General features: G+C 34.5%; 1 pseudogene; it reads right to left on the bottom strand.

Moving 5' to 3' along the window:
* Positions 1–38811: 38811 nt before the first annotated feature.
* LOC102010817 lies at positions 38812–39357 on the bottom strand (annotated as a pseudogene).
* Positions 39358–72089: the final 32732 nt, after the last annotated feature.

Genomic DNA, 72089 nt, shown 5'->3' with positions numbered 1-72089 from the left:
CCCAAGTCATACCTTGAAATATAAGCATCACCTTATTTTGATATACATTTCTCCCTATTGTTTCATGTGAGTTTGCAGCTGATGAATTTAACTTACTGAAGAAAAATCATTACTTTTTAGCTTTCATGCTCTCTATTAAATGTAGAGCTACCAGTGCCCTTGTTTTCATCTCATTTTTGCTGCTATAACAGAACACCTAAGCCTGACTACTTCAAAAAGCATTAAGATTCATTTGACTCCCAGTACTTGACAACTTTTTCTTTAAGAGTAAGAGAAGCATTTATTAAAGCAAAGAGGTTTTTTCTTCCCTCAATAAATGGTGCTGGGGAAATTGAATATCCATAAGCAAAGAATGAAACTCTCTCACATTAGTTACCAAAATCAATGAATTAAAGTTTTAAATGGAAAAGCAGATATACTGGTGTTACTAGAAAAAGCACAAGGGAAGTGGAATAGTAAGGAATCTCTTCTTTTTTTCTGAATAGATGTACAAAGTACAAACAAGGACAGCACAACAGAAAAATTGGATTGCATCAAAATAAAAATTACTGCACCACAAGCACCATAATTAGAATGAAGATACAATCTACAGAATGGAAGAAAATATTTGCAAATTGCAACTCTGATAAAGAGTTAAAATCCAGAACATCTGACTGACACCAATATTCAATAGCAAAGTGGTGACAACAATAGCCTCATTAAAGGTGGTCTGTTTACCTAAATAGACATGTCTTAAAAAGACATACAAATATCCAAAAGAGAAATGGGAAAAGTTGTTCAACAATCCTTAAATCACTATTTATCAGAGGACTAGGAGTCAGAACCACAATGAGATACTACCTCATTCCAGGGAGAATGACTACTTCCAAAAACACTAAAGGAACAAGTGCTAGGGAGGATTTGAAGCCAAGGGAACATTTATCCACTGTAGAAAGGACATAAACTAGTACGGCCTTTATGCAAAACAGCATAAGTGTGCCTCAAAAATTAAAAATAGAATTCTCATGTGGTCCACCATCCCCTCCACTTGGTATATAGACAAACCAAAGTGTGCTGTATGTCTAAATTTAAAAGTAAATAAAATAACAAACACTGTTATTAGTTCCCTTCAAAAACTGCTCCCACTTTTTGAACACAACTATCCCACTGTTCTTGACTCTTTCTGCAGCAGTTCTGGAAGTGCTCTTCTGTGAGTGTATTTACTCTCATTATTGTGTTTGTCCTGACATCTTAAACTGATACCTTTCATAAGCATTTTGACTTTGGGGAAGATTCAAACATCACCAGTTGCCAGACCTGGGGAATAAGGTGGATGAGAACACGCCGTACTATTTTTATGAGCCTACCTTCCTTTCAGGTAGCCCTGGAAGGCAGCATTCACTGCGGTTTTTATCATAATTTGTAAGGACGTTTCTGAAAGAGGATTTGTAGAACTGCTTCAGGGAGTGAGAAGAATAATCAGAATAGTGTGTTTTAAATCACGAGGAATATTTGAGAGGAATAAAGGGTGATGTGTCACTTGCTATAATTTTTTTTCAAATTTAAACATTCACTGCATACTTGATCACCCCTTGTACATTAAAGAGATGATATATCAAAGACATATTCCCTATATTTTCTTCCAGTAATTTTATTATTTCAGCTCTTCTACTTTAGTCTTTAACACATTTGAGGTGATATTTTTGGTGAGTGGGTGTGCTGTTCACAGTAGCCAAAAAATAGACCTGCTAATTTTTAATAAGCTGATGACTGAAAGAGGAAAATGTGTTATAGATACAACAGAGTACTACTCAGCCATAGATAAGAAGGAAACCTCATTCACTGCGACAGCATCAATGAAACTGAAAACTGTAAGTTAAATTAAATAAGCAGGGCCCAGAAAGGAAAGTACCGCATAGTCTCACTTGTATGTAGAATCCAAAGTAGCTGATCTCCTAGAAGTTGAAAACAGCATAGAGTAGAGGCAGGGGCAGGATAGATACCGCTACATTTAGATAAGTAGTTCTGGTATGCTAGTTTGGTGCCCAGTAGAGGGAGTATAGATAATTATATACCACATATCTCAAAAAACTAAAAGACAGAATTTTTAATATTTTCACCATAAATAAATGATAAATATTTGTGCAGACTGATGTGTTGAATCTTAAACAATATACCACGTATACATAGATCAAAATATCACATACACCCTCACTATTATAGCTTGTATCTAGAGGTCCCCCCAAAGCTGATGCAGACAATAGGTAGGGAGTTCTGTAGGTGGTTGGGTTAGGGTGTGTGAATGTGGGCTCAGGGTGTGATACTGGGATTAAGGGTGTGTGTAATGCAAAGCCCAATCTGGGTGTGAGCGGCATCAATAAATAAATTTGCAGCACAGATGCAATATAAAAGTGCAGAGAGAAGAAAGGCTTTGTTGCTGCCGCTGGTGCTGCTTGTTCCGCCTTGTTCCTACTGTACCATGCACTGTTTTTGCTCCAGGATGCCCCTCTTCCCTGCCATGATGCCTTGGAACCAGTGATTATGGACCAAAGCCCACTATGAGATGAAACGAACCTTTCTTCCTGAAACATTGGGTGTTGGGAATTTTGTCCTAGCAATGAGAAAAGCAACTAAGATACCCACTAGCATGCATAAATGTGTTTTACTGTATCAAATAAAAAAATCCCCTGAGGTACAGTTCCAGGTCTCACAAGCAAGGAGTTTCTCTGAGGGTATGTGTATGTCTCAGTCTAGTTTCAGCTCTGATACACTGAAGATTAGCAATGTGTGACCAAACCACACATGAATGCTTAAAATAGGAAAACAGTCCTAAAATAAAAAATTGCTATTACCCCCCCAAAAATATTTCTTGTTTCTTTAAGGTTGCTTATCCCATCATTCTTGCTTTTTTTTTTTTTTGTACCAGGAATCAAACTTAGGACCTTGCGCTTGCTAGGCAGGCACATGTGTCAGCGAGCTATATCCCTGGCCCCTTTTCTTGCCTTTTTCGGAAGCTGTTCTGGAAGTATTCTTTTATGAGTATCTTTACAAGCTGTGATCAAAACTACTATGAATGCTGCTGCTGAGTGACACCCAGTGGGAAGGCAGGCTCATAAAAACATATGGTGCATCCTCATCTACCTTCCTCACAGAATCTGCCACAGTGCAGCTCCTGCTCTTCTTCCAAACCAAAATGATCACTTAAGATAAACATTTTGAATCAATTCAGGACACTGAGGCAGCCACGACAGCGCAACTAAGGGCAATCAGTAAAAAGGATATCTGCAAGTGCTTCAAAAAGTGGCAAGAATGATGAGATAAGTGCTTTTGAAGTGAGGGAAAGGCCTTTGAGGGGGGTTAATGGCAGCATGTCTTTTAGTGTAACTTTTTAAATTTAAATATTCACCATGTTGTTCAGTTACGTTTCATCTAATGGAATAATGATAATACTAGTAAGTAACCAACTGATACATGCTGAGTGGTTTAGGTGAATTGCTGTATTGAAAGCTCATGTAAGGATAAGAGGACAATTAATTCTCTATGAGAACTGATACATCCCTTAAGTTACTGTGAATCCCTATCTCAGTGTTTAGCATTGGAATTACGGGAGTACGCGCTCATGGGGCTGTGGTTAGGGACACTAATAAACGCCATGTTCTTAAATCAGTTCTCTGTGTACAATAGAGTTTACTCCTTAAGTAAGAGCCAGGTCCAGTTTTTAAAAAGTAATCTAACCAACTCTGAAGTTATTAGCAAAGATTTTAAGCTATAATTAAAAGCTAAGTATAGATTACAGAGCCTTGCATTTCACCACTGTGCTTGCTACACTGAATAGGGACAATCCGAACAATTTTAACAACGCAAATGCAACGCAACATGTGGATGTCGAGTGCTTGAATTTGGTTACTTCCACTGAGAGACTGACAAAATTTTATTAGTTTATATTTGAATATCTAGTTCTGCTAGTTATTTCAGTTTCTGTACTGGAGTTCGATGGATTTTATAAACGCTGGTAAAAAATTCAAATAGCCCAGAAAAAAAAATGCTTATAAAATATGGGGTTAATAAGAGGCAGGTGGACGTAATGCACTGTCAATATTGTTGGACTAATGTCACTCCCTACAAGGGCACCTCACCATCCCATTTCCAAATTACATCTTTGTCCCCACCTGGAAGATTCTTTACCGAGACCTTGCGTTTCTCCTCTCTTTTGGGTTTTTTGTTTTTTGTTGTTTTTCCGGTATCAGGAATCGAACTCACTACCTTGCGCTTGCTTGTCAGGCGCTGTGCTGCTGAGCTAAATCCCCAGCCCCTCTCCTCTCAACATACATTTCTCACTTGTTGTTTTCTCAGAGAAGTATCTTTTGCCCACAGGAGCTAAAACAGCTCTTTAAACTCAGAAACAGATTCCTATTAAATTGCTTTAATTCATTATTGTCACTTGATAATATGTGCATTAAAAAATTACTTATATTTTCCATTTTTAACGAGTTGCAGCCACCATGATAGAATGTTCAAGAGAAAGGGACTTTGTCTTTTATACCCATTGGTATATTAGTACCAAGAAGAATGCCTACCCTTAGAAGGAGTTTAACATATATTTGTGAAAAAAATAAATGATGTAATGCATTTTGTATCTCAGTAGCTATAGTTTTGATGTCAAATGATATTGAGCAGAGAGAAGGTGGCTTCTTTATTGACTATTCTAGGCAATACCTTTAAGGAGTGTTTTACTATACCCATATGTCAATTATTCTCTTTGCTCTTTTGACATTTGTTTAAAAAATTATGTGTGTGTGTATGTGCATGTGTGTGTGTGCGTTTGTGTAATATAATTTTGTGATATTAGGTTGTTAGGAGAGGTCTGCTTCTTATTTCCAAGTTTGCTAATATTTTTCTAATGATTAAATTTGAAACCAAATCACTGCTCAGAGCTTCAATTTCTCCAGTCAAATGTAACAATAAGACCAGATAATCTTTAAGAATCAACAGTATGAATTTTATCACTGCATAGTTATTTTTACATTATTTCCTGGTAAAATCTGTGATTATAGTGTGTGCAAAGTGTAAAGAGCTAAGGATGGTTAGAGGAAGCATCCAGCCTCTGATTAAAAAGAAATTAGGTATTTGTCTTAGCAAAATCAAAGAAGGGTTCAGACTTAGTAATCAAGATTAATAATATTTGAATGCAACATTTCATAAGGTAATTGGAATCAGTCATCATAGTGTACAGAGTCATATTAGAATCTTAGGCAAAAGAAAAGTCCAGAAAGAATTATCCTAGCTTTAGTTTGAAACTGATCTTTTTCTCACCATGGATTGTTGAAATTAATTTTGACTTATTTTAAATATAATGCATTAAATTTAGAATTGTTAAATGTAGCAGATAAAAATATAAAACCCGCAGTTAAACTTGAATATCAATTAATAACCAAGAAAGATTTTTATAAGCATATTCTATGCATATTTGAATGTTAGATATACCATTGCCTGAAGAATACTTATAATAAAAATTATTTCTTCCTCATTTGAAAATCAAATTTAGCTATTTCTCTTGTATGTTGTCTGGCAACCCTAATCAATATAATGTTTGTCACAACTATAGATTTTTAGCACACCTTTAATTTTACAATCAAATTTTGTGTGGAGGATTTTTTATTCATTGCCCATAATACTGTCCATAAAACAGCTACAAATTAGAGAACAAAATAGAAACTTGTCAAAAGCATGAAAATCCTGAACCATCTATGTATTTCCCCAAAGGCATTTTCCTTTATTTTGCAATATTTAATAAATCAGTTCTGAATTTTAGCTGGCTTAAGCAAGGCCATTTAAATATTTTGCTCTGGAAAAAATATTTTACAAAATACAATGATACAAACAATATTAGAAATAATTTCTCCTATTTTGATGAATAAGTAATATTCATTTTCAAATGCAGAATCACATTGAGAAGCTCAGATACCATATGAATCCTTATAATTTTTAATAAATACTCATTGCTATGTAATATCCTTTGAGTGAAGTCAGCACTTTAGCTGTCACCTGTTCACATATCAGACATTTTTTAGCAAATAGAAAAAATTAAGGAACATCTAAAAATTCCAAGATTATCACTCATAAAGAGGCACATTTATTTACAGTTACTTATTTCTACTTTTTTCAGTAATTGCTCCTGTTACTTTAAAAGCTTTTGGGCATTAACATATCATTATGTAACTTCCTGAGAGAAAAAACAATACATGTAAAATGTTGAGGTGCAAATTGAACATTAAGAAAAATATCTGTGAACAGCTCACAGAAAACATCATCAGCGGATAAGCCTGCTATATCCTACAAGGAAAATGGCTTTAAAATATAAAAGTTGTTTTTGATACATAGTTACTTCTATGGTATTCAATGAAAATGAATATTGTAGCTGCGGAAAATGCAAGACGTAGTTCTATCTTTTCTAATTATAAAAAGATGCATAAGAGAATGATTATGGATTTCATAGTTACTAAAGGTTTTACTCCCAACAGACTCATATACATTACATTTCCCTTTGAGGAAGAAGTTACCCACAAATTGAAGGAGGAACATTAATATTTGGCTCACTTTCAGAGGACTCAGATCATAGTAAGCTGGCCCCAAGGCAAGACCATCATGGCAGATGCTGTAACAAGTTCATCAGAAGCAGGTCAGGTGAACGGTGACTGAAAGGAAGGGGCCAGGGACCATAATTAGTCCCCACATTCATGCCAGCATGATCACTCAGACACACCCAGAAGTGTGCTTTACTATTGCCCCAGGAAAGTCACAAGCCAGTCAATTTGGAAGTGACGCTTAATAGTCACATTACCATTTACGAGTTTTGGAATTTTAAAAAAGTGGCTGTCACATTATCTACAACGAAAAAAAAAATAACAATGACTTACACTTTCTTTTTAAATAGCTGCAGTGTGTAGAGTAGCATCATCTCAAAGTAACGTCCATCTGGAATCTGCAAGTGTGACTTTATTTGAAAGTGGGCTCTTTACAGACATAATGATAGTACTTCAGGATCTGGAGAAGACCTCTCATTGGATTTAGGGATTCCCCAAATGTAATGTCTAATACTTTCGCACAGAGCAGCAAGCAGCATGAAGGTGGGATGAAGAAATGAAAGTGCATAAGAAGCCAAAAATGCCAACCAACACTCGCCAGAAGACATCAGAAGCCATGACAGCCAAAGGATGATTTCTCTGAGAGTCCACAGTGGTAACCAACTTTTCAGGCAACTTAATTTTGCCTCTCTCTTTTCATTTTCTGTGAGAAAATAAGTTGCATTTGTTTTAAACCACATTGTTTGTGATTATTTGTTATGACATTTGTAGGACACAAGTATAACACTGATCAGCTCACAGCTATTCAGGGAATATTTTTACAGGGATGATATATTTTAGGGCAGTGTTTCAGAGTATAATGTTCATGTGAGTCACCTGAGAATCGTCTGCTACTGAATAGTCCTGTTATCTGCATTTTGGAAGAGTTCTGAGATAGCTCGGGTCTAACAGATCATCAGTTGATGCCTATTTAGCTGGCACTACTATTACATTTTCAGCACTGAATTTATAATACATGATAGCAAAGAATGCTAATCCATTGAACCTTGTTATCAAGCTTGCCATCTACATAGAAAGGTAAATTCTATTTAGGGGAAAAGCTGCAAACAATTAAAAGATTATGGGATAATCAGGGGTTTAAGAGAATAAATATTAAAATACTTTGAAAAATGAAATTATTGTTGTGAGGTGGATTAAGCAGGGAATATTTTGATAAAAGGGGCAACCCTGTTGAGTAGCGAATTCAAGACAAAGAGAACTATGAACAAAAAGATTAGGGCAAATCCATGGCATACAACACTAAAAGATAATGTGAGAAAAGAGCAATGGATTGTGCAATAATACAATCATTATTTAACACTTTCACCATAGAGTCATGTTTCTGGTATGAACAAAACCAAATTCAATGAAAATGTGACTCTGTTTGCAAATATATATATAGGATAAAAAGGCACTCTTGCAGTTTATGGCATAAGAAACAGAGGCAGAATGTAATATGCTATGAAATTATTGCTATATAAAAACTCCCAAGCAGTGTGAAGGACCTTAGATTGGGGAGGGTGAGAACAACACAAACTGATTTTGGGCTTCATTTCTCATTTCAATCATTATTGTCATTGCCCTCCATTCTGGGACTGCTATTTCTATAGCCACAGCCTTTGGCTCTTGTACTGGCATATAGAATGCATATGCTAATTTACTTCACATATTCATAGAGGATTTTCCAGATATTAGCATATCCGTTAATGATATTTCCAACATTTTCCAAAAGATGCATTTTAACCACAGTTACATAAATACAAAACACATTTATTAGTGAAATGTTTCACAGTTTATTAGTGAAATGTTATTTTGCATTTTTTGTTCCTATCAGTAAGGTCACAACAAGCAGCAGGAGCATTATTAGTAGAAATGGAAGAAGTAACTTTACTTCCAATTCAGCTTTGGAGTTTTGTTTTCTGGTGAAGGTTTGACAGCCAAAGTAGATGGACATCATCTATGAAAGTTGAAAATATTTTTGAAGGAGCTGAGCATTACCTCCTCCAGTGTATTAGCACCAGTAGGATTATCCACACAGTAGATAAAAGCTAGTGACAAGTTTGAAATAAAAGTTAGATGTAACTTTTGACTCATTATAACAGAGACACTTTGATAGACAGAGAAATGCAAAAGGAGGTCAGCAATAATATTTATGAGAAAAGTACATGGATCTTATTCTCATATCATTCTATATCCTCTTCATCCAGCAGGTCTCTGCATTTTTCTCCTCTACTTTTAACTAAAACTTCTTTTCCATTAGATATTATGTTACTATTTATCCAATGGATCATGTAAACTTTATGCTTTGTGATAGGAGAAAGTAACCGAAGGGTTTATAAACAAGATAACAAACATCCAATAGAAATATGACTTTCTTTTTACTTCTCTCAAAAATGTATCACATTTTCTTGTTGTTGCTTCTTTTGTGATAAGAATGTACCTTTTGCAGTGAAAAGAACCATGCTAATTTTCAGAGCTAATGGACCCACAGAAATTAGCACATTACCTAGCCAAAAATTAGTATATATGTATATATATAACCTAATATATAGTAGTATATAATATATATACTAATATATAACATAATATATATAAGATTATACATATGTATGTACATGTATATATACACACTAAGTAATAAATTTGTGCATAAAGGAACATAAGCACAAGAGGTGCTCGGTGGTGTTTTGTGATTTACACTATTAAAAACACCCTATCACATGTTGGTAGAATGGTGACTATAAGATTGTCGATGGGACCAGCTTCATTTCTTCTCTTTGTCAACATTCCATTCAAAACTGTATTAAATGAGACTAAATGAAAATGAAATAAAGCAGCAGGTGATCATGCTTTTCATTGCCTTGATAAAGCTGTTTGCAAGGCATTTTCTCTTTACTGATATTTGTTTTATAATACAACAAGTACTACACATCTAAATCATAACGTCATCTCCTTACACATCTTTTGCCTTACACAAATAATAATATCTGATTAAATAGGGTAGTTTTGTCTAGATACCTTAAATCCAGTGACTATTAAAAAGACTAACTGAGACTGGCAGAAAGGGGCAACTTTCAGGATTACTAAATCCTCTTGGCACCAAGTAAATTGATGTTTTGAAATAGTATTTTCATTATCTCCATATCTTAGCAGAATTTTCTCTCCGCTCTCCCATTTTTTTGTTCCTTTCTGAGAGCACCAAGGATCCTTTACTGAAATTAAATGGAAACCATTACAGATTAAAAATTCAGTGCCCATTCTCACCACAGTCTAGATGGAGGGTGAAGATTTACCTTTAGTCCACTTCTCCCAGAGGATGTATCTTATTAGGTAAGAAACTCGATCTTTTACATTGCATTGTTCATCAGTGGGAGAAAACAGCTCAAAAATTTCAGTGTTACAAGCAAGGCAGTGCATTAAAGTACAGAAGATGAAATTTGCCATAAATGTATATATATTTAAAATCATATACTATATTTCTTAGTAGACTTTTATCTATTATTTTAAGAACTCATGTGCTTCTGTGCTAAAAGCCCTAAAGCAACAAGAAGAGCAATTAATACATATTGATGGGAAATTCACCCTATATGGATTTATATATCCCTTCTGCCTTCTACCTACAAAGGGTTGAATTAAGTCATACTTTTCCTTCCATGGCATGCTGTCCTCAGTGCCTGAAGAGCCTATTCCTTGATTCATCATTCATTTTTATTTTTTATCGTAATCTTAAACTCTTCCTCTCTCCTGATTAGTTGTATGATACATTATTTAGCCTTTTGGAAATCTAGACCTGCTGTGATTCTAACATTCATTTGTCTTTTTCTTTAAAAGTATGATGAGAATTTTTCAATAGGGGTTATAACATTTTCTGTGAATAATTTCTATTAAATATGCAGCATTCTGACCCATTGTTTAATATATAAGCTTTGTTGCAAAATAATACTATGTTCTAGACATTACTTTTGTGTTTCATTGAAATGATGTCCCTATATTGCACTCATTCTGTGTCCATGTCAACACCTGTATTTCTGACTCTTTCATAGTTCTCTATCCTCCTTTAAGTCTCCAGTGCCCTCTAATCGCTCAGTAATCTGTGTTTTACTTCCTTGCTATCCTGATGAAGATTCCTCAAATGGTTTCTAAATTCTGGCAACCACAAATGAAATCTTATGAATTCTCTATACACCTCTTCTCATGTGCATGATAAACACCAGAAGAAGTGTTGGGTTGGGTAGATATCTAAACACTTATCTGAACTGTGTAGCCTACAGAATTAGTCTACAAAAATGTGGTGTCATTTTCTGCTCTAATCCTTGACTTCTTTCACACTCTTTCTATAAAAATTTAGTATTATTTAGCTTTCACATATCTGTAATTTACTATAGGATTACAATCCTTAACCCAGAAATCTCTGATTCAAAATGTTCCAAAATCCAACATCTTCTGACCACCAATAGGATACTCGAAGTAGATGATGCCAGCCTCAGCCTCAGTTAAAATATTGGCATACTAAAAATATTACATATAATATCCTTCTGGCTATATTTATACAGTACACAGGAAAGATAAATAAATGTTACCTTTAACCTTGACTTCCATGCTCAAAATACCTCATATGTATGCAAGTACTAAAAAAAAATCAGAAACACTTTTGATTTAAAGCATTAAAGGTAAGGGATAATCACGCTTCAGTTACAAAATGATATAGTAGTTTGTTTTAATAAGTATCGAACTGATTGCTTGAATTATGTGCTAGCCTGTTGGGAATCTAGACCTGCTCTGATTCTAAATCACATTTGCTTTTACTTTTAAATTGGGATTAATATTTTTCTATGGGGATTGTCGTATTTTGGTGTGTTGTTTTTTTTTTAGATATTAATTCCATTTTGATTTTATATTTTGTAAATAATTTCTTCCACCCTGTCAATTATATGCTAATTTTGTCCAAGGTTTCATTTGTTCAATGACATCCTTTTTTTGTATGTGCCATAAAGTTTACCTTTTTTTTTTACTATTTAGTTCATTAATTATATGTTTTCTTTAAGAAGACTTACTCAAATTTAAGTCACTTTGTCCTCAATATTTCTGATTCTGTTAAGGTCTTTTTATATGTGGCCTTAACTTCAATTATCACCATATAACAAGTCCACTTGAAAAGTACCGCTTATTACACACAACATGTCTGTGTTGGTTACCTTTCTCTCGTTGCTGAGACAAAATACCTGATACCCAGAATTAAGGAAAGAAAGGTTTATTTAGCTCACAGTTTATGGAGATTTCAGTCCATCCTCAGCTGGCCCCAAGGCAGAGTGGCACATGGCAGAAGGCAACAGTTCAGGGTGGCAGAAGATAGTAAAAGCAACAAAAGTCAAAGAGAGGAGTGACAGCAAGCAGCCTCTTTCTCTCCCTTACATATGCAAAGTATCTACCCCAGGGTGGTTGTGGCTCTCAGACCCATAATCCCAGCACTGGATAAGGGGTCAATCATAAACTCTAAAAGGCCACCCCATGACTGCATGAGGCTTTTGGGGTGATATCCAGACCCAAACCGTAACAATGTCCATTTCAATTGTACAGAACTCTACTTATGGCACCCAGAAAATTTTCCCAAATAAAAATGAAAGTAATAGATCCTCACAATATTTCATCACCCATTAAAAATTTATGGAACATATGCCAATTTTCCTGTGTCTTTCCTGCCCCTAGGAGAGTCTTACAGTTTCCTTTAAATACATGTGTTAGTCTTCTCTCTTGTCACTGAGGCACAAAGTCATCATCCATAATTCAAAGAGCAGCTCATTCAGTGCTGGCCTGCCGAAGATGGAAACAATGTACCCAATTGAAAGCTACAAGCTCTTGATATTTTTATGCATAGTTAGTAAATTTTCTCCAGTAAAAGTTTACTTTCTTAAAAGAATTTATATGCATTTGGATAATGTTCAGCAAAAATGTGTGTAAATATGAATAAACACTACATCTGTGAAGATATATTTTCTTAAATTTATGATTGCTTTGTTTCTTAAGTACTTCTATGGAATTATTCACCATATACAGTGCCATATTTTCATATGGAATCTCCATTCAGTTATGAATTTTCTTCTAGTGTTTCCTTTTAGCCTGAAAACCTGATTTTTTTAATGTTATTTCAGGAAGACCTACCTGTAGTAACATGAAGATGATTTTTCTACTTGCCTGAATGAATTAACCTTATTGAGCTATTAAATTCTAAATTAGTTTCATTCACAGAAGATTTTTCTGATTCTCTTAGACTGGTGAAATTGTTATTATATGTATTTTAGATTTTTTGGTTGTTATGGTTTTCTATTATTAGGTTACTAGTGATTAGTATATGCATTCCCCACTAAATTCAAAGTTACATACAGGAATTTTCTAGAGAGTTCTAGTTTGCCTGGCTTTTGTTTCAATGTCTTTTGAAGCTTATTTTTATCATCACCTAGTGATAACTAGCTCAGAGAACAACATCGGGTACCTAAAAATCTCCTAGCAATTGGTCTTTGTGGCTTGAATTTTCTGTCATAGAACCTTTTGGCAAGGGTAAAAAATGGAGAAAGCAAATTTCATCTCTAAAATAATATTTGAGCTAGCTCTTTAATAGTTATTTTAGTTGTATACACATTTATGCTAAATTATTTATTATCATCTTCAAAAACTGTTTAATGTGTTTTAGAATCTTAACAGTCAAATTTATAATGTGTGTGTTGTCTCATAGAAAATGGCAAAATAAGAGCGTTTCTTTTCCTGAAGTATAGGAAATCAAACATAATTATTTGAATAGGATCAAAGGTATGCTCTTGAAAAGTGAATAAAATTTTCAAAGAAGATAGAAAACTTGTGGGTGTGTGCGGGCATCAGTCACCTCGAATATAGAGCAAGAAGAACATGCACTGTGAGTGTACAATAAAGATGAGAGCAAAGAGGGTGCATGTCACTGTCAGGCTTTCTCTGGATGTCCTCTTCTAAAACATTTAGTGTGCTGTAGCTATTAAATGTATTAGCAAGAAAAGTAAAGCACTTGAAAACATGATCAGATTGACAGTCAGCATAGTGGTGACAAGAAACATTGATACACTGTACAAACTCCTATAAGGCATATGTCAGTGTGACTAGCTAAGTACATCTCATGGGGACATGCTAGTGTTCTGAGATTTTTTTACAAGATATACAATCTCAGTGAGAAAAGAGGCGGTTTGAGGTTTCTGGGCAGGAAGCAATGCTTAATGCTTAAAATTTGTTTCAATACATTTTACATGCTCGGTAATAAAAGTTTACTGTTTTCTACTCAAAAACCCAGTCATTTGCTAAATGCTTTCGTTGTTCTGTCTCGCTTGCCTTTTGTTTCCTTGCTTTTTAATTGACTTACACCATCTTGCCAGTGTTTGCTTACTTAATGTTCTTTTTCTCTACATAAGTTATTTTGTGCTAGTCTCTATTGGCTGATTCAGATTTTTCAGTGGAGGAAAGTGATCTATTATTTTATAAGAAGTAGGCTTTATTAATGTAAATTTGCTAGCTGTTATCACTTTGAAAAGAACAGAAAATCAATAGAAATGAGAAAGGGTGCTGGCCTCTGAATTTTTACACTGTGATTCTATGTCTTTTCAATTAAGGAAACCACATAGGAACAGAATGAAAACTGAGCAGTAAGTTATTTCTTCATCTGGATTGAAGGTTTCTCCTTTCTCTCTCTCTCTCTCTCTCTCTCTCTCTCCCTCTTTCTCTCTCTCTCTCTCTCTCCCTCTCTCTCTTTTCTTCTTCTTCTTCTTCTTCTCCTCTCTCTCTCTCTCTGTTTAGAGTTCAATAATTTCTTCTTGCTACAAAAGATCATTTATTAGGAAAAGAAGGGAACTGATTTACTTTTCTTCCTCAATGAAATAGAGAGGCATGAAGAATAAAAGCACAATTTAAATAAATACAACCCTCATTTTTTCAGAGTAATGATAACATCTAAAATTGTCATTAATCATGGGCAAGTTGAGATGTTTCAGAAACTTACATGTAAAACTAAAAACCCACCAGATGAACCCATAAAAATTCCTTATAGAATTTCCTTACACAGTTATTGATTATCTGTACAAAAGTATTGGTTTATTAATGTACAATTAATTATCAAGAGTGAATATCCTCACATGTAGGTATAAAACTGTGATGAATCATCTAGTCTGCTCTGTTAAACCTGGAAATTTAAACCTGAACATGGCTCATTCTCATCTCTTTTCAGCAATTATTTAGTGAAACTAGCTCTAGAGGGATATCTTCTCACAAATCCTTAACTGCCTTGAAATTTATAGAATAGGTTTAGAAATACTTAACTCTAAAGAATTAGTAAGTTTGAAGAGTAGCATAATTACTCTAGGTACATTTCTGGTCATTAAAAGCTGTGAAGTGCACACATAAGCCACATATTTATTAAAGTGCAAAGGATAATTTACACAGTTCATGGTAAGTGACTGCCATGTTTAGTAATGCTATGTGTCAAAAGTTTTATTTTACCCTCATGGTTTATTTATTTCCTGATCAGAATCACCCAGGGACTTTTCTAAATATTTAGATTTGCAAACTCTGCCTGGAGATTGTGATTTAATACAATTGTTATGAATCTTATTCACATTTTCAGGGAGAATTTCACAAGGGATTTCTGAGCTAGATACAAAAACAAGCCCCTTTCTCACTGCTCCTCGCTATTCTCCACATTTATAAAATTTGAACGTTCTGTAATAGAAAACTGAAGAGTATTTTTTCAGAGAAGAGCTCTTTCTTGAGCCCAGTGCTGGGGAACAGGCAACTTTTTGGCACAAGAGATCAGTTCTGTGGAAGACAATTTTTCCAAGGATTTGGGGCAGAGGTCAGAGGAATGATAATTTCTGGGGTGAGTCAAAGGAGCAAACAACCTAGATCCCTTCCAAGTCCCAGTAGGGTTCACACTCCTTGAGTATCTAAAGCCACTTCTGATCTGACAGGAAGTGGAACTTGAGCTCTAATGCTGGAGATATGGCGTGGCAGTAAATACACAGGAAGTTTTGTCTCTAGCATGTCACTCACTTCCTGCTGTGCAGACTGGGTCCCAACAGGCCACTCGCCTATATGGTTTCCTGCCCCAGGATTAGGGAAACACTGTAGCACTAGTGTCTTTCCCCCAAACAGTACAGCAGGACTTCTCAGTCTCAGCATTGCCTGAGCTCTAACTTAACAACAGAAGAAAGCCCAGACATGTTCATACTTGTCTTACATTGAAGTAAGTCCTCCTGAGCTTTAAATGAGGTAGAAGACAAATGAGATTTACATCAGGTAGAAGAAATAAATTAAGTCTCACAAAAATAAGCAGACACAGGTGGCTTTGTTGGACCAGAGACTTCCTCTTTTTACAAGGAGATCTGAAGAATCAGATACAGAAAAAGGGAACAAGCTACAGGAAATTGTCTGGTATGGGAAATATCTTTATATTCATGGGTGTGGCCTAAGATTTCCTGTGTGCCCTTGGAGACATCAGAACAAGCAGAATAGGCAAAGATACTCAGTCTCCACTGGCAGGCTGAGTAGACAGACTCAAAAATGTGACATAACTGTCACAAAAGAACCTGCCTGAGAATCTTTTTTGTTTACCTTGTAAGTTATCCACTTACACTAGAACATCTAGGAGAAACTGTGTGTGTGTGTGTGTGTGTGTGTGTATGCATGGAAATGTGCCCACCACATCCCTACTTTTTTTTTAATGTTTTTTTTGTTTTGTTTTTCTCCGGTACTGGGAACCGAACTCATGACCTTGCGCTTGCCAGGCAGGCGCTTTTGCCACTGAGCTAAATCCCCAGCCCCCACCACATCCCTACTTTACAGAGAGTCATCTGTTCCTGGGAAATCTTTCCAGCCACAATATGTAACTTCATACCAGCAGTGATAGCAAGAACCAAGAGAATTACAACTTGCTTAAGAAATGAAAATCAGTTAATGTGAACACTAAGATGAACAAGAGGCTGGGATATTTCCAGAACAAAGATTTTACAGCAACTGTAATAAAACTTGCCTACAAATTCATTTGGAAGATGTAAAATAAAGAACATAGGAAAAATCAATTTGTTAAAAAAAAACAGTGAAACTGGAGAACTGAAAAAAATAATAAAACTTAAAAGTTTAAATTCAATAATAAAGCAGAGATGGATTCTCTGAATTATGGATTCAATAATAAAGCAGAGGTGGTAAACAATAGAATCTGTGAATTTAAGGACAGAATTATAGACTTTCCTAATCTGAAGGAAGGAAGATACATAGACTGAAAAAAAAATTTGAACAGTATCTCAGGGAACTGAGATGATAACAAGAGTTAAATTTATATCACTGAAGTTATGGGAGAAAAAAACAGAAAATATGGAAATATATTTAATGATATATTAAGAAATATATCAAATTAATGATATATTAAGAAATATATCAAAATGTTTGGAATCTCTCAACTTTGCAAAAGACATAAAATTTCAGGTTAAGAAACTGAATAAATTCCAGCTAAGATAAACTCAAAGAAATTCACACCAAAAAAACACCGTAGGTAACCTGTTAAGAATTAAAGGTAAAGATAAAATTCTCATAAAAATCCAAAGCAAAAAGATGTGATATTTTAAAGAAAGGACCAGTCTAAATGACAGCGGATTTTTCATGTCATCTTATTTTATGGAAGGCAAAAGGAAGTGGCATACTATTTCTCAAATGCTTAGACAAATAACTAATACCCATAAATCATAAAACTGCCAAAATTCTTCTTCTGAAATTCAAGGGCAATGAAAGAATCCAAAGATGGGAACATACACTGGACTATATTTTGTCATGAAGATTTTAAATCATATTGATGTCTAAAATAAAAGAAATTAATATTATCTGATAGATGAAAGAATGATACTGAATAGTAGAGAATAAAAAGGGATCTATATAGAAGTGAACTCTCCAAATTTTTATTTGAATTTGTGAAATACCAATATTGGTAAACTGTTACAATATCCAATGAAATACTATAGAAACTTTATACATAGATATGTGGACATTAAAAATAAATCAAGATACAATGTTGTGTATTTCCAATAATCCACAAAAAGGCAAAAGAGTAAAGAATCAAAGAAAGCAAATATAAATCAACAGTGAAATCACAAAGCTAGCATATCAGTAATTATTTTAAACTGAATTATTTTAAATACCAAACCAAAGAGAAAGACCAGCAGAAATACATTCCAGCCATGTGCCACTGACAGGGAACTCACTTCAAATTTAATACCATTTACAGGTGGAAAGCAAAAGAGTAAAAGATGTGATTATTGTTTTCAAAAGCAAGTTTTTCCAAGAAAAATGACCAATGGAGAAAAAAGAAACGTTAGATGATGTACATTTGTGTCTTAAGATAGTGCTGCTTACGATGGGATAGATATGTAAATCCACTGTGCATAAGAGAATCTGTGCTAGCAAATCAAATTCAACATTACATAAAAAAATTATGACCGTGTCAAGTTTTTTGTAAGTAAGTAAATCTTGTTCAATACTCAGAAATCGGGGCTGGGGATTTAGCTCAGCGGCAAAAGCGCCTGCCTGGCAAGCGCAAGGTCGTGAGTTCGGTTCCCGGTACCGGAGAAAAACAAAAAAACAAAAACAAACAAACAAACAAAAAAAAATACTCAGACATCAAGCAATGTAAACCACCAAATAAGAAAACTAAAATTTAAAAAATCTTACCAAATTGTGTGGGGAAATTTTCTGATAAAATCTATTATGTAATAGCAAAATAAAAACCTCTCAGAAATTTAGGACAGATGAACATGACTTCACTTTCCATGCGAAAGAACATGTGGAAGTCCGACCCAAGAACATGCGGGGATGTGTGGTACTAGAAGTGCAGGATCTCAGGAAGACATTGTAACTCTGCAACTGGTCAGGGCGTTTTTGTTTTGCTCATGAATTATTCTGAAAGCCAAAGAGGCTAAAAACTTGAACTCATAAAAGGAAACAGGGACCAGATAATGCAGAGGTTTTACACTGTTGCCTTGTGAAAGGCTTGCAATTTGGTTTTCACTGTAAATGTGATGGAAAAATGTAATTTTTGACCAAGCATGTAAACGTAGTATGATTATGGTTATAACGGTGTTGTTTTCTGTTTCCTTTGTGGACTATATTTGACTCTGTGTGTATCTGTGGAGAGGTAATTTTCATGCCTAATAGAACATTATATCTGCTTACTCTCTAGAGTATTCAATCAGGGATAAATCCTCATTGTAATGTCTTCAATATCATCACTGGAAAAAAGTGAAGAGAAAATAATATTGATTCTATGAAGCAAATGACAATATTTACAGTCACTCAGATCAAATCTGTCAAACTCATTTCACACATTAACAAGCATTCTATTGGATTTGATTCACAAATTCCTGGGACCAAGGGGAAAGTGGTAATACTCTAAATGATACCTGTCAGTATATATGTAGAAGTAATACAGAGACAATCATAACCAGATGAATGTGCCTAATTTCTAATGGCTGATGAGGCAAAAACCTGGTAATTTTGAAACAACACCCACCTCTGGTGATTTAAATTGCAGATGACATATCTAAATTTTAATTACAATCAAAGTTAAAACCAAAGGACAGCAAGTAGAGCAGGAACATCCCCTAGGCGACTAAAGACTGCCTCCCAATTTATTATACTTAGCTAATAAATCAGACAAAGCATTTTGTGGTCTTGTCTTTTCCATTATTCACAGTACATGTTACAAAGGTAACAATCCATTAACTCTTGTGACACTGACACGCTCAGAAACCAAGGGAAGTTTGAAATCGAGGTTCTGTGATTTTCCATAGGTTCAAAGATCACTTAGTTTGTGCACATTCAATACAGAATACTGCTACTATTACCATCAGTGTCTGAAACCTGCTATGATCAAGTTCTATGGTTGCATAATTTTTAAAAAAACATTAGTATGTGGACGTTATACAAATTTATATAGTATATCCAATGATTCTAAAGGGTTTTCATACCAAAAGTTTCATTAAGCGTATTTTTCTGTATTTCATATGGTACATATTCTATGAACCACTGTGGAAATAATTAAAAAAGAAATTAAATGAGACATCTGATGGTTTCAAAGAGCAAAGTGGATATTGTAAGAGGATTTGAGTGCAATATTTCAATCTGAAATATGTTTATTTACATTTATAAAATTTCCTGAATGATATATTCTATAACTCATGACTAAACATTTACAGGGAAAGTATGACATGATCTTGGTTTTAAAAAATCTTAAAATTAGGTATATAACTTGAATATTTAATTACTAATTTTTTGCTATTGTGATTATAACACTTGTGATACCTATATATTTTGAATGAGTGGATTTATGTTCTCTGCACACTGGATCCCATGTAAATCCCAATAAGGAAAAGAAGAGAAGAAAGTTTATGTTGTCTGTCTCTGTACTGCAATTATCCAGAAGCACAAAAAGGACCTGACATTCACATTGAAAATAGGTGTTAAATATTTATAAAGGTCCTCTGTTTTGCATAGAGACTTTTCCCCCGAAGAACTCAACAACATTTTTCAAAATTCATTTCACCTGGAATTAACTGTATGTATTTGCATTGTGATAGTTGCCACATAAAATAAAATAATAGTGAAAGAAAAGATTTTGCCCTCACACAGCTTACAATAAAATTGTGCACAAATTATATCTATACATGATATAGTTACTGACCAAAGGCAGTTATCTGATTAAGTATCATATAATATGATACTTAAATAACTGATGTAGGGATTGATAAGAAAATGATGAAGTGAGATAATTGAAGTGGAACGCAGAAGCAATTAGTAGCATGTGGCAAAGAAATGAAGAAAGGATAGGATTTTTATCTCTCCTTAAAGGACACATCAAAGAAAAGAAAAACTTCTGGCTTCTAATCTTGGTTTTACCATGAGATTAACCTTTCAACAACTCAATTTTGTCAGATAAAAAATTGAGTATAATTTACTGGATGGCATGGCTAAGAAAAAAAAAGAAAAGCAATAATGTGGGTAAAGAACCTAGTATTATTAGAGCAAATAATAGATATTCCAAGAGCAATTATTCTCCTGGAAAGAAGTTCAATAAAAATTATACGTGCATGACTGTCTATTCTTTTGCAAAAATACTCTTGCTAATGCCAGTTTCTTTTCTTATTCAGTCAATTTCACATCTTCAGACAAAAGTGAACTGAAAAGTAGCAGGGCTGAAGGGAACATGTACGTTAAAGTAAATAGCATGAAATTGACTATATGGATATTTTCTGTAAAGACTCCAGTGTATTAGAAAAAACAAGTACAAAAACAACTACAGCATCTTTGCTATTCCAGGAGTCAAGAGCATCCTGTAGGTGTGGACCTCTGGCATTACAATTCATTTAATGCAAAACTGGGTCACTCAGAGAAAAATATTAAAAGGAAAGAGAGTGTCTCTCAGGAAACCTTACTGTGTTGTGAATTTCTAATGGACAGATTGTTTCTCGGGGCAGACATCCAGTTGGTGGGAAGAAATAACCTATAAAAAACTGAGGCTTAATTTTATACAGATCGATGTATTGGATACAAATAAAGGAGAAAAGCGTAGAACTGAGATTTAAGCAACAATTTAAGTTGCTTAAATTAAGATTAAAGGGTAATATTATACAACTAAGGAAACATATAAACTTCAGGCATAAAAAAGAGCCAAATTCAGACTTGCAGGAAGTATGGTTTGGTGTTTAAATTCTACTATTGATATTGTGGTCCTCAGCAATCAAAAGAGACTTTATTAGTAATTACATAAGACTATGAGCTTTTAATGAGACAAAGGCCCCAGACTGGTACATATGACACTTCCGCCTAAATTTTTCTTGATCCATTCCCAGGGCTGAGGTGGAGCTGTGTTTGCTCCAAGTAGGATAAACCCTAAAAAACAGGCAGTCTTAATATCCAGAGATTAATTATTGAGATGATAGATGTCAACCAAATGGTTACAGAACACAAGTTTGCAAAATTATAAAATTTTATTTGACAAGAAATGTCAAATTATATAGTGATTCTACTGTAATAAAGCATTAAAATATAGTGATTCTATTTCAGAATGCAGTAATTTTATTTTAATGAAACAAAATTCTAGCTCTGTAATAGAACTAATGGACAGATAGCTTGTTTGTTACAAAACTTGTTGAGAATGTATTCCTATGCTTTCCCCTGTGTACAGACGTGCTTGCTTGTATCAAAGGAAATATACAATTTTCATACTGAAAAGGATGAGTTTGTGTTTTTTTTTAATTTGCTGCAAAAGTGGGTAAATTTAATAGCTAATAACTCTCTTTTCTCATTTTAATCTCTAAACATCAAGCATGTGTGTACTTTGAGCTACATTTTAGGAAGGTGCAACTGTTAATCACTATGTGTCCAATTGAATGGATTAAGGAACTCCTAACACATTAGTGAAGCACAGTTCTGGGTGTGTCTGTGGATGACAGACAGGAAAGCCACCAACCTGCAGGGGAGAGACACACTCCAGAAGGGGGTGGCACCAACAAATAGGCTTATGGCCTGGACAGAATAAAAAAGGAAAGAAGGATTTTGGTCTTCCTGAGCCTGCCTGTCTTTTATTGCTGTTGCCTTTGGACATTGGTGTCCAGATTTCTAGTTTCTTTCGCTGTCTAACAAAGACTTGCATGGACACCACTGGAGAGAGTCCCAGCAGTTGATTCTGGACTGGTGTTGCATCCTGGATCCCTCTTGCTACGTGCCTTCAATGTTGGCCAAGCAACTACTGTGGACCCCAGGTCTCCAGGGTAGATGGTCATTTCAGACTTCACCAGCACTGATCCTATGAGCTGACCTAATAAATCTCTTACACACATATATGTATATTTTCTATTGATTCTGTGACTCAGGAAAACCTTAGCCGATACAGAAGTGGTAGTTTTAAAATGCTGTATTGTGCCTACACAGCGCTATACTTAGTGTTTCAAAACTATATGGGAAGCACATTTTGAGGGCCAAAAGGTTTAAGAAAATGATTTAAAATCAGGGAATATGAACCAAGAAGAGAGCATGAAGATGACTTTATTTTTGGGGGCCTGGGTAACATTTTTGCCAATTCATGGTATTTTGAAGTAATGCAGTATTTAGCTGCTAAGAACATTTCCTTAGAATTGATGTAGAATAAACCATAGACAATTAACATTGTGACAGTTACATAACATACCATTATGTCTAAACCGCAAAGATTTATGCAAGTATAAAAATAAACTGGAAGACTAGAAAAATTGTTATACTTTTAAAAAATATTTTCATGTTTTCTTGTCTGTTTTAATCTTTGATTCCACACTGCAAAATACATGATATAACTTGTAAAGTTTACTTAGATAGGCGAGAAACTTAAGGATAGGTAAAAACAAAATAGAACAGTTCCAGAAGCTACTTGTTATTTGATTTCAGTAACAACAACTCTAATTGTTAAATTGTGCCTCTAAATGATAAACAAGGATGTTGATCTGATCCTACAACTTTTGCATGATTATTGTAACACTTTATTTCAGACTTAGTAAACTAATATTTGGCACTTAAACATCTGTTAGGATTTATACAAACAAAAATCAAATTGTATTGTCTCTGTCTTCCTTTGTCAGGTTTAGACATTGTTCCAAACTGATTGTGTGTGGGTGTGTGTGTGTGTGAGATCAGCAATCAAGCTCACAGCCTTATGCTTGCAGGGCAGACGTTGTGTCACTGAGCTATATATCTGGCCCCAAACTGAAAATTTAGTGAAGACAATGATAATATAATGTTATAATATTAACTCTGGAATACCCATTAGTATGTTTCCAGTCTATAATTATTGTGAAGTATGGCCAATCTGAAACAGGAAACAGAAAATTTGTTTCTTATTTTATAAAACCTAGTGTTTCATGATCACTTTAAAAGATAAAAATGTACACCATATGGCATATAGGAAAGGTAGGAAGAAAAGCTAGGCAGGAAGATAGAAGGCAGGAATGAGAAGGGTGGGAGTGAGATGGATGAAAGCGGAAAGAGAGAGAAAGAGTAACAAGTTGCCCTATCCTTATACTTGTCTAGTTAATTTGGCAGGTTTTGTAGAAGTGTTTTCATAGCTGCATTTAATTTTGGGGGTGTTTCTTAAAAACTCAATTGACAAATCAATTGTTCAGTATAATTTTAGTTTTGGACCTTCTATTCATTACCTTGGTTTACATTCCAAGAAACCAAGAAAAGTATCTTGACTAATATTTATATAGTACTTTTGCAATTGATGAGTCTAAGAATGATGTTTTGCAAGTTCATTTTTGGCTCTGTATTTCTGTATAATCTTTAGAATAAACTTTTAATCATATACACATATGTATAGTGTGTATGATTAAAATATACTTGTTTGCATACTATAGTATATACAGTGTTTGTTTATTGTTTTGGTGACTATACAGAACAAACTGAGGATTATGGATTTTTCAAGCAATATTGATTGTTCCAATCCATGAAAATGATATAATGCTTCAAGTTTTATTGTATTTTATATTTTTCAGCAATATTTTCTGCATAGATTTTATGTGTACCATTTGAGTATAAGTTTTATCCAACTCCTTTACTTTTTTTAAAGATAATTTAAAAAAAAAAGAAAACTAGCAAAATGCCAACAACATAGACTATTTTACTTTTAATGAAATTTTCTAATTGTTTCTTGCTAGTATAAATACATATTATTTGTATGAACTTGATGTGGGCAATTTAATGTATAATTTTCAATGTACTATTTTTTTTTCTTACAGCTTCATTTTATCGCCAACATAAGAATAAGTTTATATGTGCTTTTCATTTACACTGTGAATCTTGTTTAGGGATGAATTTGAGTTATGCTTTCTTTTTTTTTTTTTTTGGTTTTTCTCTGGTACCGGGAACCGAACTCACGACCTTGCGCTTGCCAGGCAGGCGCTTTTGCCGCTAAACTAAATCCCCAGCCCCGAGTTATGCTTTCTTTATATTCCATATAATCGCTCTGTTTTAATTGTCATATATAGCTTACATGATTGTTTAAATGTATTTGATTTTGTTTTGTATTTTACTCTTATATTTCTAGATTTTCTCTTTCCTTCCCTGAATTCTTCTCTTTTATGAGTTTATATAAAATTATGCAGGTTGCATTTTATTTCTTCTGCCTGCTCCTTTTTGTTTAAATTTTGCTCATTGCTTTAGTGTGATCTTAAGAATTCTTAACTCATCACAATCTGTTTTCAATCCATATGACTTCCTTTGTAATAAAAATATATAAATTGCAGCATATATTCATTTTACTAGGCTTTATTCTTTGGCTATTTTCATTAAATATTTTACCTCTTCTCTTCATAAATATGAACATTATTTTTGCTTTATGGAGTTGTGCTAATATAAAAAACTTCATTGCCAAACCAGACTCTCTAATGGCAGCAGGAGGAAGTATTACTAATCATTTCAAAAATAGGAAACCCTTAACTCCTGCTAAACTGAATTTTGCCCATATCACCACCTTGCTTAACCGATTCTTCTTTGTCATGTTTCATGTGTTGAATATACTGAAATTGTTCCCATTCATGCAGATGATTCTGAAGTTTATTTTTCCAAAAGGGAATATTATTTAGTAAAATCTTATTCCTATATCTCAAAAACTTGCATATCTTATCTTAGTTTCTTCAGGAATACATTATTTCTATTCTTCTTTCCTTCCTCTTTCCTTTTCTCATTCCTTTCTTTCCCTTCATCCCCTTTTTTCTTTCCTTCTGTGTTTCTTCCTTCCAGCCCCATATTAAAGACAGTAATTCTTATTCAGGTCATCTAACGAGAAATTCACCATATAGCAAATGTTTTTACCATGTTCTATTTACCAGGTAATCTGATAAGTCAAATACATGCCACCTGACTTGGCCTATTTCCTCCTAGCTGCATCCTCCAGTTAAAGCAAGTCAAACCTCTGCAGGCATCTCTTGGAAGTCACTCTCCAGCAGTCCCCTCTTTTCCTTAGAAATTATCAAGAAAGATATTCTTTTCAAACATGACCCTGTATTTACCATCTATTGTACCTTCTGTAGAAATAAATTTATCAAGCATTTATCCTAGAAAATATTTTTCATTAACAGAACTACAATTTTTGTTTCTCTGAAAATCCCTGAACCCGACTTGGTTCTAAAGGATAATTTGCTAGATATAGATTTTTACATTGACTTCATTTCATTTTCTTACATCAGCACCTTATAAATTTCTATCCATTGTCTTGAATCTAACCTCTCTGTATATAACACAACATATATATTATATTATTTTTTCCTCCACATACTTTAAAGTTTTACTCTTGATTATTCAGTGTCAGACATTTCTATATTGTTAGAGCAGATTCCCTCTCTTATGTTTTTTGGTCCAGAGTTCAAGAAAGAATTAGAAGTGAAAATGTTTTTAAAATGTGTGAGCAGCTGAAATGAGGTGAATGCAAACTTCTTCAATGTTTCATTATGTTTAGAAAAAAACTGTTCCTACCTTAAACTTCATCTTCATCATGCAATTCTTAATAATTTTCACACAATAATCCAAGCCATCCAACTTCCAGGAGCAGTTTATAACAAATCTGAAAATCCTCATTGTATATTATTTACCTCATTTGGAAAAGAATGAAGCACATTTATAAAGTTACATGAAAAGTACTGACACATTAAAATAAATATTATTATTTATCAAAATAAAATGGCAGCTTTTATACTAGTCTCTTGAGTATATCTGTAGAAATGCACACATTTTACAGAAGTTCTTCACAATTGTAATTAATATTTTAGGTATCAATACATTATTTTATTACTCTATAGATACATATCCTGGAAACATTCACGTGTGCCTTTTCCTGATGTAAAGTGGAAACTTTTAGCATTTCCAAAGTAGTGATAAACAAATGAAAAAAGCAATTTTGTTTTACTTCATTAATTATTTTCCATGCAGCACACTTTGAGAAGTACTGTCCATGACTGCTCCCATTTAAGTGAATATTTGCAAATTTTAGTTTTCTTTTCTAAGTCAGAAAAGGCTTCCGATTTAAGAGTATTTCATTGAAGTTTTATAAAATGACTTTGTCATTTACAGAGGTCATTGGAATTCTTTTCAAAATTATGAATAGTAATGACATTATACATTTCTTATGAGTACACACAAAAAGATATTCTCTCTCATCCCAAATTTGTCATTTTGCATAATGTTGGAACTTGGCCATAATAAAATTCTTCAGTTTTCTGCAATGGAAGAAAATTACAGAACTTGTAAAACAGAATAGACGAAAACATCTTTGAACATCTTTCCCTTTATATCCTTTATTTTTAATGGCCTTAATATTTAACATAGTGTAAATTTGATGTGTTGGTACATTATTTGATATTTTTACTGTTTTATTTGCAAATATGATTTGCTTAGAGCAAGGTCAGAAAGTTTCTTCTACACAAGGTCACACACTAGATACTTCAGCTTTTGTGAATTATCAAGTCTTAGTTGCAAATACTCAATTCTTCTAGTACATGAATAGGCATGTCCAATTCTCAATAAACTGAAATGGACTGGACTGGGCTTACCAGCTATGTGCTTATCAGTTTGCAAATCTTGATGTATGGAAATTTATACATTATGTACATCATCATATCTTTTGGAATTTTTGTGAGTTAAATTATGTAACATACATAATTAATATCAAACCTTTTGTAAAATTTAAGTTTCAGAATACATACCAAATAATAATTGTCCATTTAGTGGATTATTCACAAATGTTATCAATGAATCCCATTGGCCTAGAATGATTTTAAGGTTTAAATTTTCAAGATTGCTTACTCCCTCCTGTTTATTAATCAGTTAATGATTTATGTAATTGAGTCAGTTGCTTATTTATATTTTTTCTTTAAAGAGTATGTTGAATCTGGATGTTCTTTATAATGCATGAGGATTATTACTTATTTTTTAATTTACTTCATAATTTAATAGTAGTTGTCATTCTACTGTATGTATATATTAAATTTATTATTAAAAACAACATATATTGTATGTATTATTAAATAATATGGATATATTACATTATTAAATTTATTGAATATTAGTCTTTGCTAGTTTTGTGAATATATAATTATATATCTATTTGGATGACTAATAAAAATAAAATTCATTGTTTTTTATTCAATTGCTACCATTTTTCATTTGTTATTTATCCTCTTCTGATATCCTTGTATTGTTTCTTTTCTTTAAATTAATTTATTTATGATTATCACGTTTTTAGTTAAGTACTAAATTTATTTTGAAGAGATGGTGAATAGTTTTTTTATTTACTTTTTCTGAGTTATTAATGTTTTATTTCTTGTGTCACTAATTTTTTGCATATATTTCATCAAAGCTATTGGTTTTTTAAAAAATTTTTTATCTTTCTACTTAAAGATTAATTTCAGAAGGAATTATGTGCCTAATATTTTAGAGAGTAAATGATCTTCTTTGTTTTGGTATATTCATGAATAATTACTCATCATAGGGAATCATGGTTAAAGATTAGTAAGATCTAAATACAATTTTCTGTGCTTAATACAGGCCAATATCTTAAAACAAGCATGACCATACCAAATTTGAAAGCAGAACGCTCACAGATAACTTCTGCGGCAAGCAGCCTGAAAAGTCAAACAGAAACCTCTTTATCAATTCCCAAAAGTTATTATTATTATTATTATTATTATTATTATTATTATTATCATTATTTTAGTACTGGGAATCGAACTCAGGACCTCATGCTTACCAGGCAAGGGCTTGTGCCACTGAGCTATATCCCCACTCTGCTCCAAATTATTAATACTTAGTGACTAACAGCCTGCATAATTTTTAAACTCCTCCAATTCCAAGTATACTAACCAAAGTGAGTATTAAAAAAAATGAAAGACAACTCCCATGCTAGGTAGCAAATCTTCAACGTTTGCATATATTCTTTAAGGAGTTAGAGAGTCAAGACAATTTGCACAAATAGTAGCTTATGTTGTTTCTCCTCGTACTCATTGCTGGCATTTCTATAGCTCTATTAGTACAACAAGGAAATTAAAATTGTAACGCCATTAACAAACCCTGAATTCCATTTAGAGTTCACACAGTGCTACTGCTATAGGCAGCTGAGTTAGCTAGAAATATGATAGTCAGGCAGACAGGGCCAGGCCCTGGAAGGGCAATATGAAAGACAAGATAAGATACCTGTGGGCCAGACCTCAAGACAAAAGGACTAAACAAATGCACCCACACACCTCCCTAGGTGTGAACATCAGGGATTGATTTTCTACTTCTTTTTTTTTTTTTTTTTTTCCAGTACGAGGAATCAAACTCACAACCTCGCGCTTGCCAGGCAGGCGCTGTACCGCTGAGATAAATCCCCAGCCCAAGGACTGGTATTCTAAATAAGTAACAGTCACCTTCAAAACTCCAGAAAGAGTCACTAGCCCAATCCCCCACAGGAAAAGCCGCTGTTCTGTATCCATGTCCGCTTGCTACGTGACTCACTTCCCAATTTGATCCCAGTTTACTTAGTTTTACCTGAACTATTATACTTGTAATCTTATTGGCTGACGGTAGTTTTGTCCCACCTCATACCCACCTTGTAATTTCCCATTTTTCCCCTATCTCGGACCCGCCTCACCTCGGGATTTAGCTCTTTAAAGTCCCTGGGAAGGGCAAGGTCCTTGGTAACCCATATGGGCCCCCTTCTGTCCCTCTCTCGAACAAAAGCTTTCTTTCCCTCAATAAATGTATTCTGCTCTTAACCTCCGTTGTTCCTAAAATTCATTCTTCGATCTTAGAGAACATGAACTCGCCCTAGATATCGTTCAGGTTGAGAGGTTTTTTTTCCTGCATCACTACCATTCTTTTTCTGTTCCGGGATCCATGCCAGTACCATACATTGCAATAGTTACTGCATCACGATAGCCTTCTCTATCTTTAAAATGTTCTCATTTTTTCCTTTCTCCTAAGACTATAGCCTTTGAAAGGGATATGGGGCAATTATTTTTGAAAATGTCCCTTGATTTGTATTTGCCTGATGTTTTCTCATCATTAAAGGTTATTAATTTTTTGGCAAAATTATCACAGAAGTTATGTGGTCCAAAAGGTCAAATGTGGCCCAAAAGTCAAACGTGGAAGACTGCAAGGGATCTGTCCGTGCACCAGAGACTCAAAGAATCCAACTGAGACCCTGGATCCCACAGCAATGTCCTGCAGGAGTCCAGCTGGAGGCCTAGGGCCCATGGCAATGTCCTCTATGTGTCCAGCTGGAGGCTTGGAGCCCATGACAGTGTCTCATACAAGTCTGTATCAAGGATCTTCACTGGGAAGACCCAAAGGTTAGTGGTGGAAGCTAGAAAGTCTGCCCCAGAGGGATGACACATCTGTACCAGCAGACTAGGTGACCTGCCCTGGAGCCAGGAAGTGACACTCAATGTAAGGACCAGAGCTCCCCGCAAAAGAATCTCAGCTATCTTGAAAGGAGCAGTTAATGCCTAATTGTTTGATCAGTTTTGCACGCCTATATCTGGTAATCTGAACAACTACTTTAAAGATAATATGCAATACAACAACCATTGTTAATTTCCTATCATCTTGCTTTGAAATTCTGTATACTTTTCATTGTATTCTTTTATTCTCTTTAAAATAAAAGACACAGAGAGAAAAAAAAGCAGTGAAAATCCAAGCTCCTCTGACAGTAAGAACGGCTGCATTCATATCAGGAAAGCGATCGTGACAAGCTTCTCCAGGAGAATCAATAGCACACCATTTCCCTTCCATTCTCCCTTTACACTGTTGGTAACAATACTCAGGTGGGCCTTCCACACGTAGCACCACACTCATTAAGCTCAGGTGGGTGTTACAAGTTGGCCATTAGTTAATCTACCACACTGCTGTTAATATTTCTTATTCCTGGTCATGATAACTTTCATCATTTAAATTGCTGCCTGGCATTTTTCTCCACCGAAGAATTACTATTTTCCCTCTTTTATTAATCAACATTATGGGAGATATTTTAAGACCATGTAAATATTTCCTTGCCCTTAAACTTTCACCCAATAGTTTTCATTCATTAGAGAATATGAATATTGCCTGGAACAGTTATAAAATGTGTTAGGGGCCAAGGATATAGCGAAGCAGCACACTGCCTTCCTGGCAAGCGTGAGGTTGTGAGTTCAATTCCCGGTACCAAGAAACAAAACAAAACAAAACAAAACCAAAAAACCCTATATTATTTGTCCAATGATATTTGGTATTTTCTCTATCCTATGTTTGCTTATTTACTGGAAATCTATATGGGATTACCTTCATTTAGTCTGCATTGTGTTTTCATTCAAATATATACTTATATCAGTATTGCTTTATGAACTTCCTTTATTGTCAAAATTATACCCAGTACTTTTTTTTTTTTTTTTCTGACACAAGGCCTTGGTATGTAGCATAGGATGGCCTTGAACTCACTATGTAGCCTAGCCTGGCCTCAAATTTGCAGCATTCCACCTGTCTCAGCTTCCCCAGTGCTGGGATTTTAGGCATGTGGCACCAGGTCCAGCCCATAGTCCAAAACCTTATGGCTTACTTAATTCCACTTATTCAGTGTAGGCCATTTGGAACTCCTTAAGATTTTCCAGTGTCCTGTCTTTACTTACCTCTTTCCACTTTCTGGTGCTGCTTTATTTTCTGACTCACCAAGTTATTTACTAACTTGCACATTTTTTGGCTAATTTCCCTAACAAATCCTGAGCCTTTTCATTTAAAAACTTCAGACACACTTACAGATATAGATATACACATGGTATTTGTATATATTCCTATCTCTCCATATATGTACACACTGTACATAGAGAGACATAGCTATCTGTTCATGTATGTGCTAACTCACACATACATACATCTGTACTGATTTATACAGAAGGATGCAATTTCCACTTGTTCAACTTTAGATTTCTTTTTTGACTTTGCAACTGTTTAAAGGTAAGGGGCGTTCAGCAGAAACTAGATTTTGAATTTTGGTCTCAGCCCAGCAGTATGATATTCTTTTGGAATACTGAGCAGCCACGATGAGCCTTAACTTACAGACAGCCCTGCAGGCATGAAAGGAAGCAGCCAGCGCTCTACAGTGTACTATGCTGCTAATCTAGGAGGTTCACAAAGTGCATACCTTGAATGCATTTTTGACTTAATGATTCAGTTTAGGGTGAGCTAGTCAGGACATAACCCTACCGTAAATGGAGGAGCATGTATATACTAAAACATCAAAACTCTGAATTTATGCTGATGATTCCAGTTTCGGTATAAAACTACAGGTTTGATTCTAATAGTCCTTTTTTCTTTTTTAACCACTTACCAGTTCACCTGAAGCATCGCTGGGGCAGTGCTTCTCACTTGCCTTCCGCTGCATGGCTCAAGTAGGTGTCATTTCAACCAGTCAATTCTTGTATTGAATACATTTGATAAAATTGTCATTTGTATATGTCCTGTTTTATTGTCTTACAAAATTAATGAAAAACTATGAAATTTTTGATCATCCTTCATGTAGATAAGTATACTCTTAAGGAGTTAAATGTGTATCTATATTTGCCCTAATTTGAGAAATGTAGCTTTTATTACACTTTATTTATGTTCTCAATAGGAGTAAACATATAAATTTGTTTCAAAATTGCTATATTACACCTCTGGGAGAAACAATTTACGTTACACAAAGAACTTGTTATTTTGACTTCAGCTTTTACAGCATTGAGGCAAATCATATTTTCCAAATGACTTAAGTGCTTTGCTGTCCCAATTGATTGAGTGTTGTCACACTGTTCGTAGAGTCAGATTCATTTGTTACAGTTTGAATTCTACTTTGAGTCTTCATGTGCTCTGATTGGTTATAATTGTGCATTTATTTTTCAGTACATAAAATATTACTAAGGTGTTGAGAGACAGAGCCATCTAAATAGTCTACTTTGCAAGTGTCACTTCCTCATTGCAATGACATTATTCTTATTCTGTCCTGTATTCTTCCTTTTCTCTAACTTTTCTTCCAGGTGACCAATTTCATTTATATCAGGATTACCATTTCCGTGTTTATTGCTTTCCTCTCAGTGCCCTGGATAATTTAAACAGCATTGGTACTATCTGGCCTTTGGATATTTCATGCACTCCTATGAAAGTATATAGGCCTAGCCTTTTTTAAAAAAAAAAAAAAAAACTGAGGAGTTTACTAATAGTTTCCTCTATTTTTTTTGGATAGTGGTCAGTGTAAGCTCTCCAACTCTAAAAGAAATAAATTTGATAAGGTGTACTTCTCTGAGCAATTAAATGCTTAATATAGATTTGTTTATAATTCTTATTTAGATAAAAGTCTCACCTTTGATTTTCACTGTTTTTTAACAAGGCTTTTGTTTCTTTTTTTTTGTCCTTTCTTATCTTACATATTTTTATTTTTCATTCTATCATGTCACAATTGTTAGTGGTTTGTTATTTTTGATAAAGAGTAAATTTTATTCTTTTTGAATTTTGCGTTTCGCTTGCTCCTGCTTTTCCCTTCCTATTTATTTTTGTGTATAGTCTTTCAATTTACTTTGCATTTACTGTTCTATCTTTCTGAGCTAGAAATTTCTGTAATTTATTTCCATTCTTTAACTTATAGAAATAAAAATATTTAAGGCTCAAACTTCTTTCACATAAACTAGATTTTAGTATACAAACTTTTACTGTCATTACATGTTTGAAAATTATGAAACAATTTTATATTCTTCTTTTACTCAAGACCTGGTAAGCAAAACAATTTATAAGATTATGAGTAGAGGGCTGGGGATATAGCTTAGTAGTACATCAGTTCCCGGGCAAGCTAAAGACCATGAGTTTGAATCCTGGCACCAAAAATTTAAAAAATATTATAAGTAGAAGAGGCTTTACACTTTTTTTGTTTTTAATCACCAATTTCCAGTTTAACTCTCTTGTGAATAAAAACTCTCTTGTGAATAAATCTTTATAAGATTTTTATAGTATAGGTCTTTATTTTATTTTATTTTATTTTTTTATTTTTAAATTTTTTTTTCTCCGGTACTGGGAATCGAACTCACAACCTTGTGCCTGCCAGACAGGCGCTGTGCCACTGAGCTAAATCCCCAGCCCATCTTTATTTTATTTTAATATTTTATTCATTACCTAAAATCTAAACAACTTTTGTGACTGTGCCATGGGCATTTGAGTAGCATGAGTTACCTATTTTCAAGGTGTTATTTTATGTATGTATACAACTTCTATTTTATTTAGTATCTTCTCTATTGCCTTTCATGCTACCAGGTTTTTTCTTGGGCTGAGAATGATGCACTTAGCTAAGGCATTTCTTAATAGTTGAGTGTGGTTCCCATAATATACAGTTTTCAGCCATGAAGTAGTGAATTATATGTTGCATGGTACATGCATCTTAAATGAAGCTTCATACCAAATTCTAGCTTTTAGTATTACTAAAGCGCCCCTTGTTATATTTAATGTCTTGGTTTTGATTACTAGTTTGTCTAAAATTACTATTGCTGCTTACTTTCTTCCTGCTTTTATTTGCCTGGTACTTTAATCTTCTGTTGTTATTCTAGATCATGTGGAGTTAAATAGTTCTTTTTTTAAAATCTACTTTTTATTTTGCTCTTTGTTACTGTGTTGAGCTCTTCATCTACGAGAAACAATGCAATATTTCAACTTGTCTGTCTGACTTATTTCATTTAAGATTATGGTCTGAGTGTGAGTTTTCTTACAAATGACCCAAGTTAATCTCTATGGCAGAGTACTACTTCACTCTGTTTACGTGCAATATTTAATCCATCCATTCATCTCTTGATAGGAAAAGTAGGGCTTTTCCATGATTTAGCTATTATGAGTTGTGCTGCTCTAAACATGAGTATGCATGTGACACTCTAATATGAAGTTTGCAACTCTTTTGAAAAAACACCTAGAAGGGAATTTCTGGATAGAATGAATTTTTTTGTTTTAGTTTTGGAGGAATGTCCAACTTGATTTTGTAATGATTGTACTTGTTTATATATTCCTCAGCAATTTAGAAGGGTTTGTGTTTCCTCGGAGGCGCACCAGAATTTTTATTCCCTGATTTCTTGATGAAAGCTATTCTATCTGGAGTTAGGTGGAATCTCAGAGTTTTGATTTGGTTTTCTCTAATGGACAGAGATATTGAATTTTTTCATGCATTTATTAGCTATTTGTATTGCTGTTCTGAGAAATGTCTCTTCATTTCACTTCTCCAATTTTTAATTGCTTCTTTTATTTTGGGAATCTAATTTTTTGAGTTCTTTATATATTCTAGATATCAGCCTTCTGTCTGAGGAATAACTAGCAACAGTTCTTTTTGCCCCACTTGTAGGTTATCTCTTAACTCTGTTGTTTCTTTGGCTGCTCCAAGACTTTTAAATTGGATATGATGCCACTTTTTGCTTCTTAACATTATTTCTTATGAAATTGGTTTTCTGTTCAGAAGGCTCTAGCTTATGAATATGACTTTAGGGGTTTTCTTATTGAATCTTTTAGGCAATGAAATGTTTCTTTCTTAATATTTAGATCTCCAGTTCTGTGAAGAGTGCTATTGATATTTGGATATGGATTGCATTAAATCTGTATATTAGATATTGGAGTATGGCCATTTTGACAATATTTCTTATGGCTATTCAGGAGCAGGTTTATCTTCCTTTTCTGATGTCCTCTTTGATCTCCATTTTCAATGTACTGTTCTTTCTTTCCATCATGCAGCTGTCTTACTTCCTTGGTCAGGTTAATTCCTCAGCATTTAATTTGTCTTGATTCTATTCTGAATAGCATGGTTTTCCTAATTTCTTTCTCACTGAGTTCATTACTGTCACACAGGAAAGCGACTGATATTTTTGTGTGTTGACTTTGTATCATGCTATGTTACTGAATTTGATTATTAATTATAGGAGTCTTTGATAGAATGTTTTCAGTCTTCTATGGAGAAGATCATGTCATCTGAAAAGAATAATAATTTGACTTCTTGTTTTCATATTCAGGTATTTGATCAATTTTTAATACAGTTATCTGCTTTGCAATTGAGCTTCTTGTATATTTGGGATATTAACCTCTCTACAGGCTTATCATGTGAAAGTATTTTCTACAAATGTGTGGGTTTTCTCCTCTCTCTGTTAAACTTGTCCCTTGCTATTTAAAATCTTTTAGTGTGTTGCTGTCCTGCTTCTCTACATTTTGTTTTGTTATTGCTTGGGTTTTTATGCCACACCTAAAAAATTATGTCAGACAAAAACCTGTGGACACTTTCCCCTTTGCTTTTCTCTAATAATTTTATAGTATTTAGTTCTCACATATTAGATTTTAATCTGCTTTAAGTTAATTATTTTTATACATGATAAATTAAGCATTCAATTTCATTTATTTGTATTTAGGTATCCAGTTTTCAACTGACCTTTACTGAAGAGATTGTCCTTTTTCTTTTGCAAATTCTCGGCATCTTCCTTTAAAAGCAATTAATCATAAATATATGAGCTCTCAGCGGCAAAGGCGCCTGCCTGGCATGCGCAAGGTCGTGAGTTCGGTTCCCGGTACCGGAGAAAAACCAAAAAATAAATAAATAAATAAATAAATATATGAGCTCTTTCTGGGCTCTATGTTTTTCCTTTGGACAATATGTCTCTTTTTATTCCAGTATCATGTTATTGTAAACATAGTAACTTTGTAATATATTTTGCAATTATGTGATATTATTCTTTGTTCTTTTTCTCCAGTTGTTTGACTAACTGTTTTCTATTTGGTTCCATACAAACTTTTGGGCTTTTTTTTCTATTTCTGTGAATCATGACATTGGAATCATGACATTGAAAAGAATTGCACTGAATCTTTAGCTTGTTTGGTTATATTAGAAGATTTATGTTTTTGTTATTTAAGCATATATTTTTATTTTTATTCAATTTACTTGACACCAAAAAAATATCCATACTAAGGGTCTTTCATAAGATGTTTCAATACATTTGTGCATTGTCCAATGTTTAAATCTGATTATACGTATTTTTCTTATTAAATAATTATCCTTTATGATAAAAGCATTCAAATTTTTTCTCCTAGACTTTTGAAATATACTCTATCTTGTTGTTATCTTTAGTAACCCTAAAATAACAGCTGGAAAAAAGCAAGAAGTACTGATGTACATTTTTCCTAGCTGTAATTTGGTACTTTGTAGTCTTTAGTAACTACGTTTACTCTCATAGATATAAATATCAGAGCCCTATTTTTCATTTAACTTTTTGCTGTTTTATTATTTTTTATCAGTATTCCCTAACAACCACTATTTTTAGTATTACGAACTTAATTTATTTTCCTTTTTAACTCCTTTACCATTCCAATTTTAGTTACATTATTTCTACTTTGTCCCAGATATAATTGTTTAATTTTTTACTTTGCCCATTAGTGAATTCTTTTTTTCCAGTGTTTTTCTAGTCATATATATATATATACATATTTCATGTTTCAGAAAATTTACCCTTAGTCTCTTTGCTGAAGTGTCCTCACTTATTACTATGGTGGATAAGCTTATATTGTAGAAGTAACTCCTCTAGAGGTCAGTGTGTTTTAGAATCCATGCTTTTTCTCTTTGTCTCTCTCTGTCTCTCTCACTATATACTTTTTTCCTATCAGTTGAGGTTGAATCAATAGTAGTAGCTTGATCTAGGTCTTTTGTTTGTCATTTATTTATCAATCACAGGTGACAGTATGCGTGAACATAAACCTTGAAAGTAGTTATTTTCAGGTTTATAAATATATCTATTAATCAAATAATGCATTTATAATTAAAAACTGTATAATCCTGATATTATGGCTATTATTGAGAATTGTGCTCTTGATAGTATTATTCTTTCTCATTTAATTTACTAGAAACTCTGGGAAATAAAGTTTATACTTGCCCCAAGATAATGTGATCAATAGGAAAATAAACCACTAGAATATAAAGTCAAGTGATTTCGTGGTATAAACAAAAAGTTTGTTCTGCTTTCTAAGTTTCATAACCACTGATTTAATATTCATATCACACTAATAAATTTTCCATTCTATCTGCTCTCTACTCAATTTGCAGGATATACAATATAGAAGAACAACAACAAAAATAAGGCCGGGGCAGTTGAAACTAAATATCGTTGTTTCCTAAATCTGTTATTAGCAGCTGCATCCTTTCTAAATAATAACAATATCTCCTCATTTTGGACAAAATGGATCATAAAATCAAAACAAGAAAAGCATCCTCTACTCAAAAAAAAAAAAAAAACCCCAAATACAGAAGCATAACAAAACAAATAGTTTAGTGAGTATTTAATAAAGCCAAGAAAGGGTACTAGGCAGGGTAGCAGCATAACGGTAGAATTGAATAAAGATCTTGTAAAGAGTCAAAAAGAAAACTTCTGTTGTTGTTGTTTTGAGGGAGATTCTTGCTATGTATTTTAGGTTGGCCTTGAACTCACTATATAACCAAGCTGACCTTAAATTTGCTGTGATCCCACTGTCTCAGCCTTTCATGGACTGGGGTTGCAGGCATGTACCTAGCTAGGAGTCAAAAATTTAAAGCTAAATCTTAAGTGAAACACAACATATTACTTTAAATCTGTATACTTTAAAAAATATATCTAATTCCTACATAAGCATGGAAAGCAGTTTTAGCATTTACTTTAAAGAAATATAGGTAAAAAGAAAATGAGAACCTGATTATGTAGATAGGATCCCAGACTCTGGCAAATTACTAGAAGTGGAGGTAGAACACATCATTTGATCATGCGACCTAACTGGGAATGACCTTGATTATGCCTAAAATCAAGGGACTAAGTCAACTAGGAAGTTACAAGTATACTCACAGAGACAATTTTGGAGCATCAGAAAATTCTGTGTTCAGACATAGTTATTTTAAATGATAGTTGTACATTCAGTGGCATAGAATAAATGAAGAGATCTGCTTTGACATTGAAAAATTTGAGTTTTATGAAAATTAGTGCAATTCTTTTTTTTTTTTTCCAATAAAGATCTTTTATTGTCTCATTAAAATGTCACATATTGGTCTTACAATCCAGAAGCTTGTTTCTGTGCCTGGGTGGCTCTTGGATCTTACTTATCTGGCTGCTGAACTATTCCCTTTTCAGAACATAGATGCCATCCAAAACTTTCTGATATTCTTGTTTTTGACTGTGGCAGACTGCTGAATCAAAGCAGCTGAATTTGAAACAAGCTCAATGTCCTTTCCTTCAAGGATTAGTTCATCTTTCTGGGCTTGAGATACTGAGCAAGCAGCACCTGCCCTCATATTCACCCGAGGAATGTATTCTTCTCTCAAGAAATTGTGAATTCCCACAAGAGACCCATTTTCCTGAATAACGACATTGATGGGGAGGTGAGCACACACAGACCTCACCTTGTAACGGAAGCCCAGCGTAACACCTTTGATCATGTTCTGTATGTGACTACAGATTGTGGGAACAGTAGCCAGTTCCTTTCCATTTCCCCACCATTTGTCAACCCGGAGCTGCTTTTTTTTCTTTCCAAGGAGACTGAGTTCTATATCGATGTGGTTGAAGGCCCTCTGCAGCGTTCCTCTGAGGCCATTCACAGTAACTGTGCATCCTTCCAGAGAGATGTCGACATTTTCCGGTATGTTGACTGTCTGGTTGCTGAGAATGGTCTTCATTCTTGCGGGAGATACTGTCCAAAAAAAGGTGAAAATTAATGTAATTCTATTAAGAAAAATACTTTTTTCAGAAATGAATGACAGAGGTCAGTAATTCATACGAGCATCCTGCCCAGTGATAGAGTCTATTTTCTTTAAACATCAATTTAAAATGAAATTGTGATGCAGAGTCTTCCAGGAAATAAAAAGAGGGCTGCTATGTCATAAGGAGTGCAACTGTAGGTTTTCAATTATATATTTTTCACAACAAATGAAACTAGGAGAAATCTAGTGTACATTTTTAATTCCATTAACAAAGAAAAAACAAATATTCCTCCTGAATTTCCTGAATTAAAATCAGCTTTAAAGAATACCATCAGTGTTTAGACAATATTTTAAAACTGATTTGAGTTATACTTCACAGAAGTCATTTAAGATAAAAATTTTAGGAAAGCAAACATGTATGGGCATTTTTGCATCCTATAGAAGTTGAGTTCTTGTGGAAAAGAGACTGCTTTCTTTGTTGCCTTAAGTATTTTTGTGTAACATTATTATGCATGTTTATGGCATTGGTCAAAAGTAGAACTAAGATTTGTTTGTGCTAAAATTTGTTGTACACCATTGGGTCTTCTGAAAATGCATTGTTTATTTTATTTATTTATTTATTTTGGGGGGGGTTTTCCTCCGGTACCGGGAACTGAACTCATGACCTTGCGCCAGGCAGGCGCTTTTGCCGCTGAGCTAAATCCCCAGCCCCTGCATTGTTTATTTCCATCAAAATTTTAATGAATTACATTAAGAAAAAATAGATAACAAAGAAAGCAACCTTATTTATGAACACTTACTTGAATCCTGTATTCTATGTCAAGTAATCTAAGAGACATACTTGGCAGGAACATTAGAGGTCAAATAAATTAAAGGTATACACTTTGAGGTAATTTCTAAATGTTATTTGATAAGGACTCTAGGTTTTAAATGTAATTAATTGGTTAATTAAATCCTGGCTATATTATGAATTCTACAGATAGACTGAGATATTTTGTGTGTATGTGTGTGTGTGTGCGTGTGTGTGTGTGTGGGTGTGTCAAAGAGAGAGAAAGACAGTCAGATAGACTGACAGAAAGTGACAGAGACAGAGAGCCATCATTTTAAATCAAACCATCAAGGAAGTAGTACTCAGAGCGAGTACTATTTCCAAAACTGATTTATTTCTTAGGACTTTTCATTCTAACATTCTCATTGCACTTCTAATGAAATCAAGAATCCCTGATGTTCAGGTTCATGGAGAGAAGTTGAGGGCATAAAAGTACATTAGAAATACCACTGAAATTTAAAACTTTTGTCTTTCTTTCTTTTTAAAAATAATATCATGCTTTCTCTAAGTCATGGTGACCTCAAATACTTCACCAAAAACAATTAAACAAGCACTATTTCCAAACTACATCATCAGATAGATAAACTAAAAATAGCTTTATTAGTTCTGTGGAAAAACAGATGAAGAGCACTCAAAGGAGAGGAAACCAAGGTTATACTTATGCAAAATTGCTAAAACAAGGGAGTCAGGCACAATCAGTGTACACTTTGTCAAAGACAGGTAAGAGTGAAAAGGTTCATGGTAGGAAAATTGGAAAGATTTAGGAATAATTGGTTACTGTAAAAGGGGAAGATCTAAAAAAAAGAATCACTCCCAGAATTCGGGAGGCTGAAGCAAGAGAACTACTGTGAGTTTGAGACCAGCCTGGACTATATAGAGAGTTCAGGGCCAGCCTGAACTACATAGTGAACCCTTGTCACAAAAAAACTAAAAGGAAAATAGGAAGGAGGACATAGTCAGCCTAATTAGAAGTAGAGGATCCAATAGGACTGTTTTGAAGGGCATATTTTTCTTTCTTAAAGTGGAAATTGGCGAATACTAATTCCTTTCAGCTGTTGAAGAAGTCCTGGCCATTCTGAGCTGATGAGTTTTTGGCTGTTTGCCGCAGATGATAAACTGACTTCCGGGAACAATAGTTAGCCAAAAACATTTTTGGCTAACTGCTTCAGGTTGTGAATCAGATTTCTGTTATCCTTTATAGTTTGGTCATTGACCAGCTTTACATTAAGTCTCCTTTCTGTTTTTCATCTCTCACAAAAGGTGAACAATAAAGGAAAACTGGAAATTCCATTGTTTCCCACTCAGAAAGGTTTTAGTTAACTTCAGAGTCAGCTATGTTGTGGAAGAGTCTTAAGTCTTTCTGCTGTTGCATCATTATGTTGAGTGTGTGATGGGGAGTGGCAGCCCTGAAGCATCTAAGTCTGTGAATAAAAGGACAGAAAGCAGCATTAGGAACACTGTGCCAGAGGCAAAGACAATCACCTGTCCCCATATCATGCTTTCAATCTCATTTGCCTAACTCAGGTCCAAAGAACAAATCCCAGAGGGTTTAAGGATGAAATATTAAAATAATAATAATAATAATAATTTCCCCTTAAGGCAATACACAGCCTGTTTCATCTTTCTTACTTCATTGATTAAAGTACAAGAAGTATCAGTAATGGCACAAATGCCAACATAACAAGCTGACAAGAATTCTAGAACAAAGCAGCTCTCCCTCACCACTCATGAGTCGCATCTAGTGAAGACATGGTGTCATCAGCAACTTCTCTTATACTTACTGAGACTTTTTAGTAGTATTTTTTTTATGAATATGACATACACCAATGGAAACATTGCCCTGATTTTATAAATAGTGAGTAGGAACTTACTCTAGGGAGTATGCTTGGCTGATGAAGAATGGCTTCACATTTGAGCTCGTGTCTAACCTGGAATTTCCAGTGTTAGAGATCGATAGACCTTAACTTAGGGTCTTTAGGTACAGATACACCTCAGAAGACTATTTCTGAAAGACATGAGATATTAGTCTGAGACGACAGGATCTCTATTTGTCCTTTTCAAGGGTTATTTACAGGATGACAATATGAAGGTTTTGAATATGAAATTAGATATACTTTGATCCATAGATTATAATAATTGTTTCTACAGCTGGGTGAGAGAAGTACTACTAATTTAAGGGCAGCTGCTTATACAGTTACAAATACAAACACCATTAAATATACTCCTCGGTTATCAAATTGAGGAAATTGTAATTGTCCAGTGGTTTTTGTCCTGGAGTCTAGTGATAGGTGCATATTCAGCAATTCACAAAAGTAAGAAAAGTGACTATTTTGAGGAACAATGTATAGTTCTTATTAAAATAAATGTGTTTTGACATATGAGTTTTAATAAGGACAGATTAAAAAAGAAAACAAGAGTCATTTTTGGTGGAATTACTACTCTTTCTGCTGCTCTAACTAAATAACTCATACTAGTTAATTTATAAAGAGCACAGGTTCAAGCTAATAGTTATGAACCTGAAATGGCCATGATCTAAGAGCAGCATCTGGGACAGCCTTTGTTGATAACCACTACAGTGTGGTTTTTTGTTATTATTATCTCCACTTTACATAGTTTTTCTTTATTTTTCTTATTTTAAAGAGACAAAAACAATAAAAATGACACAGAATTTCAAAACAAGATGATAGGAAATTAACAATGGTTATTATATTGCATATTGTTATCTTCAAAGTAGATGCTCAGGTTACCAGGTACAGGCATGCAAAACTCATCAAAAAATATAAACATTAACTGTTCCTTTCAATGAATAGAAATTAGCAGTATAATTGTGTTACCTGTCTTGTACATATATTTATTTTTCCCCCTTCCTTCTTTTCTCTTTTTCCACATTCCAGTTGTTCTTTCCTTTTGAGCACTTTCTTTCCCTTTCACTATACCTATGATACCTTTTGGATCTTATCTACTTTTTCAGTTTCTTACACTTAGGGAGACAATATAATGCTTACACATATGATTCTGATTTATTTCACTTATGATTATGATCTGTATTGGTGCAAATCATCATACTGCAATAAGGTACATGCAAGAGACAAGGAAACATGACTTTTATGACCATTCCAGTTTTAATATTACCCACTAGCAACTAATCCATTTGTCTATAAATGGATTAATCCACTTGTGAGGCTAGAGTTGTCATAACCTGATCACTCCTTAAGTGTTTTCCCTCTCTCACCTACTACACCACACAAGTTTTTGGTAGGATAAAGTATATCCAACCCACAGGATGTGGTAGCAAGGTGTGTAAGGAAAATAAGAATAATAATTGTAGACATAAAGATCTTTAAAACACAGGAATAATATGATGTGTGTAGTTTGTCCACTATCCATCACATCTGGCTTATGCCATTGTTCCACCAGATGTCTGCTTCTAAAGATAAAGATGCTTTTGGAGCATGGTCAGTTTAAGGTGCCCTATTGGAATTGCCTTCCCAGTGTGTAGAATTTCAAGTTGCTATTTTATTTGTGGAACATGAACCGAAGGGTTGCTTTACTAGGATTTTACTATTACATGTTTTAATATCAATACTGGAATAGATTAGAAGGCCTTTTCTAATGAAGATCAAATACAGTTTTACTATTATGCCTTCCAATCGATAAAATCTCATGATCAAACATTACAAATGGGTTGTGTAAGAGGATAATTTCAGGTGTACTTAACCTCTTATGGTGTGACTACGGATAGTATAAAGTTCCCTGGAGAAGGGAAAGAAGGAGAAATTTTGTATGTATGTATGTACAGGATAGTTAACATGGTTGTTCTTCTGTCTTCTATTTCTGTGCTGAAAGAAACTGTCAGTGAGTCTTTGGTTGACCAGTATTGCATGTTTATATCTGTTTTCAGGAGAATCCACTTTGAAGATATCAATATGTAATACAACCACCATTGTTAATTCCCTACCACTTTGTTTGTAACTCTGTATTGTCTGTATTGTGCTTGTGATATGTTGTAAAATGTTGTATGTCTGTTAATGTTTCCCTCCTTTTATCTTTAAAATTAAAAATAAAAATAAAAAATATAAAGTTCCCTGTTAATATTTTGCCACCTCTGTATGAAGTGCAGCAGCATCTGGCATTTTACAGGTGTAATCCCCAGACATATGGACCTTCAGGTTACCAATTTATAGTAGGTAAATGATTTGTCCCTCAGGGAACTGACCATATGATGCTAGGGTGAATAGGAGAAGCTTTCACTAAATAAGCCTAGGGACTTATGAAAAGTATGTTAATTTCAATTTGAGAATTTCATCCACCCTTTTAACCTTTCAGAACACTGTGTTTATAAGAAAGTGGAATTTTGGATTAACAGATAGTGCTTCATAAGCGCTTTGGATAATGATTCCTGTAAAATGTGTCTTAAGCATTTAGCCAGAAAGTTGCAGTTTCAAACACAAAATAAAGCAGGTTTTAGGGACTTTAAGTGCTGTAGCATTTTCACTGGTGCAATGTTGAACTCATCCTGATATAAAACATACAATAACTAAAACCATTCAGATATGAGGGTGTGTTGATATGATTGCGAATGGTGTGTGTCAAAATGATTAAGGATAAGGGATATCCCAATAGTTGGTGAAAACTATTTTTGGGCGTGCCTGTGGGGGTGTTTCTGGAAGAGATGAGTGCTTAAACCCATAGCCTGAGTAAAGAAAATCCACCCCCACAAGATAGGTAGGAACTAGCCCTTAAGGAACAGTCCAAATGGAGCAAAGAAGAAGAGTTCTACTGTCTTGTTTTAAGCCAGGATATCTACGTTTTCCCACCTTGGGATGATAGGAGCCCCTATTCTTAGGCTTTTAAATTTTAGGAACTAAATTATGAATCTTCTTGACCCTCATATTCTACTTTTGAGACCACTGACCTTGGGCTAATTACACCGTGGGCTTTTGTGTTTAACCACATTACATATGCCCTCTTCTGAGACTTCTCGGCCTCCATTATTATGTGGAAAAATGTGCACTGTCCCTGTATGCACATACATTTCCAATTTGCTTTAGAGAACGTTCATGGCTGGCGCATGGGCAAACTGTGTGATTGTTTCCAAAAGACTGTTGAGGTTCCAGTTATGGCCATTTTTCACCTCCAAAGTTTGTATTTTTTAGGATTGTGTTGTTGCCCAAGAATACATGGCCCCAGCATACATTTAGCTGCCTTTTTGAAACCTTCTCCACCAATGCTGATTTAAAAAAACTAATTAGGGGGCTGGGGATTTAGCTCAGTGGCAAAGCGCCTGCCTGGCAAGTGCAAGGTCATGAGTTCGGTTCCCGGTACCGGAGAAAAACCAAAACCAAAAAAAAAAAAACAACAACAAAAAAAAAACTAATTAATTTGTCTCTTCTATGGTGAAAAATTTCACAGGGAAACTTAAATAACATCCACTTGCATTCATATAATACCACCAAGCAACCACTTCAGCGATGCAAGAAGGCTACCACCTTTTCAAAACCAAAAGCTCAATATCCTTACTTTAGAATGACCTCTTTGAATTTCTCCAGAGATGTATTACTTGAGACTTTAGATAAGATCGCAATGTTGGTTAAAGTGACTTATTTAGAATAAAGACCTATTACAGAATTTCTTTTAGATTCTAAATCATTTCTTTTTACGTAATCCTTGACATTAAACAATTATCTTTCTAGAAGTAACACTGCATCTACATGTTCCAAAGTTGGTTAGTTTTTGATAGGAGGCAGAAAATCCCTTTTATCTCAAAAGCAACCCTAATTCAGATACTATTGAAAAAGCATAACTTCTATTTGTATGTGTAATTTCTGTCTGGACATTAGCCAGTGAAAGAGCTCTAGTAAGTGCAACAAATTCTGTTATCTTATATGATTTTACAGAAGTAGAGAGACTTTTAACATTCTTGATATCTCTGTAATGGTGTTTTAGAATAGGATTAACACCTGAAGCAGTGCAGGAAGTAAAGTAAATTGTCTTCTATAATAGGGGTTGGCCTCAATGAATCACTCAAAATCTTGAATACAGAAAAAGGTTGACTTTCTCAAGACAGGATTCTCCTGTCTGACAGCCTTCAAATTGGAGCATTGGTTTGTGTTATAGCATGTGTGATCTAGAAGATTTTGATATACTTTAGTTTAGCCACAGAAAATATTTTTTTCCTCTTCACTTAGATCATGACCTCTAAATATATTCTGGAAATGTTGCAATTCCTCTTTGATGTTTTATGTCTATATTTATTCTTTTGATGTTGTGAGCAAGCAAATACTATCATTTTACAGGCTTCTTTGTTCTAGGAACACAGTAGGAAATTGGCTACATAGTGTGTTCATAGCTGAATCATGATAGGAATTTAGAACTTAAAGTGTTAACCTAAGGAAAATAAGTAGACTTCAGTGAACCTCAGGGGCATGACTGCCCAGGTATACTGTTGTCTTGACTATTGTGAAAGCAAAGGTAATTGATGTTCCTGTCTGGTATCACAGTGATAAAGACCAAGCAAACATCCAGCACAGAGAGATATGTTGCATTGGAAAGAATTGAAGACAGGATGACACTTGGTTAAGACACTGCTGGAAGCTGAGGGATAAAAACAATATATCGATATCATTAAGATCACAAAAAACTCTGTATCCTCACTTATTTCATTCTTGACTAACAAGGATGAGGGTACTATGAGGGGTAATATACAATACAAGAAGATCTTTACAGTGGTATCTTTGTTTATGAATGCTTTTCCTTGCAAACAATAGAGTTCACAAGCAGAAGTGTTTGGCAAAATTTTCTTTTTGTTTGCAAATGCTTTACTGGGTAACAACATGACTGACTATGGCCATCTTATCCACACTAACACAAATAAGGCCATTTCTTTCCAAAATTTGGGGACAAATTAAATACTTGAACCGAGGTACCACTGTGTGTATAAAACCTTGCACTACAATATCTTCTGGTATCAGGAGAGATTGAAGAAGTTTGAACAGGAGTTCAAAAAGAGCTATCAAAATTTATATAGATTTTATTACAAACATTTTGCATATGTTAGCAGAATTTTCAGCTGATACATTGCTCAGTACCGTGGCAACATGGTTATCTTGAGTATACATCCAATGTAATAGAGAGGGCAAACATATATCCAGAGTGAAAATAAATTGATTATGAATAGAAGTGTCCTCTGAAATAATCCCTTGATGTGCATTTCATTTTACAATTCCATTTGCAAGGTGAGTTGCTATTAAAATTGCAAGTGTTGTAGAGCAGGTAGAAATACATTTCAGTCAAGGACACAAGGGCTCTGATTAAGAGCTACAAAATAGGGAAAATATGTGCATTACATTAAATACCTACAAACTGCAACTGGGAAATTACAAAGAGTGTGAACCAAGTTGGCCAGATTTAATGTAGAAAGAGGAATCCCCATATCTACAAGGAAATGTTAAGAGTTAGTTCACCTTAAATGATGAAGTTCATGGCAGGATATTCAGCGCATTTTTGTTGACCTGAATGAAAACCTTTTTATTTGTCTTGTATTTTCTGTAATTAGTGGGAAAATACTTTTTTCAGTGCCTCCTAAATTTACAATGTTGAGAAATGTTTTTGTAAGTAGGTGTCAGCTAAGCTGTGGATCATCTCACTGTATGTTCTGCAGGGCCACAGCTACATTTTGGGTCCTGACTCTTTTTATTATAATGTCTTTTTTAATGTTTTACCAGGTCCTGTAGTTCAGTGAAAGGGGCTGTTTCCAATTTTAATTTCTAGCATTTCTTTAGCACTCTAATTTTAAGTTTTACTCCATTTGCAAAATGAGATGAAAGAGCTCTAGTTAATCTCCAGAATTTCCTATAACTTCACCTTTATGTTGTTATACTTTTCATAACTGAGTTATGGCCGAATTGACTTTTCTTTGAAATGTTTCAAGTGTGCATATTAGAACAGTCTCATATTTGACTTTATTTGACTTTTGACTTCACTGTAGCAGGCAGAATATCATAGATAATGTTTTGTTTCCATTCAGTCAGAATTTTTGCCTCCAGGATTTACCACTTGAGTTTCTGACCATCATTTGCATAAATTGATGTAAGCCAGGTAATCCTGGGTCATATGCTTTTAAAAGAATGATAAAGTTTATGAATATCTGTTGGCCTTGTTTGGGTTTAGGAATATCTTTAATCATTTTTCATACAGTTCATGTCCATGGGTTAAATTCTATACTTACTTGGCTCATGATAGGGATGAACTTTTAGAAACAACTTGCATTTTGGTGTTTTAGATGAGTTTCTGGGGAAATATAGAGGAAAGAAGGCTTAGAGTTATGAAAGAGCAGAGATAAGTAAGACGAGGAGGACAAAGAAAGGTTGAATACTCACAGGCAACTGATGGAAAGGAAGACACTTTGTTTAAAGTTTTCTAATCATTAAATTCTTTGATGAAAGAATTCTTTATTGTCTCTAACATTGATTCATAACAGTATGGAGTCATCTGCATACAAATCAAGAAATTAACATGTAAGCTGGACTCTAGAAGCTATGTGCAGGAAGGCATAAGAGATCTTTATACTACACCTGGTCAAAAGCTGGGATCTGGTGTGGACAGTGTCACATAGGTCTCACGGGGACCTCCTTGATAAATGTAGAGATAGAAGTCTACACATATGAGGCAAAGGCTAACAATTCAGAGCTTGCTATCAGAACAAGCCAGCCACACTCACTGGCACTTTAGCAGAAACTCAAGGGCAAACCTAATGGGACAGCTTTATAATGGAAACAAGGGATGAGTTCTGCTATGCTCTGATTGGAGGCTGCTGGCATGGGGAAGTGTCTTGGTTACTTTTCTCGTATTGCTAAGACAAATACCCAATGCCCCAAATTAAGGAAGGAAAGGTTTATTTAGCTTACAGTTGATAAAGGTTTCAGTCCATCCTCAGCTGGCTCCAAGGTAGGGTGGCATGGCAGAGGGGCAACAGTCCATGGTGGTAGAAGACAGTAAAAGTAACAAGAGACAAGAAGTAGGTGAGCAATCCTCTTTTCCTCCATTAAATAGTAATCAGGCTGCTCAGCCTAGGGTGAGTCCATTGCACCCACACCATCTCCATGCCCTCCTCTTGTACAGGCTGAGGATATTTACAAAATGAGGACCTTAGCCCTCTGCCCAGTCAAGCTAGAAACAAACAAATGCTATAATTCTGTTTTCTGAGGTGAGGGCATGAAAAGAAGAGGTGCAGATTTAACATGCTCTCTTTGAAAAGCCTTCTCCCAAAAAAACTGCATGGGGCTTTGAGGGAATATCTAGACACAAGCCATAACAGGAAGCTGGGGAACATTGTTTCAAAAAGTTCACCGAAAACAGAACAAACAGCAACAACAAAACATAGCTTCCATTACTAAATATATTAGATATTCTCTACTACTATTACCTGATTGTTTAGAGATTCACCATGAACCGAAATGTTAAAACATTACTGTCTTGGTTTTTGGATTTTTTTAAAATTTATTTTTGTGATGTTGAGACAAAATACCCAACACCCAAAATGAAGAAAGGAAAGGATTATTTAGCTTAGAGTTTGTGGAAGTTTCGGTCTATATTTGGCTGGCTCTAAGGCAGAGTGGCACATGGCAGAGGGCAATAGTTTATGGTGGTGGAACAGAGCAGAAGGGAGGAGTGGCAGAGAAAAGCGAGCTTCTTTTTTTTTTTGAATATTGTAAGAAGGCTACCCCCACCCAGGGGGAGTGTAGCACTTATATAATCTCTATGTTCCCCTCCTGTAGAGGCTCAGGATGAATACAAAGTAAGCACCTTGGCTCTCTGCTGAGTCACATAGTTAACCTTTTAAACTTTATAAATTGACACAATGGACAACATCCTAGAGTAGGAAAGGCATGTCCTTTTTATCCCAAGATATAGAACCGTTGAGTTACTTAGCAAACCTCTAGACTCCCAAAGTTGATGTATTAACTCTAACAACTATAAACTCTAAAAACCATACTAAAGAAACATTTTTAGCAGAGATGTTCCCTAAGTGTATTCTCTGTGGTCTTCCTCTTATCCAGACATTGCTAGTGTTCCAAAGAAACAGTTCTAGATATCCTCATAGTAAGTCATTCTACTAAGATCCTCTAACACACACATAGTTAACCTTGCATTATATAAGGCTAATGAAAATGAAAAAATAAAATGCTGTGATATGGGACGATCATGTCCTGTTTGGAATTCAGCCCTTTCTCTAGAGGTTTGTATTACCACTTGTTAAGTAGAGATTGTATTTTGCGTTTTCTTTCTGTTTCCTTTTGCCTTCAGCTCACACTGGGTAATATTCATGTATGCTATAGATTTGTAGATTTAAATATTCTTCATTAAGAGTAGAGTTGAATTGAAGGATCTGTTGTGAAAGTCCTGAATAAATCCTATGTACTTACTTCATGTCACCTAGTTTTAGGTTCTGAACGAGCGCTCTGGACTAGTGATGGCAAACATTTTAGAGCTCTCTGTAATAACAAACAACTGGCTGCAGCATGCATGCCACTGGGTCATTATCACTGCTAGACTTAACATGCTTTATAATAACCAAGACTCCCAGTCTTGGTAGTTTATATCTGTTTCATAGTCATGGCAGAGCAAGCAAGTGACATATTTAAAAAAATTTTACTGAAGCATAAAATCTAGATGGTCAGGTAGTCCTCCTCCAGACAGCTCAGATTATCTCTTTCCTCTCCTGAATGTGTACCAAATGGAGTTATTAGAGAGAAAGTGTCCTTCCATTGTAAGGCTTGAATTTGTTCAGTGGCATGTGCCTTGGAAAACACTATAATTTAGAAGCACATTTCAGGTTTTTCTCTTTTACTATCACTTCTTAGAAGACAGTAAGATAAAACAAATCATGAAAATAAAAGAATCATGAGTCCACCTTACCTGAAAAATCTACAATTTTCCTGTCTAGATGAAAGCTGTTTTAGAACATTGTTAACCATCCAGAAGTTAACAGAATTACCTGTGGTCAATGTGCATGTCTTGAATACTTTTCTCTCATTGCTGAGACAAAAAACTTGATGTCTGAAATTAAGGAAGGAAAGGTTTATTTAGCTTACAGTTTGTGGAGGTTTCAGTCCATACTTGGCTGGCTCCAAGGCAGTGGCACAGGGCAGAGGGAAAACATTCATGGTGGCAGAAAACAGCAAAAGCAACAAGAGCAAAAAGGGGGAATGGCAGAGAAACCTCTTTCCTCCCTTACATTGCAAGCTGGCCAACCCTACCCACTCTTCCAATCTCATACCCTCCTCTTGCACAGGCTCAGGATGAATACAAAATAAGCACCCTGCTTCCCTGCTGAGTCCCATAGTTAACCTTCTAAACTTCTCAAATTGACACAATGAACAACATCCCAGAAAGGTAGGGGCATGTCCTTTTCACTCCAAGATGCAGAACTGCTGAGTCACTTATGCAAACCTCTAGACTCCCCAAGTTGAATCAATGTATCAACCATAGCAGTGCATCAGTCTTTTCGTAGGGAGCACTTGGACAAATATTTTGAGAGAAAATTAACCTTAAATAACAACTGCTCAAGTAATAGATACAGATTTAGTAATCCAACTAAGACTCTTTATTGAAAATTGGAAGCTGCTTATAAAATAGCTGTGAGTATCCTATATGAGTTAGGGAGTATGGTCTAACTTTATAATATAATACAGGTTTATAATATGTATGTGCATATATATAATATATGTTTACATATATTTATAATAGTTTCTAGCTTTTACACTTTCCTCCTCAAAACACTTTTGGTTCATTTACCTTTTATTGTGTACTAGATCTGAATGTTTGTGCCTCTCCAAAATGTATATATTGAAATATCAGTATTGTAATAATATTAAGGATAGACACTTGGGAGTTAATGAGATCATGAGGCTAAACCTTAGTGAAAAAGGCCCTAGACAACAGGTTTGCTTCTTCCATCATGTGTAGAAACACTGAGGAGGTACCATCTTTGAGCCAAGAAAAGGTTCCTAATGAAACCCCAAATCACTTGGTGACTTGATGTTAGTTTTCCAGCCTCCAGAATTGTGGGAATGAATGTATGTCAATAAAGTGTGTGTTATTCTGTTTTTATTAGTTAATGCTGTAGATTTGTAGATTTGAATATTTTTCAACAAAAATGAAGTTAAATTTACAGATTTGTTGTGAAACAGAGAAAGCCTGAATAAACTTTATTTATACTTACATGATCTCACCTGGTTTTAGGCTCTGAATAAACAGTATTGAGCTTTCCATGATAACAAACTGCCGCCTATAGCAAGAATGCCATAGTCTAATCATCACTGCTAGACTTAACATGCTTTACCTGCTTTGGGTATTTACAACCTTAGTTCCTCTCCAGTCACCTTTCCCTATACCTCAACCCACAAGTTTCCCCACACCTTATTCTTAGGGAAATATATTTAAGACTGGGTTATTTCATTTCCCTGTGCTTGGTTGCCTCGTGAATACACCTTTTTTTTTGTTTGTTTCTGTTTGGCAAAGTTATTTCAGTGCTTGGCACACTGAGCTGTAGGGAAAATGATTTGGTTCAATTGCAATTCATGAAACAGCCAGAAGGAAAACTCCAGATGGACCTTTTGCCCATGGCTTGGCAGCTTCTTGCCAGTGTAGATGGCCTGTGGATGATTATAAGCAGTTTCCAGGACTGTTTGTCTCAGGGATCATCTCTTGGACTTTCCCCAACAAAATGCAACCATTAGGCCATGTTATCACTTTGCAATAAAGAAAAAGCTTCTGGATTTGGAAAACACATACAGTAACAAATAACTTTGGTGGAACTGAGTGGATCCATATTCCTTTCTCTGGTTTGTCCTTAATTGTGAGGACCATGTTTTGAGGATGTGTAGTATTTAACTTAAAGTCAGTCTTGGTCTATGCTTCCTTCCTTTTCACCTGAAAAATATATTTTACAGCCAGGTGGAACTTACAAGTGAAAATCTGAGAGTTTAGGTACATGAATGTGTGAAATAAATTTTTATAAATTTATTAGTAAAATAAAGATTCCCATAAAATCCTCTGCCCCTTCACCTGTCACAGTTGCTCCTGCAGCCCCTTAGTGTCCTGGTTGTCATGATGCTGAGTTCTGTCTGGCACGGTCAGAATTTGATTCTTTGTCAAGGAACAGTGACATCTTTTGGTCACCTACACGAGAAGCTACAGCTTCCCTGTACTGTCTTTTTATATTTTAACAAATAATGAGTGTTTCTGTCACTCAGTCAACCCAAAATTTTCAAGTGGGGTCTCTTCTAGTTCCAACCCATAATATTTCATGTGGGGCCTCTTCTTTGTACTTCCTCCTTTCTGCTTGACCCGTCTATAGACACATGACTTCATTTATGGACTACTCCTATGTTTCTGTTTTGTTTTGTTTCGTTTTTAAGGAAAGAAATGCTTTGCAACCTAGAGCAACCAGAGAATTCAGGATCAATATATTCAGCTTTAAAATTCTATAATGATCTAATGATCCAGAAGATTTTGTTGATAAAATGACTGAAAGCTCTACTGAACTGAAATAAGCAGGGAAATTTTGTAAACCCTAATTAACCTTTCCCAGATATTCTTTCGGGTTTGTTGGGCATCGAAAATACTCTTAAGATATATGTCCTAAAGGCAATGATCTTTGAGGAAATAAGCCTAATTAGAAGGACTTCAGTAAATTTAGGAGTAAAGATTAGTTGGGATAAAGAGGAGGTAATCAGAAAATACTCTCAAGGAGGAGGGAGATTTCTGGAAACTAATAAAAGAATCAAAGTGAAAGCTAGAGGGCTATTGCTCCCCATTTGTATTTTTACCTATGGTTGGGTATGTGTGCATTGTATATTATGTCTATAAGGTTCAAGCTGACTTACCAAATAAATGAATGCTTATGTATTAAATCTCACATACCTTTAAAAATTATGATGCCAAATGATTTGATTTGTTTAAGAGTGTTTTAATGCAAAAATCACCAGCCTTCTGACAAAAAGGTGCCTATATATCACCCATGTGTTAATTTTATAGTACTTCTACTTAAAACAGCCTCACACCCACTTGGCATGACGTGGAAATCACTTGAGAGGATGGCCAGCTTTCTTTCAAGCCTCAAATTTCCACCAGCAATCTAGATTATTGTTGGAGTAAACCTTAAATAGGTTTTATAAAGGAAGTTATTGAATGCGAGAATGTGTTGTGAGAAATAAAACTAAGCAAAGCTAAGGGTTTGGGCAAATTGTAAAGGGTATGGGAACATTCTATGTAGGCCTTGAGAAAAGCTGAACTTGTGGATAATTAATAAATTTGGCAAAAGTATTTACTGGTTTTTCCTAAACTGAGCATTGATATTAGAGGTACTTTGGTACAAAGATAGTTTGAGCCTCTACCCAAATGATGGCTTCTTGGGACATTGATGCACTTTCAATATGAAAATGGAAAAGGTTTTATTCTTTAATTTTAAGATAACTATCTTAGAAAATTGATGCTATTTCCTATGTTTTGTGCCTTTAGAAACGTTTTTCCTTAATTTTGTCACTTCATTTCTATTTATAATGACAAAACTTTGTTATGACTGAAAAATCTTGAAATTAATTCTTAGGTCTAAAAATTACTTGAGGAACCGCACAGAGCACCTGAAAGTACAAAAGACACATATTAGGCTGTCTATGAACAAATGTCTCATTTGAGTTCCATAATTAAGGAAATTGCTGGAAATCTGATGTGACTTGGTATATCTTATCAGTAATATACTTTTGCCAATTGTGAATGATCATACTATCTTCAGCATGGCTATTGTGATCCATAGCTTTCATCTTCCTCAAGTATATTTATAATCATGTACTCAGAAAAAGACTATGAAACTACTCTGAAATACAATACTCTTAACTTCAATACAATTGATATGACTAAAGAAATACTTATGCATCACGGTTATGCAAACTAGATTTGATTTGCTCTTGTAATTTTTAAAAACTTTTCTCAGTGAAGGAATTCTATGTTACTACTTTTAGATGATACCTACTACATACAAAATAGATAGAAAAGATTAATACTGCATTCCAGATAAATGTAGCCTAAGAACCTTTCTAAAACTCTTTGTTGGGCTATGTTCTTGTCTTAAATGTACTTGTTGGGCTACTTTCTTGTCTTAAATCTATTCTTGTGCAAAATAATAAGACCTATAGCAAAGATGAAGCTTGCTTTTCTTTGACTTTTGTTCTGTAGTTTTCTACCCTTAAGAAAATAAAAGCAAGACAGTTTTCAATGTTGGCTTCTATTCTTCACTGATAGTTGAAACACCTGTCTTATTTTCTGACAATAAGACTGGTCTCCATGTGGGCAAAGAAGTGTAGTTTCGTTTCTCCAACCTAGATCTGTGCCCCAGTTGAGGAAGAAGTAGATCACTCATCATCTAGACTCCCTTGGGAATGAAGAGTGACCAAAGACAAGGGGGCACTAAACCTGAGGAAAAACTATACAAACCCTGAAGGCTTAACCAAATTCAACTGCTCATCATTATGGAACAAATCGTCTGCACTTAGGATCTTCATGTATTCCCAGTTTCTGAACGAACCCTCTGCACTTTCAATACATCACCTGCTCTTACTTACCTTCTGAGTATCATTTCCACACCTCACCCCACAAATATACCCAAGCCATGTCCTCAGAAAGCAGATTCAGATCTCCTGTTTCTTTGCAGTGGCCTGCCTTAAGAGTGATTTTTCTCTTTTTTTAATGTGTTGCTGTGATTGGGATAATGTGTGGTGGGGTAAATGGACCTGCTTCAGTAACAGATGAGGCTGTAGATCTCATCTAAAATCTTCAGTAAAAATTATGAAATTAGCGCCGTGAAGGGCAAAGAAAAATGGACCCAAGGGCAGAATGCACCTCATACCACAGGCGCATATATAATAGCTAAACTGCTTTACCCTGAAATGCTTATTTTTGCTCCCTGATATTACTAAATGCTGTTTGCATGTCTCTTATGAATTTCATTTTTTTCATATTTGCACCTGTTTCCCCTGCTAAATATGTCATTTTTTGCAGCCAGGTACTGTATTATTTTTGAACCTAGTATTTCTGTCATATATAGGATATGTTGAGTCATTAAAATTCATTGGCCCAGTGAGAGTTTCCATCATTCTACAATTTAAACATCTATTTGGAATCTCAGAGAATGAAACATTTCCATTGGTTCATTTGATATTTGAAGCTATTGCTGGAGGCAGATAAGTCAAAGATTATTGAACCTATTCTATATACCAGGGAATAGATTAAAAGCTGAGTTACCATCACAAGGTACCATGGGAAGTGAGATTTATATAAAAATAAATATCACTGAATCCCTAACACTACAACTTCCTTCCTATCGTTTTACTGTGCAAAAACTGGATGCACAACCTTGAGACTACTGTTACTAATTTAGTTAGGCATTCAGTAATCCTGTACTTTCAAGTCAGCAGTGAGACTGTTAAAGGTAAGGTTAAAATTAATTTTTGGAGTTTATATGTATATCTCCAATAAATACCATCTGTTAATTAACTTGATTTTACTAAAACTATCTTCTTGGATTTTAGATGGCTTCTCTTTGCAAAGGCACATCCTTCTGAGTATTTCTGAGAATAAGCTTAGGTAACATTAGGTAACTATTTTGCCTGTAAGGTAACTGTGGTTCCCTGCATCAAAGCCATAAGAGAGGAGCTGGCATGGCGCAAAGCCACTGTAGACCACTATGGTCCCATAGGTCATGGTATTTTTGTTTTATACTCACCCATGGAGTGAAATCTTTACAGTTTGCTTTTTTAGAATACTTCTGTTTCCAAAATATAAGTTTATTTTCCATCTTCTTGAACCCTGATAATCCCATCCTTGAATACAGCATTCTCTAATTACCTTAACTTTCTCCTCTAATCTCATTCTCCAGACTTTTCCCCTTGAGAACCACAGGCATCGATTTGTAAGGATCATTCTCTCTGCCCCATTATTTCTCAGTACTGTTCTTCAGTGGTTTTATTCATCTTCTCCTTTTCACAGGTCTCCAACTTGCCTAGGAGTTTCTCCTCCGCCCCCATGATGAGTAGGCCATTGCAATTTTGCTGAGTCCATCACAGTTCTACCAGGCACAGCTGAACTTTCCTCTTTGTTGTTTATTAAATCCTGCAGGGTAAGTCTGTGAGGTTTTGGGGGATGGAGAAGCAGGATTATACTAAATTCTACTTTTCAGATCTTTAAAAATCATTTGTGCAAATCATAATGTACATTATAAAGGTTATCATAAATAGATATCGCCAGCTCCACAGAACTCCTCCGGTGGTCTTCCTCGTCACGATCTTCTTCCTCTCTTTCCCTCATCTTCTTCCTCCACCTTGACCCCTAATACCATAATGAGTTTTGCCTGTTTTTTTTAAAAGCTGCTGATACATAGAAAATTGAAGAGGACCTGTACTGTATCAGATTTCCATGTTTCAAAGTTAAATTGGCAAGGGTCTTTCCCCAAAAAATCTGAAATAGGATTAGAAATTAAGGTATGTAAATTACATACTTGTTTCCTGAGAGGATTAACAGAATTTCCCAATTCTCAGCAGTGAGTAGTGTAGACCCTTCAAGTCAAGCCCATGTCATATCAGTCATATGTGGCAGAACACCCAGGAACAATGGTGAAAATGGGGGCTGTAGACTCAGGTGGATGCCTATAAATTCTTCTTAAAGAGAATAAAAAATAATAATAAAAAATTAGAAATGATTCAGAAGTTCACTAGATAAAATGGTAAGAATTCCAATCAATCTTGTATTCTTACATCTGGTAATCTGAGCAACTTCGTTGAAGATAACAATATGTAATATAGCAACCACTGTTAATTCCTATCATTTTGTTTTGAAACCCTGTATCACCTTTATTGTTTTTGCTTTTTTTTTGTTTTTGTCTATGTTGTTCTTATTCTGTTATCTTTTTATTCTCTTTAAAATAAAATAAAAAATTAAAATAATAAATTCTTGTTCTGCTCTCCATTGTGTTTTGAGTTCAATGCTCTATGCTTCAGTTTCCATAACTGTAAATTAAATCAATTTAGCATCTATTTCACAGGATACTTTTAAAAAGAAATTCAGTACTTTGCCAAACTGTAATAAATGTTTGCTCTCATTATACTTAATGACTTTTTGTTAACATTGAATAAATAACAATAGAAATGAAAGAACCGAAACAAATCATTATGTGCTTGGGAGACACCTCACTCATGCATCGGAGCTCAAATCAAAATGCTCTAGTGTTTCAAGACATTATCTATTTCCTGTGCTCTCCAGTTCAGTAGCCACTAAACACATATGGTTATTTGAATTTAAATACTTAATATTGAATTTAATTTAAAATTCAGTTCTCGCATGTGAGTTGCATACCAAGTACTGTACAGCATTACGAGGTCAGTGAGTAGCCATAATGTGTAGCGCAAATTAGAGTATATTGTTATAAATAAAGATCAACTTATTAGTGCTTAACAAGAAATTAGAAAATGGTTTCATTGAGTTTTATGCAAATCTTTTTAACATTGCATATAATTATTCATTGCATATGTATACATACATACACACATATATATACTTAATCCTTTATAATAGGATTTTTGTCTCTCATGGTAAGCATAGGGATCTTACTAAATTTTGTCTCAGGATCAGTAGGGTGTATAGCACTACAAAATAGTGAACCTTCCAAGTAAATACAAAATGAAATGTTTATAAAGAGTTTGTAAATGATTCATCTCACTGGCATAATAAATATTAAATCATAATTTTGGGATTTTTCATAATTCCTAGTGGAATTCATCTTATAGAAGAGTATCTACCTTTGGCCTAATTCTTTGTCATTGTGAATTCTTTTAAAGTTCCTATCTAAATAGGATACTCCATATTCATATAATGGATAGAGTCTAAATAGCCTTAATACTTGGATAGTGGCACCTTTGTGTTTGACTCAAATTCACGGTATCTAATCAATCACTAAATTGTGGGCTCATGTGAGAGAGCCTGCAAGCTACTAATAATGCATTCATATAAAGTAAGTATGGCAGATTATAATTATAGGAAGAAGTGCTAATGAATATTTATGTATTCATTAAAATGTAAGTTTCTTCCCTGCGTGAAGGCATGGGAGGCATCCAGTCCAAGTCACAGCCAAGCTTCCTGAGGTCCCAATCTATTTGCAGGACAATTTTTTTCCCCAATTAAAAGGATCTTCACTTCAGAGAAACAAAAGCAGAAATCTTCTTAGCAATTTATTGGTATATTAGACTGCCAACCATTACAAGTACTGGTAAGGCATGGGTAGAAGCCCTGGAAATATATATTTGAACATCACCCAGAAGAGAAGCAGATTCAAAGCAATGCTTCAGGTAAAGACTTCTCCTCAGTGTGTTTGCACATATGTTCAGATAGCATGATATACTCCGGTTTCTAGAGCCTACATGTCTAAAGCAGAGCATATTTTTATGTTATATTTAAGCTTTAAAGATTCATCACTTGTAATTGTATACAGGAAATACATTTAAACAAGTGTCCCTAAAACACATTTAAATTTCATACATGGAAGGGTGTCTTGTATGACCCACAGTCTATACTAAATTAATACTAACATGCATGAATATTTTTCAAATTTCTTTTAATCTGTAGTTCCTCTTTATTGAAGCTGTTACCATCCATTAAAATCCTTCACCAGTATTTAGAAAGAAGATGTTCAAAGAATTCTGCCTTATGATTTTGCCCTTCAAATAAAACGGAAGCTGTAGAATTATATTTCAATTTAGGTATTAAATGATTTCTTTTATTTTAGAAACCAAATGGATCAATGTAACATTCTTAGAATCAGTCTTAGGGGTCCAAGGAGTCCAAACAAAACAGAGATTTTATGTCCAAAAAGAAATATTTTCATTTGCTGTAGATTCCTTTTAGGGTATGATTTTATGATAATATAAGCCAATTAATAACTCCATGTGGTAGGGGAACCAAAGATAACCCTCTCTCTTTTTATTATATGGTGGTAATCTTTGATTCTTTCCTTTAACTATTGATATAAAAATCCTCTTTCTCCATTGGCCAATGTCATCTACTTCAGGCCCTAAAATGCCATGTCTTTCATGCCTTCCAGGTGATCTTTTTCTGGTTAAGTCTACAAATTCTGGACCACAGAATTACTGTGCTTCGCTATCAAGTATTTATCTCTTAGACTACAATGTTGGGGCCTAATTTTTAAAATTTCAATTTGTGTCCATTTGATTTGGTTCATGTTAATACATTAATTTCTTATTGATAATTTATCTAATAATACAACTAGTGTTAGTAAATAAAACAAATGCAATGGTTTATACAGCTTTAGCAGAGACTCCAACTATAAAATGCACTGAATAAATGTCTCCTGGGGAATTTGAAGTTCTCGTTGGCTCAGGGTAATAAGAGAAATAGGAATATTTTAATCAAGCAAAGAAACATGCCTGTGAAAGAATGAAGAAGTGAAGTTTGTGTTAAGTACTCTAATCACCCTACAGGTTCTAGAAGTTACACTTCTTTGAAATATTTTCTGATTAATAGCACGTTAATCTAGAAATATTGTATTTGTTTAGTTTCTGGTTACCTTAGAGATTCATATTCTTACTATTTCCATGGAGACTGATACACCTGCAGTGGTTCTTATGATCCTCCATGTACAGAGTATTTTATAACAAACTGATTCCAGGGAACAGAAAGCCAGTGAGCCTCTTTTATCCCTTGTCCCAAGTTCAGACTTGCAAAACTTATACCCGATTCTCTAAGGATACAGGAAACATAAGCTTTGGGTTGATCCCTAAATTATTTGGGAAGTTCTACTGGGAAGGAAGGTAAGCATATAGAACTTTTATATGTTAGTTCCAATGCTTTAACAATTACAGGTTTCACTGATTATGAATATCAAGGGCTTTCTGCATAAGAGGACGCAGACCAAAAAGTCAATAAATAAAAGCTTCCTTTCTTCTTTCTTTCTCAACTCCCCCATAAAGATCCTATCCATTACTGTGCTTGAGACTCTAGTTGGTGTATTTGCATTTTGACAGTTTAACTCAGTATTTCAATTTACTTCAAACAGAAGATACTAGCTGTGGGGGCTGGGGATTTAGCTCAGCAGCAAAGTGCCTGCCTGGCAAGTGCAAAGTCGTGAGTTTGGTTCCCGGTACCGGAGAAAGACCAAAAAGAAAAAAAAAAAGAAGGTACTAGTTCTATTTTCATTGGACTATTTAGTGAATTTACATATTTACAAACCTTAGACCCCACCTGAAACAGTGCCTTTGCATGTATTATATTTAAATCTTGTTTTAAAACTCCAAGTTTTGGCCTTTTGAGTAAGAACTGATATCTGCATAGGTTGCTTGTCGTGACACCCTCTGTAGGTGATTCAAGTTTTGTATCCAAGAATTAGTTATTTTATTTATTAATCATGTATAATTAAGCATTGGTCTTTGGTTTGTCTAATAAATTGGTGTTCAGTTTATCCTTCTTTCACAGGTCACTTACAAAATCATTTCTTCTGTTCAGGAGGCTCATTTAAAACATGAAGTTTTGACTTTGCATTGTATAGAAAATTGCATGAGCAATGAAAGAATGCACGCAAGTGAATTATATTTTCATTAACATTTCCATACCAGTTCTATCCTCAGAATGCCAGCTAAACATAAAAGAGAGACAATTTTCATTTACATTAATTTTTTTTCCTTGAGCCTAACTGTGTTCAAGACATGAGTTTACAAGATATTTCCTTTTAAATGGAAGAATAATTAATATTCCTGAAAAAAGAAAGCTAGAAACTCTTTGTATGTGTAGTATTTTCTTACCCTATGAGCTATTATATTACAAACAGAATAATTTTTAAAACCATTTTTCAATGTTCAAAAGAATTTTAAAACATCCTGCAAAATTAGGCATTTAGCATATTCAATAAAAGGCTCTTTCTAAGATCATAGTCATAGTTGGGTGAGATCATGAATCAGTCTCTGACATCCTAAAATCTGCTAATTCCCATTGGTAAGAAGGAGCTCATTGATTCTTCCCTGAGTTAAATTGAATGTCAAGACTAAGAATATTGTAATAATTTCCATCACAAAGGAAAGGTCTTAGTCCTTGTATATCAAAGAAGCTACAATTTGGTGGGGCCGGGGATTTAGCTCAGTAGCACAGCACCTGGTTGGCAAATGCAAGGTGGTGAGTTTGATTCCTGGTACTGGGAAAAAAAAAAAAAAAAAAAACTTACAATTTGGAACCCACAAAGGACACAGTGTCTTTGAACTTGCTTTTTTCCAGGTGGTCCAGCCAGGTGGGAAGAGTCAGCTTGTGCTCTGCTTGAGGGAAGGATTATTGTTCAAGTCTTGAGTTTTTCTTTCTCATTTTTAATTCTTGTTTTTGTTCACTAGTTTTTCTCACCTTTACTAAAGACATCAGGGAAGAGCTTTTTTTTTCTTCCTATCCTGTCTGTTAACCTTGGAAATCTAGTGGCATATGAATGAGACATGAAGGAAGGAAACCTAGGCTCTTTTGTATTTCACTACCCACACACGTGGTTTGCTCAGTTTATGTGACTTAGAGTTCAAACTCTTAGCTTAGGATTTCAGATAAACAAGTAATTAGTAGCTAAACTTGAACTAAAGGTATATATTCTGTCATGAATCCCACAGAGTTACTAGTGGAAGCTAGAAAACTGGATTGAATTATTCCTACATATTTCTTTTTCCAATCTCTTCATTTAATCTTTTTGCAACCCTATAAGATAAAAAGCTAATGAGCTTTAATACCTGTTATTAAATTTAAAGGATTCTAACTTCTCTAAAAGTTAGTTCATCCATAATGTAGAAAGTTAGAAAATAATTTGCATAGGGAGTTAATTCAATTGATCCTTTTATTTGTCCTACTGTCTTGCTATCTCTTAGATGAAGACTCTTACACATATCAGTGTGTATCCTGCTTTCCAATCTTATACAAGATCATTCCTTATCCACAGAAGCTATTTCTAAGTCTGCTTATGAAGTCTGAAACTATGGAGACTATCAAATAATATAGATTATTTTTTACTGTATCTACACAACTGTCATAAATTCAATTTATAGATAAGGCATAGCAAGAAATTTAACAACTAAAACTAATAAAATATCAAAACTGTAATGATATCCTATAATGAGTTATGACAATATGGTCTCTTTCTCAAAATATCTTTGTGTATTGTCCTGATCTTTTGTCTTGCTTTGATAGTGTAACATAATACAATGCCTATGCTATACGAAGAAAGGTGAAGAATGACACTGGAACTTGAGGTAGTGTTAAGTTTCTACCTATAGGTTACTTGAACATAAATGCCAGAGTACCATGACAGCCAACCTGATAATTGAAATGGCTAGTAAATGATTTGGAATGAGTAACACACACATTAGTGGATATGCTGTACAAAGGTGGAGTATGTCGGTGGGAGGTTTCCTCATGTTACTCACAAAAGAACACGATTTAGAGCTTATTAAATTGTTTATTTGTGGAATGTCCATTTAATATTTTCAGACTATGGTTGACTGGAGGTAACTGAACCCATAGAAAATGAAACCACAGGTAAGGGAGAAATATTTCATTTCATTTTGATTGTTCAGATATCAGAAATTGCAGTAATATTTCATATTTGTTCACATAAAACTTTTACTCCAAGGTAAATAAACTCCATCGGGTAAATTGGAATGCTAGTTCAACTGCAATACGAGGCAGTGTGTATTCAGAGAGAAACAACTAAGGTAACAATATAACAGTTTCCTTGTTTTGACTAAAGACACAAAAGCATGCCAAAATCATTTTTATAAAACTTCAGAATTTTGTTTGTTTTGTTTTTTTGTTTTTTGGTTTTTCTCCGGTACCGGGAACCGAACTCACGACCTTGCGCCTGCCAGGCAGGCGCTTTTGCCGCTGAGCTAAATCCCCAGCCCAACTTCAGAATTTTGTCTAGTCCATTTTTTGTGTGTATTTTTCAGTGATATTTGGAAACTATTTTTCAAACCATGCTGTGATTGATGACTGTCTTGCTGAATACAACGTGTGTGGTAGATGCTACTTTTTTCTCATTTCCCACATTCTGCTATCTCTTAGATGAAGATTCTTACACATATCAGTGTGTAAAAGAATCATGAATAGAGAAAGTAAAGTGTTTACATATTCAAAAGAAGTAAATATCTGAAACTACATACTTTTTGTTTTGGTCTCACTAAAACTTTCAGCAATCTTGCCAGGTGTGGTCACCCTTGCCTGTAATCCCAGCACTTGGGAGGGTGAGGCAGGAGGATCCTTGTAAATTCAAGGACAGCGTGGGCTACAAAGTGAAGTCAAGGCCAGCCTAAATTGCATAGTGAGACCCCCTATCTCAAAAAGATTAAAAGAAAAAGAAGAAAGAAAATACAAAGAATCTTATATGAGGGCTGAGAATATAAACCAGCATCACATTACGTGCCTGGCAAGTATGAGGTCCTGAGTTTGATTCCTGATACCAAAAAAAAAAGGGGAAAAAAAAAAAAAAAAGAAAAAGAAGAAGCAGCAGCAGCAGCTTGTGTTGTGTGAATTAATCTACCACATATCTCATGAAATGAAAACAGAAAAAAATTCACATACTTATGCCTGCATGTGTGCACATAAGTACATAAATATATTTGAAATTTTATCTTATGTAAATAATTCTATATGTACCAATGAAAAATCTATTATTCATCTTACATAGAATAAGATACTTCAGAAATTATGGCACCAGCTCACCACAGCTATGAGTTTACTCCACTGACAAATTTCCAAGCAATGAATTTCTACCACTGTCTAATTCTCCTTTACAAATCATTCATCACTTATGCAGAGAAGTTAATGCAGTCAGGTAGCTGAGAAAATGAAGAATAATTCTAGCTCCATTCCAACAATTTGTCCTCTTATCTCCACCACATTTGATGAAGCTGTTAAGAAGGATTTATTGAATCTTAGCCTATGATAACTGTTTGTTCTCACTAAATAAGCAACATGCAATGCCACTGAAAAAGGGACCAGAAATGAATTTTCTGAATGAATAAGTGAATCAAACAAAGTGTCTTGAAATCATGAAAATAGAACAAAATGGGTTTGTAAATTACAAATATTGGCTTTGTGGGAAGAAAATAATATGCACAGACAGAGATGATGACAGTATACTCCATTAGTAATAGAACAATTCAGTTTCTATGCTTGAAATCCTTGTGAGTATAGCTATGCTGTCCTCTTCCTAGCAAAAGTCCTCTATGCTGCAGTAATTAAAAGCTTACTGATACTCTTCAGTAACTTGTATGACACCTTTATATATGCTAATTTGTTTCCTTTATACTAGTAGTTTCCCTTAGTTCACTGAAAGTTTTGTGCTAATATCTGTTTGTTTCTTCTCTGTAGGAAAGAATCTTTTCTGTCCATGTCTTTCACTGAGTAACTACTTTGAAGAAAGCACATAGTATATTAACTATTGTTATTCTCTTAATAATTACTAAGGAAATTTTGTTTTATTCTTTCATAAAGAAAAATGATAGCTACAGAAGTGCATCATATTGGATATGTAACATCTGACTTTGCAAGATTCTAAAAAACAAAAAGCTCTCTGCTCCTTAAAAAGCAAAACAAACAAATACAAATCTACAAAGCTATGCTGCCATCCAATACTACCAGGGAGAAAACATACCAGTGGCTTCTCATTACTCTCAGACTCTGTACTGATATAAGGGCTTTGAACATAATAGTGACTTATTTATTTCAAACACTGAATATAACATGTCAGGTCAGGATGTATAAAGCATAAGAAATTGATTTCCATCTTTTAATATCTTACGATTGTCTATGTATGGGCTATACTATCCAATCAGAAAACTCAGCAGGAAAAAATTTAAAAATCTATCAGATTATGACCAAATTTTAAAGCCATGAAGATTAAATCAGAGAAACTTTAAAATTCTTGGGTTTACCAGGTACACTCCTGAGTAAAGAAGGTTTCACAAGAGTGTGAAATGAAACCTACATATCTTCTTATTCTAAGGAATAATGTTTCTAAGAGCCAGACATTTAGTCCTCTTCCAGTGTTAAATAATACAGATAAAAAGCAAGAATAACTTATCTGCTAGCTCCACGAAATGCTTATTAACAGAAGGTAAGATATGAACCAAGTTAGTAGGTTAATTGCCAGGAATGACAGCTTGCTTGCTAAGACTGCCTTGAAGACCAACTCAATATTATTGTCGTAAATTTGGCTGAGTCCCTAACAGTTTCTCACCTTGGAAGACCTGCTCTAAACTCATCCATCCCAATGGTAAAAGTAACCTAAGTAAATTCCCTGACTCTCTTTCTCAGATCTGCTATGAAGTTATCTGACTCTAAACAGCTTGGCTTTGCTTGACCAAGTGGCTTTTCTGGTGATAATTTGGTGAGTTAGTATGTGATGATCCTGATTCCAAGGTTGTACCAACATTTTAAGACATGGTTGTAGTTTAAAATCCTTGACTTTGAAGACCTCATATGCCTCTGTCCTAGAGCTTCCTGCTCAGAAAGAATATGGTCCAGCATAAGAATATAGTAAGTTCTGCATTCGGTATGAACTCCAATTTTGCCTCATGATTCCAAATATTAAATCTATTTTTGTCCCCCAGGAATGAAGCAAAACTTTTATTAATTCCTAGTGTATCTTGTGCTTGAAAATTCTTATCTTTCATAGAAAATCACCTTGTCACTAATAACACTATTTTTTTCTTCACCTCTTTACATTTGTTCTTAGTGTATAAGAGAAATTTCAGAATAAAATGAATGAACTTAGGTTGAATCTAGGTTGAGTGAATGAACCTAGGTTTATGATAGCTGTTCTAGAGGGCTGCCAAGGTCAGAATTTCAAAGTCTATTGGCTCTTTTTTTTTTTTTTTTTTTGGTTTTTCTCCGGTACCGGGAACCGAACTCATGACCTTGCGCTTGTCAGGCAGGCGCTTTTGCCGCTGAGCTAAATCCCCAGCCCCTCTATTGGCTCTTAATGGGACAAATTTTGAGTCTTCTTTTCAACTATGTGACAGCTCTCTTCAGTCTGTCTCATTTTGTTGATAGATCCCTATTCACAGCAAGATCTCTTCAAACTTTTCTTTCAATTGGAACTGTAAGTGCATGCAACTGCAAATAGAGATGGCTAATTTCAGACTAAGTCCCACACACAAGCTCCATACTGAAGAGGCTGTTCCCTTTTCTTTCTTAGTTTCTGAGCTGCACTGCCTGAGCTGATCATGAGTAAATTAGGTTTGGCTTATGTCCTCCTGTGTCTTCTACTCCTTCCCTCCTCCCTCCTTTCTGGCAAACAGGAAATCCACAGTTCTCTACTGTTAGCAATGGCCACTGCTTAGGCGAATACAGCTTCCACATCAGAAAGGGGGCAATATTTTAGGCTCATTAATTCATTTTTTCAAGAAAAACTTCTTAAGATATTTCAATTAAAACAAAAGTACTAGTTTAAGGGATTAAAACAAAAAAAGAAAAAGAAATGGGAGGAGCCAAGGGGGAACTTTGGAATATTTTTCCTAATTTCAGCTTTTTTTCTTGCTGTTTTATAAATTAGCTTGAAAATAGGGACACTCCTATTTTCTTATTTTGTTTCCTGTCTCTTCCGTCTCCCATCTCCCACTGCCCCACTTTGGTAATTCATATGTATCTAGGAGTCTGTTCATTTCTTCTGTGTTCTCCATCTTATTAGAATACAGGTTCTCAATGAAGGCACTGATGAGCTTCTGGATTTCTGTAGGATCTGTTGTGATTTCACCCTTTTCATTCTTGATTGCATGGATTTGACTTTTTTTCTTTCCTTTTTTAACAAGGTTGACTAAGGATTTGTCAATTTTATTTAAGCTTTCAAAGAACCAACTCTTTAACTCATTGATTCTTTCTGTTGCTTTCTTAGTCTCCATTTTATTACTTTCTGCTCTGATCTTTATAGATTCCTCCCTTGTATGAGCTTTGGGCTTGAATTCTTCTTTTCCTAGAAGCTTGAGGTTCAATGTTAGGTTGTTTATTTGAGCTCATTCATTCTTTTTCTGATAAAAGAATTTACCACTAAAATTTTTTCGCATATCACTGCTTTCATTGTGTCCCATAAGTTCCAGTATGTTTTGCTGTGATTATCTTTTAGTTGTAGAATCTATCTAATTTCTTCTTTAATTTCATATGTGATCCATTGGTTATACAAAAGGGTATTATTTAATTTCCAAGCTTTTACGAAGTTTTTGTGGTTTCTTTTGTAGTTGATTTCCAATTTCACTACATTATCACCTGACAATATGCATGGGCTAATTTACTTTTTCATTTTTATTTATTTATTTATTTTTGGTACTGGGAATCGAACCCAAAACCTTGTGCTTACTGGGCAGGTGCTGTGCTGTTGAGCTATATCCCCAGCTCTGCATGGGCTAATTTAAATTGATCTGCATTTACTTAAACATGTTCTGTGAGCTAGTATGTGGTCTGTTTTAGAGAATGTCCTTGGTCCAGTTGAGAACAGTGTGTATTCTGATGTTATAAGGTGGAAAACTGTAGACAGTAAGTTCATTTGTTCAAAAGTTTTATTCAGTTCTGATATTTCTTTGTTGACTTTTTGTCTAGTTGATCTTCTGTTTATGACAGTGGGGTATTGAGGACCTCCATTACAATTGTATTAGTATGTATTTCATTTTCATATCCATGACTATTTATTTTACATAGTTGGGTGCACTAGTGTTTAGCAAAACCCTGTCTTAAAAATAAAACACAATCACTAAACAAAAAATTCCAGAAATAAATAATTCATATACTTTAAATTGTGCACCATTCTGAGTACTGTGATAAAATCCTATGGGGTTCCTTTTTCCCCTAACAGAACAGAAACCATCCCTCTTGGCCAGGGTATCCATGCTTCATACCTTACACTTCTATTAGTCACTCTACAGTCTTCTCACTTATCAGCATTTGTCCTAGTATCATAGGGCCTTTGGTTATATTATTAAATACATTAATTAAAAATCATTTTTTAAATAATGGCCCCAAGATGCAAGAATAATGATTATTCCAATGTGGATAAACAGATGAAAAGCCATGAAGGATTTTCTTTAAGTATAAAGGTAAAAAAGTTTACTATCAGTATATATGTACAGAAAAAAATAGCATATATAGGGATCAGTGTTTTCTGTGGTTTTGGACACCTCTGGGTGTCTTGAAGTGCATTCTCATGGATAAGCAAGGACTACTGACATTTACTTCTATAGATTAAGTATTCTAATCTAAGTAAAATGCAATCTGACTTCCAGAAAACTGAAATTTGGGTTTACTCATACATGAAATGGCACAGAGAGTATAATGAAATTTAGGTCATATAGTTAAGGCCTTTGAAATTCTGGCATGAAAAATTCTATGACATTTTACAGGTTATAGTTCTAAATATATTCAATTTAAATATAATAGGGTCTTGTTAAGGTGAAATATGCTAAGGGAACAATTTTTTATTTATATCCCTGATGATGTCTCTTTGGACTTTCTGATTATGATCTAAATCCATGTGCTTATGCAGAATTGTCTATTGTCTTATTTATCATTCCATTGTGACAGATTCCAATAAATTTAATGAAATTAAGTAATATACATTTATTAGTGTAGTAGCTTACAACATAGTAGAATGCTTCATCAAAACCTGAAAGGAAAAGAATCTCCTAGCAAAAGGGAATTTACAATCTCTTGAAACCTAATCATGAACTGAAATCCCTTCAACATTGAGGGACTGTATTGTTTAGAAACAAATTATTCAAGGAGAAAAGATTACTCAATGCAGTAAATATCAGGGCATATGTGTGCATGTGTGCATGCACCTCTGTATTTTTGTATATATGACATTTTCTAAGTTACTAAGGTCAAGTACTTTTGATTCTTTGCTTAGTGAACATGTTTTTTGGCTTCTAACTTGGAAGTAGAATATAAATTCTAATCAGTATGCTTGTTATAGAATTTTACTGTGCCGTAGCCCTTAAATGTATAATTTCTAGGAAATTAAAATATATAGCACTGCTGATTTCACAGTGAATTTTCAGTGGGCCAACCAAATCAGAAAGTCCATCCTTCCAGACATTGGCACGGCAACCATTAAAAACTCTATTTGCAATCAGAATGCTACAAATAGTAGTAGGAAGCATATTAATAATGATCTGAGGCAAAGATGATCTATCATCATATTAAGGTGTTACAAGGGCTGGGAATTCAGCTCAGCGGCACAGAGCCTGCCTGGCAAGAGCAAGGTTGTGAGTTCGATTCCTGGTACTGGAAAAAAATCCAAAAAAAAAAAAGGTGTTACAAAACCAAAGAAAGGGGACTTGAGAACTAATGCTAATGGAATTTCTCTCCATGAAATAAATAATACTGAGATTAATCATGTGTGTGTGTGTGTGTGTGTGTGTGTGTGTGTGTGTTCCTTTAAACATCCCTGAGACTGAAATGAAAATCAACATATAGTCTCTGTCTTAACAGTTTTGTGACTAAATATATGTTCCTATTTGATCTATAGTATTACAATGCAGGGATTTAATACTGTGAATCAATTAAAAGATTTTACTTTTTGACACTAATAAATTTCCTTGTAAGAATCACTTCAAGATCTTCACTTTATTCAGTCCACTAAAATGATACCTAATAGAAATCAGTTGCCCAAATTCAAAACCTTCTATTAGATCACTCAGCTCAGATCTTATAGCCCTTGTAATAGACTGGCTTCATGAAGCATGTGATTGTGTAGCTCCTCCGCTGTCACCATTTTGAAATTCTTAATTTGCTTTAACACTAGGTTCTATTTACCCTGTTGTCAGTTCTGCCTATTAATATCTTTCTTTGTCTCATTTTGAGGTACCAATAAGCCTCAGTGAGGTGGAATTTTCTCTTTTATTTGTAGAAAAGCCGGGCTGGGGATTTAGCTCAGCGGCAAAAGCGCCTGCCTGGCAAGCGCAAGGTCGTGAGTCTGGTTCCTGGTACCGGAGAAAAACCGAAAAACCAAAAAACAAAGAAACAAATAGAAAAGCCAACACACTTGTCTTGGCTTGCTTAAATTTTTTTCTTTCTGGTACTCCTTGAGGAGTTTATGATCCATCTGTTGGCATATGTTGCTTTTACCTTCCAGCATGATGAAGTCATGAAGACCCTGGACAGAAAACATGTTCCCTGTGGATTATGCTTGCACAGCTGGGGCTATACAAGAGAGCTTTGGAACAGACAGGTGATAACTGCACCATAGTTTTTTTAGATTGCATTGAAGTTCTGTGCATATTCAGGAGAAAGGTAGGAATTTTAAAGATTTTCCTGCCATTCATCTCAAATGAATGTAGATATTGATTTTTGGCAAAGGTATCTGTAAATATTTTCCTTAAGGAAGATAAGCCACAGAACATGTTTACTTTATTTTTTCCTCCAATAAATATTTGAAAAATTCCCAGAGAAGCTTTTTTTTTTTTGGTTTTTCTCCGGTACCAGGAACTGAACTCACGACCTTGCACTTGCCAGGCAGGCGCTTTTGCCGCTGAGCTAAGATAGGCCCTTGTACAGTCACCTGCTCTTTTTGCTTGGGAAGTCATAAAAACACTGTGGTGCAAATCATATTTATATTCATTTAATAATACTAGGAATAATTAGATTTTACCTGTATCATATTTCTTCACTGTTCTAGTTGTACAGTCAGTATATTAATGTAGTGAATTTTTAACTGAGAACCAGCCAAAGCTGAGAACTACAGAAAAGCCTAGTGTGAAAATATAAAAAAAACGAGTGAAGGTCAGCCAAGAGGTGCTAATAAATACAC

Source organism: Chinchilla lanigera, unplaced genomic scaffold (assembly GCF_000276665.1).
Source record: "Chinchilla lanigera isolate Chin_1 unplaced genomic scaffold, ChiLan1.0 scaffold00023, whole genome shotgun sequence".
NCBI lineage: Eukaryota > Metazoa > Chordata > Mammalia > Rodentia > Chinchillidae > Chinchilla > Chinchilla lanigera.
Note: the sequence above shows the minus strand (reverse complement) of the source record. Positions and strands in the feature narration are given on the sequence as shown.